Here is a 63,636-nt window from a genome sequence, read left to right on the forward strand (position 1 = left end):
GGCCGCTCTCTGAGTGACAGAATCTCAGGAGCCTCTATCTCCTCATCTGAAATGAAAGGAGCATGAAGCATGTGAACATTTCCCACCGCGATTACGCCGCTTCCCTTGGTAAGCTCTCCATGACGGACGCCCCAGGAGCAGGAGGCAGGAGTGGGGAGCCCACCAGCCGAGAAGGCAAAGGGAAGAGGGAACGGATCTGGGAGCAGGAATTCGCATCCACAGCCATGGACTAGCGGTGAGGCCAGCAGACGGTCTGGCCTGGGATTAGGATTCTGTGGCTGTAGGTGCTTCCTTCTTTCTGCAGATAAGGAAGCCGGTGCCCAGGGAGGGTCCACTCTTGTTTCAGGTCACACAGCACTTTGGTGCCTTGTCCCAGACTGTGACCTGAGTCTCCCAATGCCCACCCCTCCCTCTCTCAGGTCCCCTGTGCTCTTGCAGGACAGAGACAGGCAGCAGGACCACCGGAGCAGCCCCCCAGGCTCAGGGTAAGAGGCCCACCCTGAGAGCCGGGCTCCTTTCCCCCACCAGCCGGCACAGGCCTTCGCTCTCCTCCCATGGTAGCTGGCCCAGGAGGACCCAGCTAAACTATCCTGACAGGGCCCCAGGGAAGGTCAGCTGGTTCAGGCCACAGGCAACGCATTAAAAATACACTGGAAACCTTAATTAAACCAGTGAATCATCAGCCTGCGTGGTATGTGCTTGCACACTCTGACCAGAGGGGTGAGGTCAGCCTGGAAATCCTCAGGCTGGGTGAGCCATCGGGGCCCTCGCTGGCTCGAGACCGGTTCTGGGGGCTCCCAGCTCCACTCAGCCCAATCCCGAAGCCCTGGGTCCCCATTAGCTGATTGGGGTCCCCTGGGCGGCCTCTGCAGCCTGAGGAAATCCAGGCTCGTCCTCAGCCCCCTCCCCCGTCACTGACCCGATGCCCTTGGAGGTCAGAGTGGACTTGGGGTGTCAGGCCGCATCCCTGGAGGCCCAGTTACTGGAAGGTGCGGCCAGTGGAGTGGCCACACCAGGCCTCCGGGGAAGCCCTCCCCGCACAGCACAGAGCAGAAGGACGGACCAGCTCACAGCGGGGCTGCCCGTTGGGCCCCGGGCCCGCTCTGCTCCCAGGCGGCTCTGCTTGGGTTGCCGTACTGCCTCTGAGCAGGTGCTTTTCTTTTTCCCTCAGAAAGCTTCTGAACTAAAGCCGAAGCATTACTCACCTAACTCATCACCTGCCGATATTAACTTCCTCTCCCTCCTGTAAATCTCCCTCCGAGAACCAGCATTCCAGCCTCCACCCCTCCCCACACCCGAGGCTGGAGACCCAGCAGGCTGCCTTGCGTGTACGTGCCTGTGTGTTCCAGTGTGTGCATGCATGCATGCGTGTGAGTGCACGTGTGTGTGTGTGTGTGTGTGTGTGTGTGTGTGTGTGTGTGTGCATTCCACCCTCTGGCCACGTCTTGCTCACTCCTAGCAGCTCATCTGGAACCCCTGGGGTTGCATCCCCCAGGCGTGCCCTGTGCGTGTTTCCTCATGGTAACGCTCCCAAGTGACAGCCAGCAGGAAGGCCACGCACTAGGACCACACACAGGTGCCCACCCAGCCCCGCTGCAAGGAAAGCCCTCTTATGCCCCCCCGGTGTCTGGATGGGTCATTGCTGACCCATCTAACCAGAACTTCTGGTTGACAGGTTCGTTTTTGTAGTTAAAAAAAAAAAAAAAAAAAAACACGTAAAGTAAAATGAAAATGTACCATCTTAACCGCTTTTAAGTGCTTACTGGCATTAAGTACGTTCGCGGTGTCATGCCACCATCCATCTCCATCTTGCAAAGCTGGTTTAGTGAGGCGCTGAGAGCGTGGGCTGCTGGACTCACATCCTGGCTCTGCCACGCACAGCTGTGTGGCTTGGGCCATCGCCTAACCTCTCTGTGACCCTTATGTCTTGTCTCTAAGAAGGGATAACTGCTTAAAGAACTTTTTCATCTTGCAAACTGGAAACTCTGTACCCTTTCAACCCCCCGCCGCCAGCCCTGACAGCCACCCTTCTGCTTTCTGTCCCTATGAGTCTGACCACTTACCCGCCTCTGTAAGTGGGTCACATGGGCTTAGCCGGGCTGCGCCTGCCCCTCCCTGAGTGCAGCGTCCTCTAGGGTCATCACGTCGGAGCAGGGGTCAGGGCTTCGTCCTCGCTCGGGCTGGATTGCACCGTGTGGATGTGTTTTGTCTGCCTGGTCATCAGGCTGGCGGGTCGCTTGATGCCAGAGTGTGGGGCAGAAGTGGTCAACAGTGGTGTCTCCCCACTGCCCTTCCCTCCGGGAGGCTGCAGACGCCTCTGTGCTCTGAGTACCAGGTGCCATGAGGAGCAGGGAGGATGGAGCCCTGCTCTTCCCCGCCTGTCCAGTACCAAACGCGTGTCCCTAGAGCCCAGCCCTCATGACAGTCCCCAGGAGGGTGTGCCGGGCCAGCCCAGGGGTGGGGCAGGAGCCCGGCCAGGGAAGAGCATGCCAGGCAGAGGCACCAGGTGGGGTCGCCTGCCCTGCTCCCTCCAGAACCCCACCCGGGACCCTTCCTCGCAGAGCCTGTCCCTGGGCCGGGAGCCCTGCTGACCCAGGAGCCCTGTGCGCAGGGCCAGCCCCTCTGCACGCAGCTCCGCTGCCGGCTGTATAGTGCACGGCCTGTAAAACAGACAGAGTGTCGGCGGGATCTACCGTCTGGGGGCCGAGCTTAGGGACCCTCCATCCGTCTTGCCTCTCAGGGGGAGCACGTGCTGCCCACTTGGGCTCACAGGCCTTCTTGGGCTGGACCCCCTGCACCTCCTGCAACACTTTCCCTGAACTGTCTCTCATCAGGCAGTGGGAGCAGCTGACACGCAGGGGTGGGGGGACGAGGGACCCGGCAGGAGTAACAGGAAACAGAGGTGGTGAGAGCAGCTTTCCGGGAGCCCTCACCTGCTTCCAGGGGGAAAGGGCATGAAACGGGCAGCCCGGGGTCGATGGTCCCACACCCCCAGGCTCAGCCCGAAGGAGGAGAACCGCAGCTCTGACAGCTCTGGAGACAGGAAGAGAGACGGGGGACCCCTGACCTTCCGAAATCCCCGGTCCTGCCCTGGGTGCGAATCTTGGAGGTTGGGCAGGGACACAGGACTAATGCGGGGGGACAGGAAGGTGTCCCAACACCAGGGCAGGCCCAGCTCAGTTTCCAAATGTGTAAAAGAGGAACAGAAAAGCGGTGCCCACCCAGGGAGCTGCGTGAGCCCACGGCAGGCAGCCCGCAGCCAGGAGCCCGGACATCCCGCTCATCACACCGCCGCGGAGCCCACGCCCCGTGGACCACCCTCCTCGGCACAGCCTTGTCCTTGGGAGGGAGGAATCTGCTAGAAGAACTGCCCAGAGGCCGGTCAGTGCTGACCCGGGGGGAGCTGAGGTGCCCTGGCTTCCCTTTCTCTTCCAGACACTTGGACTCGGCTGGATTCAAGCAACATGGTTGCTGCTATAATTTCTATTACAGTTGACGTCGCCCAGCATTCGTGGTGCTCCCTGTGGGCCAGGCGCCGTGATAGTGTTTTCCATGGACCCCTCATTTGATCGCAGAGTGGCCTGGTAAGAGTCGCCGAGAAGGGACTCAGTCGCAGGGACCCTGGTGCAGCCCCTGCTCCGTGTCTGGCCCGGGCCTGGGGCGGATCCAGAGGAGTCCATGGCCTGGGGACTGCGGACAGACACGAAAACCGACAAGCTCTCGCAGGATGCGGGCTGGCCGTTCGCTGTGTGGACGCTGAATGCTCAGGCCTGGGAAAGCTTGCGAAGGGGGAGGGATATGGCCGGGGGCGCAGAGCTCCAGGTGGTCTCCTCCGGTCAGCACCCCACCCCAAACTGCTCGCCATCAGCACCAGAGGAAATGGAGGCTGCACAGCCCAGGGGCAGGGGACGGTGCAGTGGGGACAGACTGCCTTCGGCCGCTCACACCCCTCCAGGGCATCCGAATCCCAGCCTCGCCCACGGCCCTGCACAGCCGTCCTGGCCCAGCCGGGCGTCACACCCTCAGTTCCAGGGCCAGAACCTCCAGGTTACCCAGCCTGCTTAGTTCTGGTCCCCTGGCCTTGCTGAGACCACATGCCCTGCTCACTGGCCCGCCAGGGTCACCAGGACCTGTGCCAGGCTCCACGCTGTGGACCGTCCTTGCAGCCAGCACTCCATACCCACCAGGCAGTGCAGCCCTGGGCCCTTCTCAGCCTCCCTGGGCCTCCCCAGTGGAGGGGGGTCAAGGAGACCCGGTTGCACCACCCCAGCTCCCGGAGCCCAGGGTGCAAGGGCCCCACCGTCTTCTGAGCTCTGGTGTCCTCAGCCTCGGCAGGGAGCGCACCGCTCCCACCCATGCTGGGCGTCCGGTCAGGGGGGGAGGCCCGCCCAGCCGCCCGGTGGCTCTTGCCGCCCTGGTCCACTAGAAGCTGTTGGCTTTGCTCATCCAGTGCGCCAGCCCCGCCGTCCGTCTCGTTTCAGAATCTGCGGAGCCCTCGGCTCCTGCCCCCACAGGCACTGGCCTGATCCGGTGGGTGTCACTGTGTCCCAAGCTGCCCCACCCCTCACAGGATGCTGGGCAACGCAGCGAGCTGGGCGCTGGCGGGAAAGGTTGGCGTGTTCAGTCCAGGGCGTTTGCTGTGACCGTGTTGGAATCGGGCGGGGCCTCGGCCTGTGCCAGGGCGGCCTGCCTGCCAGTGCTGCTTAGCTGTGGCACGGGAGGGCGGGGGGCAGGCGGGGGGGCAGGGAGACGGTCCCAGGAGCCGCGAGTGGAGCCCTCTGCTCCCCGGGATCGTGCCGCGGGCACAAAGAAGCCCACCTGGGTCAGCTCGAGAGCTCATCTTTGGCTGACTGGAGACCCACGCGTGGGCCCACAGATACGTGTGCACTCATTCAGATAGGGTGCTGGCCACGAGCACACATGCATGCACACGTGTGTGAAGCCGTGAACGGGCAGCCCTGTGACGTCACCCAGAGAGGGTGGCCCCGTGGAGCTCGCAGGAGGGACTCGGCCCCAGCCGCACTCCTGAGTGAAACTACAAATTCCACGTCCAGGAGGAGGGAGAGCAGGTGCCACGGCCGCTGCCGTCGGGCCAGTCGGATGGAGTCAAGCGGGCAGGGGGTGGGGGCACAGTGACGAAGCTGCTACTCGGGGCTCCACAGGGCAAGGACCCTGTGGCAGCCAGCGGGCCCAGGGACACACAGGCCCCCACGCTGGGCCATGGCAGAGGCCTGGCAAAGGGGGCAGCAGGGGTCAGAGGCCACAGGGAGGAAGGACATGAGAGGATGCTGGCCGTGAGGGCCGGGCTGGCTTGCTTTTTGGGTCTCTGGACTCGGCCTCGGGGCTGGCCCAGACCTCGGGGTGGGAGGGGAGTTACCGTCCGATGGACCAAGGCAGGTCTGCCAGCGTCCAGAGCTCTCACGAGCGCTGCAGGGAGGGAAGGCGCCGGGCTGGACGTGGGGTCAGGGACGGTGGTGGCAGGAGGTGGAAGGGAAGCAGAGAGGATGCAGTTAGCGGTGGGTGAGGCAGCACAGCCGAGCGCCTCAGATGCCATGGAGGGGGACTCAGGAGGTCTTGGGGAGGGCACGTCAGGGGGGCAGGCCAGGCAGTGAGGTGGGCTGTGCAGACAGATCTCGATAGGAGGCCGTGGAAGAAAGAGCAGGCCTGGACCGGCATCCGGGCGCGGCCCGGCAGATGCGGGGAGCAGTGGGAACAGCCCGGGATTTCTGTGCTGGCCGCCGAGACGAGGAGGAAGATGGAGCTGCTCTGGGAGGAAGACGACGGTGGGGTCTCTTTTGTGTTTAAGGTGTCCGTGGAACATTCCAGACACAGAACAGCTCCAGGCTGGAGGAGGAGACTGAGACCAGAGCAGGCAGGGGGAGGGGGAGGCCACGGGGAGCCCCTCGGGTGTGCCGGCTGCGTGGCCAGATGGGAGCTGAGGTCGGGAAGTGATCTGGCCTCCCAGCTGTGCTGGACAGGCCCTAAGGTGTCCCCGTGACCTCTGACGCCCGCTGTCCACGCCTTCAGTGTGGACACGCCTGTGACCAGGAGAACGTGGTCAAGGTGATGGGCTGTCCCTCCTGCGGTCTCACAGTGTCCTGGAGGACGCGTCCCGGCGGCAGACTTGCCCCGGGTGCTCTCCCTGCTGTCCCAGGGCGTGGGTGACCGTGTTGGCCGAGGACACGGGGCAGGGAGCCGAGGGCAGTGCCGCCCACGGTCCTGTGACTTTGGGGCAGTGGCCTCTGCCGCCCCCCAACCCCGGGCGTGGAAGCAAGCGCACCCTGTTCAGCCCTCCGGGAGCCCCTGCGCAGGGAACCCCGCACGTCGGCTGGGCTCCTGACCCACGGAAGGTGGAAATGGAAGAGAACTGGGTGGTTAGAGCTGTAAGCACGTGACCACAGGTCGGCTGCGGGAGAACACAGGGGTGCTTGTCTTGGGGACAGTGACGTTCTCTTAAAAGCTGGCGCGGTTGCCAAAAGGGGTCAGGGACAGAGATACAGGGAGGAAGGGGGAAGAGGGGGTCGGGGAGGCAGCTCCTGCCAAGACCAAGCCTCCCCCAACCCCAGGCCAAGCCGAGGGCCAGAAGCTGGACTCCATGCAGGGGCCGCTCCCCAGTCCACAGATGGCAGAGCCGGGCCTGCCCTCACTGCCCCCCCTACCACCAGGGGAGGACCGCAGCCGTGCCACTCTCTGCCCGCCTGCCCAGGGCTCCCGTCAGCACCTCCCTGCTGGCTGCCCTCCCCGCCCAGCCCTGCACGGCCACCCCAAGACCCTCTGCGTGGTGGCTCTTCACAGGGGGCGTTCGGCCCAGCCGGCCACCGTCAGACGGTGCAGATCTCCATCCGGTCTGTGTCCCTCTGGTCGCTGTCCCCACCTTGAGCCAAGCCGCGGGTCACCCGTGTGCTCCGGGCCCAGCCCAGAGCAGCAGCAGGAAACCCCCGAGATGAAGCCCTCCTACAGGGAGGCTGTGGGACGACTGGACGCCCTTCTGCCCAAAGACCACGCCGCTGATTTAGGAACTCCAGTAAACCCACTGGTGCTGATAGCTTGTTCCGTTCAAATTCCTGCAGTGATGCAGGGGGGACCACGCAGACCAGACCCCCATTTTCACTCTTTACTAAGAATCCAAACCTGATCCCAAGGCTATATCTGCAAAACCAAGAAAGAAAATGAGGGAACCACCTCAGACAGACGACCGATGAGCTGTGTTTCCTGACTCTCGGGCGGAAGAAACCCACAGCTGTTCTGCCCGAGCCGAGCCGACGTCCTTCTGCCCCAGCGGGGCCTGGCCTCCTGGCGAGAACCCCTCCTTCTCAGCCCCCACCGTGAAAGCCCGCTGGGGAGCCCCTTCCTGGGGTGGCCCTAGGGGGGCCGGCCTGCAGGCAGGGGGCATTGTGCATGGGGCACCTGGATGTGAGCAGCTCCGCTGACTCCAGGACCTTGGGCCCTTCCAAGCCTCGGTTTCCTCACATGTACAATGGGTATGAAACCTCCCTGCCTGCCCCAGGCTGCTGTGGAGATAAAGGACCGGCTTTATGAAGAAATGAATCCCACCTGCCCAGGGCAGGGCTGTGAGCTGCAGGGCCAACCCTGAGCCCTCCTGGGCATCACGCCCTCCTCGTGGGTGGAAGGAGCTGTGGACCCCTCTGTGTCCAGTTCCCTGCGGGTGGTGGGGACAGGAGCAGGAGGCGGACAGAGATGGTGGGTGGAGAGGCCCCCGTGTCCTGCCCCCTCCCCCGTGGAGCCGGTGTGGGTGCAGTGGCCAGGGAGGAGAGGCCTGGGGCCAGTTAATGGAGTGTGGATTGACTGGACAGGAGCTGATTAGCTCTGGCATCTGGCTTGTCCTGAGCAGCGGCCGCAGGATCAATACTAATCCCTTGATCCCATTAGGGCCCCTGCAGGTCTCGGGGACGGCGTCCAGCCTCCCTCCCGGGCACTGTCTGGGGCTGGAGGGTAGAACTGGAGCCCTAACCGCACCCGCCTGCTGTCTGCTGTTAACCCCTCCCCGTGTCCTGCTTCCTGCAGCCCCTGGCACCCCCGCCCGTCCTCTCACACCACCACCCGGCCCCCCACAACCCGGGCCCTGACATCTGCTCGGCCCCAGCGGGACTCAGGCTCCCGGTGTCGGGCCCGTTTCTTTCCTCCCGGGCACGGCAGTGCTCTCCTCACCACCTCTCCTCCAGTGACTCAGGACTGATGTCCTCAGGGGGCTGGGGGTCCCCTCTGGCGGTCAGTGATCCAAGTGTCCATAATGTTGGTTCCCAGCCTGTTTGCAACAGTTTCTGCTTGTTCTCATCATCACGGAATATGACATAAACCAAGAAACACGAGCTGGAAAGAAAGAAATGTGTCGTTCCTAGGAAAACTAAGCTGAATGCTGTCAGAAGATTCCATGAGGCGAGTCTAGGGAAAACGTTCTCCAAATGAGGTGAAGATTGGTGGGAAACATAACAATTCTAAAGGATGCGGCGCAGGTTCCTCACCGAGTGTCCCAAGGTCTTGGATCACTTCCGAGAAGTCGTCGCTGAGGCCAAAGGCGGTGTGCCCAGCGGGGCAACTCCCAGAGGGTGGCGAGCTCCCAGGACAGGCCTCAGCCCCGCTTCCCAAGCGGGCAATGCCACGCTGGCCAGTGAAGAGCGTGTGGTCGGGGACAGGACCGCTGATCGTGCAGTTGTCGGGACACGTGCAGTGTCCGCATCACCTCGAAGGACTCTTCACCCCGCGGCCTCCTGTGACAGCCACCGTCCCGGGCTTATGGGCACCACGGCTCCTATCCAGCTCCAGAGGCGAGGGCTGGGGTGGTCTGTGTGAAACTGACCTCCGCCACACACATGCACACGCCATCTCCGGAGCACCTCCCTGAGGGATGGGACGGAGCCGTGTGAAGCCCCTTTCCCTGCTGCCGTGTGGTCCAGGGAATCCAGCAGGGCCTTGCCCACCACCGATGCTGAACTAATATTTGCTGAATGGAATTAAACCAGCCTCCTCCACAGGTACTGGGACGCGGGTGAGGTTTTCGTCTGAATCCTGCAGCTCACGAGGCAGCCTATCCATGCATTTGGAATCGTCCAGCCCGGAAGCCAACCTTGCCCTGGCCCTGCCTCCCCAGGCCCAGCCTCTCCTGTCCAGCCTGCCCGGCTGCAGCCCAGCCTTGGACACATCGGGGCCGCCCATCTGGGTCCCAGACACCCCCTGGTTCTCACAACCCATGACACCCTAAAACCCATAGGCAAATTCTTATAACTAGGTCTCCCCAGACGTGGCCAGTCTCCAGGGCTGCTTGGCCCATGAATCAGCTGTTACACTGCCCTCTGGCTTTGACTTTGGCCTTGAATGCCACCCGACCCCGTTTTCTCACCGGAGCCGTGTCTTAACCTCAAGGTGCTAAAATGGCAGAACTGAAACTTCATAAGAACCTCCCAGTCCAGCCCTGTGTGTGGAGATGAGGGTGGAGGCCGAGGAGGACAAGCAGGGGCCCCGGGGGCAGCAGCCAGAGCACTGTCCCGCCCCCTCACGTCCCCTGTGCCGTCCCATGGGGCTCACACGCCCCTCGGCGCAGCCTTGTCTGTGTCCAGCCGAGGCCCCCCGTCTGCACTTGCTGAGGGGCTGGGCGGCGGGGGCCAGTCACGGACACGAACTGCGGTGGCTGGTGGGGAGTCCTGGCCTCGGCGGACACTGGGCCCCACCCTCGCTCTCGCCGGCAGGACCTCGCTTCAAGCACCGCAGTGTCCCTGCCGCACCCCTCCTCCTGGCTCTGGGTGCGGCCGAGCCCCTCCTCCATCTTTGCACTGACTCCTCTGCCCGTGGCCACCAAGGGCCCAGGGTGGCCCTGGGTCTGCGGCTGCTTGAGCCTGGACCACAGGCAGGCTGCCCGCCACCCCTCCAGGGCCAGGCGGGAAAAGTGGGCCGAGGCCAGTGGTCATCCTTGCAGCCCCGTCTCACACGTGGGCCTCTGGGTCTGGGGTAGCTTCCGCTGCTCCCAGCCCAGGTCCCCCCAGGCCTCTGCTCCCTGACGCCCAAGCCCAGGCCCCACTTCCCTCAGACCCGCCCCCTGCTGGCCAGCTGGTGCTCTCCAAGGCTGGGGGCTCTCCCTGCTCTGCTTCATAACCGCCTGGTAATTCGCTCCCTGATTTTGCTGCTATGCTTATAATAGCCTCCATTAAAGTTATGGGGTTTGCAAGCCGTAATGGCTTCCAGAGTAATTAATGCACAACTGGGTTTATGGCTAAGTTTATTTTTAGAGCTTTTCTGCCCGCCCCACCCCCTTCCTTTCATAGAAGTTTTGACCAGATAGAGCGGATGGGATCAGAGCCTCCCTCCAAGGCCCTGGCGTCCACGGCCCCCCTTCCTCTCCTAGTACCCCTCCTGCTCCCCCCAGGGGCGTGCTGGGCCCTGCAGGGGGCCTCCCGGAAGGGGCTCTGGGGCCTGACCCTCCTTCCCGAGCTCCTGATGCAGCTCAGACCCAAAGGGCCCGGATTCAGGTCTGGCTCCACTGCATGCCGACGGTGACTTGGACAAGATGCGGACCCTCACGGCCTCTGCAAACTCCAGGTGGAAGGGGTCGAGGTCAGCGCCTGTGGCCCAGGCGTTGGGAAGACTGAACGTGGAGTGTCAAGTGCATCTCTGGCCCCACAAATGCTCCCCACCAGCTGTTCTTTGCTCAAACTGCAGCCCGGGCGGCCGAGGGAGGGGCAGGTGCCGGAGGCTGGAGGCTGCCCCAGCGCAGCTGCCTGAGTGCCAGGGCAGGCCAGCTCCCCATGGCTTCCCCGTCGGAACCAGAGCCTCCCCAAGACCAGGATGCCTGGAAAAGCTCCAAGGCGATCACAGGACCAGAGGAGACCTCCCAGCCAGCCCTACTGGAAGTGCCTCTGACCCCCATCACGTGGCCTGAGACAGCCCCGCCAAACCGAGGCCCCAACTCAGCCCTTCGCAGCCCTGCCTGTGGCCTTGGAGCAGGGCAGGGGCTGGGCGGGGATGTAGCACGAGCTCACGCAGCACAGGAGACCCAGACAGGCATCCTGGGTGGGACTCTGGGCTCCCACCTGCTCGGGCCACGACAAGGAGTGTGGAGGAGACAGCTCGCACCCCAGGATCATTCCCTGCTCTGTGCCTGCACCTTTTAACCCCGGTGGCAGGGGGGCAGGCCGTGCACCATCTGACTCCAAGGAGGCTGTGGAGCCAGGGGTGGCAGGGGCAGCGGGGCCACCCCGGGAGACCGCAGTGCCTGTCACTGGAAGACAACACGGTTCTTGCACCAGGCATGGGGACTGCTGGCAGAGAGAGGACCAGGCAAGGAGGAGGACGCACTGCCTCCAAAACGGGAGCCCAGATCCTGCTCAGCCCTGGCTCTCAGCTCTGCGGGAGACGGATGCGCGTCTGCGGGGGCTGGGTGGGCAGCAAGCGGCCTCGGGGGCTCGGTGTGCCGGTGCTGGGCACTGGGGTGGCCCACACACCGGGACAGGCCAGGGCCGCCCATGGCTGTCCTCCCTCACACCTCCCCCTGTGGACCTCAGCTGCATCTTGCACGGCACTCAGCTCAGAAGTGAGGAGGAAGGTGAACGTTGGGATGTGACAGTTTCCATGGCGGTTCGGAGGCTGAGCGCCTGTCTCCTGGCACGTGGGCAGCCGGGCCAGAGGGGAACTCTACCCACAGGGCACCTCTCCTGGAGCTCCTGGAGCCCCTGCTGCTGCCATTTGAGTGCCATCTCCCCGGGACGTGGCAGCCCCACCGGGAGCACGTCTCCTGGCTGACGCCCAGCTGCAGCGCCCGGCCTCCGCCCTACCTCCGCGGGGGCTTCGCAAGAATAGATCGTGTCCGGGTCCACTCCTTAATCCAGGCTGTGAAATAACCATCTGGGCACGAGCCTGTGACCATCACAGCTGCTGACTCGTTCCGAGCGCTTGCTGTGTCCATCTGGTGCCAGCCCACGGGCTCCACGGGTGTTAACGCATTTAATTCCCAGAAGCCTTGGGAAGTAGGTGCTGAAGGCGCCCATTTCATAGATGAGAAAACTGAGGCACAGAAGTGAGTTGGGGTTAAACCCAGGCAGGTGTGTCTGAACCCTGAGTGGACAGCACCCACCGCCACCTGTGAGGACAGAGGCTGGCCGCACCCCACGGACTGGCAGAAGCCAGGTTCCACCCTGAAAACACGATGCTGTGCGTCCCGAGCCGGCCAGCGGGGACCTGTTCTGCCCAGGTCTCTGGCCGCCACCTTTGCTCTCTCTTGCAGGTGTCCACCCCGCAGGGTTCCTGACCCACCTCAGAAGGCAACACCCACCAGACTCCGGTAGGGCCGGACTCCGCAGACCTGCTTCGGCAATGGGTGGGTTGTGAGCGTGGTCAGGCCTGCTGGCCAGCATTCAGCTTCCCGCTGCCCCGTGCCTGGCCCACCCGGCCCATTCCTGTTCTTTTCTCCCCTGTGCTCGCCGCCGTCCACTGCCGTCACTCAGGTAACGAGGAGCTGTGGGCCCAGCCAGCCTTGGAGATGCCGAAGAGACGGGACATCCTTGCGATTTTCCTCATCGTGCTGCCTTGGACGCTGCTGGTCACCGTGTGGCACCAGAGCACCATCGCGCCCCTGCTCACCGCACACAAGGGTGAGCCCCCGCCCGGCCCCACCTGCCGGGCTTTGCTGATGGGGTGACCACAGCCAGGACTTCTGGAGTCCTGACTCTCACCCGCTCGGTAGCTGGGGAACCGAGGACGAGCCAGGCTGATGACCGTACCCTCGTGGGCAGGGGGGTCTCGGGCCGTTTGGGGCTCTGATGATGCCACACATACAGGCACAGACTCACGGGGCAACTCTGCACCTGTTCCCAGGACGTGCACCCGGGAGGGCTCAGGTGGGTGGCCAGGATTCCCGGCCTGCGTTGTTTAAAACCTTTCAGGGCGAATGTGTTGTTCGCTCCTCTTTTCCTGATCAGGAAGCCCTGATCCAGTGCCACCTGCTGAAAATAGGCTGGACAGAGGCAAGTCCCCCGGAGCCGGGTTAGAACTGGCTTTGTCTGGCTCCCAGCCCAGAGCTTTTCCCTCTCACACCAGGGATCCCTATGCCCCAAACCCGTACACGTGCGCATCCCCCCGCGCCTGCCCCTCACGGCCAGTCTCCAGTCCCACACTCCCCCCCTCTCTGTTCGATCCCTTCTCCCATGGCAGCCCGGGGAGCCTGATGAAACACAGAGGTGCCCAGGCACGTCCCAGGGAGAAAGCTGACAGGACTGGGATGGGTGGGGGGATGCTGGGAATTGGTGATTCGGGTGCAGGCAGGGCCAAGAGCCACCATCTGAAGCTGGGCTGCTCCACAGTTACACATTGGGGCCTGCTCAGCCCCGGTGGGTCCTGAGGCTTCTGTGAGGAAGGGCCAGGCTGAAGATGGCTAAGTGCCCACTGCCTGCTGGGGCACCTGGAGCTGTCCTCCTCCCAATCCAGCACCTCTCCTTGGTGCTTACTTTTGTTTTTTTTTGTTTTTTGTGGCCATGCTGCTGGGCCTATGGGATCTTAGTTCCCCGACCAGGGATTGAACCCAGGGCCTGGCAGTGCAAGTGCGAGCCCTAACCCCTGGACCACCAGGGAAGTCCCTGGCGCTTATCATTTTAGAGTTGTCACCCAACAGCACATCACTACATTTACCACATGTAAAGGGACATAATACCACGTGGCTTCCATTCTCGGCAGGGCTCTGGGGTCAGAGACGCCAGGCTGCTTCGCTCAGCACTGCCCTTCCTGCCTGAGGACAGGGAACTGGCATCCACTCTCCCCAGAGCAGCCAAGACAGACAGAACTAAGGCAGCAGCAAAGGAAGTTAGGGAGGCCTTAGGACCCAAAGGCGGCAGAAGGCCTGACCCAGCCCTGTCGTAGGCGCGGAGAATGTACCAGGGCACAGACCCTCCGGGCCGGCGGCGGGGGGTGATTTGAGCGGCAGAAAGGGACAGGGAGGGAGAGGGACTCTCAGTGTCCTTCCCGGGCCTTGGTTTCCAAAACTTTACTCACGGCAGGATAAACTAAACTTTACTTATACCCTGGTCAGAAGCTGCTCCCCTCAAGCTTGTTGTCTTTCACAGTCTGACCCAAAACTCCTCCTGCAAGTGCGCTTGGCTACCTGCATCTGCGCTAGTCTCCCGACCCTGCACCCATGGCCCAGGCGCAGGCTCCCGCTACCACTGTGTGTCTCATCGTGGGTGTCCGTGGGTGTCTGGTTGGCCTTTGGGAGCTCCCTGAGAGGCGGGAGCACGTGTGTTCCCGCCCCTCGGTGCCCAGCGTCCAACCCCACGCCAGCACCCCGGCTAACAAGAACCATGGGAAGGAGGGAGGGGGCGGCAGCTGGCTGGACCCCACTTCGCCCCCTGCAGGTAACCACTCACGCCATCCTTTCCATAGTTGCAAGAAGCCATGAGGAACAGGGCCGCTTACCAGGGATGGTGAGCCTCGGGGCAGGGTTACGAGCCCTTTAACCCACATGCAACTCGATAAAGGAGATGCAGGTATTGGCTCCATTTTGCAGTTTCTAAAACTGAGGCACCAGAAGCCAAGCACCCTGCTCACGGCCGTATGGTTAGTACAGAGTGGCGCAGGGTCTGAGCCCAGGCACTCAGATCCCTAGGTCAGTCCTCTGACGCTTGCCACCTCCTGCTGAGATGGGGTGAGAGCAGTGAGGGGCCCACAGCCTTTCAAACAGGAAGACACACCTCAGAGAGAAGGGACTCTTTAAGAACAAGCATACCCGTCGGGGCTTCCCTGGTGGCGCAGTGGTTACAAATCCGCCTGCCAATGCAGGGGACATGGGTTCGAGCCCTGGTCCGGGAAGATCCCACATGCCGCGGAGCAACTAAGCCCGTGCGCCACAACCACTGAGCCTGCGCTCTAGAGCCCGCGAGCCACAACCACTGAGCCCACATGCCACAACTAGTGAAGCCTGAGCACCCTAGAGCCCATGCTATGCAACAAGAGAAGCCACCACAATGAGAAGCCCACGCACCACAATGAAGGGTAGCCCCCACTCACTGCAACTAGAGAAAGCCCGCGCCCAGCAACAAAGACCCAACGCAGCCTAAATAAATAAATTTTTTTAAGTAAAAATTTTTTTTAAAAGATATAAATCAACACCATTTTAAAAAAAAAAGAATACCCATAGGCTGATTTCCCCTCATGAGAGGACTGCTGGCTTTGCCCATGGGGAGAATGTCCAGGATGCAAGAGAGAGCTTGGTCATTAGAGCCGCCCCAGCGGGCGCAGGATGCCTTCCGGAGAGAGGGGCTCTCATCCCTGTGAGTGTGTCACAGAGGCCAGGCCTCTGCCAGGTTTCACACACGCCTCTCCTGGGGTCCTTGGGGACACATGGGCACACACGGCTGGGTGTGGGGCAGGTAGGGTTCCAGGTGGCTGAAAGAGTGTGACCGGAAAGTGCAGATTAGGAGACAGACACCAAACCCCAGAAGAGCTGAGATGGGTCTCCACCCTGTGCCCCTTTGCACAAATGTGAGAATAAAGTCAGCAACGACAGGCACAGGGTTCAGAATTATCTTGCCAGCTATGGGCAACAGCCTAGAAGAAAATGCAGTAGTTAAGTATCAGATACTCTGTACCAAGATTCAGAAGCTGGATTAAGTAAGCCCCGCTTGACTCCAGGGTTTGTGAAAAATCGGGGCGAGGTAACCGCAGACTCCCGGGTCCACGGTGTGCTGTAGCCACGACAGCACTAACACTGCCCTCCGGCATGGGAGGCAGTGCCCGGGGCTCTGCAGCCCCAGCCTGTGCGAGGCAGTGCAGTCAGCTCTGGCCAGGTGTGACGGGTATAGGGTGGTAAGGAGAGGACACTTTGTCACATAAAACCCGAACCGCGGATGCAATCTTGGAATTTGGCCAGTTGCCGTCAAATAGCTACAGAGCTGTCAAATGCGAGAAGGAGGGAGAGGTTATTTCTGTGTCATCTCGGGAGCCACCACTAGCAGAACCCAGGGGAGGATGTCAGGCAAGCAGCCTTGACCGCCAGCTTCAGCCCACAGGGCCCCAGGCAGGGATGCGCTGACGTTCCCGCGGGTGGAGCAGAGGAAAGCTGCATGGGGTGGGGGGGGCCGAGGTACCTGCTGCGGAGCTGCCCACACCGCCCCCCCTCCAACCCGCAGATGACGGCAGCGATCCCCGACGCGAGGCGCCACCCGGCGTGGACCCCAGGGAGTACTGCATGTCCGACCGCGACATCGTGGAGGTGGTGCGCACCGAGTACGTGTACACGCGGCCCCCGCCCTGGTCCGACACGCTGCCCACCATCCACGTGGTGACGCCTACCTACAGCCGCCCGGTACAGAAGGCTGAGCTGACGCGCTTGGCCAACACACTGCTGCACGTGCCCAACCTGCACTGGCTGGTGGTGGAGGACGCGCCGCGCCGCACGCCGCTGACCGCGCGCCTCCTGCGCGACACCGGCCTCAACTACACGCACCTGCATGTGGAGACGCCGCGCAACTACAAGCTGCGCGGGGACGCGCGCGACCCGCGCATCCCGCGGGGCACCATGCAGCGCAACCTGGCCCTGCGCTGGCTGCGTGAGACCTTCCCGCGCAACTCCAGCCAGCCCGGCGTCGTGTACTTCGCGGACGACGACAACACCTACAGCTTGGAGGTTTTCGAGGAGGTGCGCGCTTCGTGGACGTATATGGGCCCCGGGGAGGGTGCGGACCCGGCGCGGCCTTCAGCCCCGGCTGGCGAAGGGGGAGGAGATCGGCCTCGGCCGCAGCCCTGGCTTCCGGGCACTGTCTGCATGAGGGCTTCCAGTGGGGGGACAGGGAAAGGGGGTTCCCTGTCGACTCTCTGAGTGTCCTCCGGGTCTGGGAGTCACGACAGTGTGGGGGGAAGGGAAGGAGTCATTTCAGACTCTAAATTGGGGAGACAGAAGTTTTGCAGCAAAGGACAAAGAGGGCAGGTCACGTGACAAGGCGAGTATCAGCTGGTTGGAGGGGTGGCCTTGCCCACAGCCCAGGCCTGCTCCTCCGCAGATGCCCACCCCGAGCAGCCCGGGTGCCCCGACTCCCATCCCTGCCCAGGCGCCCTGACCCTTCTCCTTCTGTAGATGCGCAGCACCAGGCGGGTGTCCGTGTGGCCCGTAGCCTTCGTCGGCGGCCTTCGGTACGAGGCCCCGAGGGTCAATGGGGCCGGGAAGGTGGTCGGCTGGAAGACTGTGTTCGACCCCCACCGGCCGTTTGCAATAGACATGGCGGGGTTTGCGGTCAACCTGCGGCTCATTCTGCAGCGAAGCCAGGCCTACTTCAAGCTCCGCGGCGTGAAGGGAGGCTACCAGGAAAGCAGCCTCCTGCGAGAACTTGTCACCCTCGGTGACCTGGAGCCCAAGGCGGCCAACTGCACCAAGGTAAGCCCCTCAGCAGAGCTGACAGCTGCAACGCAAGCTTTCTCCAGCCCACAAAGCCCTCCCTCTAGGTCAGGGAGAAGGAAATAGGGCCCCAGACAGCCTGCGAAGAACCAGCCTCCCAAGACGGCAGCTTATCGCCCTTCAGGAGCCACAGTGATGGCAGGCGGGGGAGCAAGGAGGGGTGACCGGCAAGACAGAGCCCAGGACTGAATCCCTCCCTCACCTCGAAGCAGCTGGGCTCCACGACCCTCCTGCCAGACACACCTCCATGTGTGCACACACATGCACAGACACGGGCACACATATACATATGCATGTGCACGCATACATGCACGCATGCATGGAACATACATGGGTGTGCGTATGCACAACACAGGCATACATATACGTATGTTCATGCACGCACATGCATGCACACACACACACGCTGCTTCAAGTTCGGACTTCTCCAGCCAGGGCCTGGGCTGTCACTTAGCTGAGCTGAAGGTCGCGGAACTCTCTCTCCCTCTGGACCCATCAAGAAATGCAGGGGAGGATGAGAAGCAAGAGGAAACCTTGAGACCTGTTTGTCTCTTTTCTGTAGCTGTAGACTTTCTGTTTCCAACAGATATTTTGAATGCAGCCTATGTACAAAAAGCAAGAATGAGGGCGTAGGTAGAAATATAGAACAATGGAGAAAATCTTGCTGGAACAAGGGCAGAAGGAGAGGGGGCAGGGGTGGGAGGGCGAGGTCAGGGGCCTGCCCCATGTGGTCTCACGTCTCTGAACACACAGATCCTGGTCTGGCACACACGGACTGAGAAGCCGGTGCTGGTGAACGAGGGGAAAAAAGGCTTCACTGACCCCATGGTGGAGATCTGAGCCCCAGGACACAGGTAGGGGGATGCAGGCAGGTGACGCACTGGGCGGGCCACCCAAGCTTGGATGCAGAGTAAATCTGCCAAGACTTTTCCTCTTAGTCTTTAATCGTGAAGGTCAGAGCAAATGCCCCGTGGAGTAGAGGAGGCATAGCTGAAGTCGACAGGAGCCAGCCTCCCCCCGTGGCTGGGTGGTTCTTCCACCAGCTGCTTGGAAGGCCTCACCTTCCAGGCACCGCCTGGTGACAGCTCCCTGTCATCACCACTGTTATCCTGGCCACCAGCCGGTCCCCTTATGAGGCGCTGCTGTGTGGACCCGCCCAGGCTCTGTCTCCTGCAGGTGCCTCCTCCGTCCTGGTGAAAGCGTGGACCGAGGAGCCTCGCCTGACTCCCAAGCTACCACTTTCCTCGGTTTGACCTTTCTTTCTGTAGGCCTCAGTTTCTTCATCTGCAGAATGGGTTGTTGAGGCACCAGGAACAGTCTGGCACATAATAAGTCCTGCCTAAGTGTTGCTATTTTTATTTGTTTGATTCTTTTTGGCCGAGCCACGCAGCATGCAGGATCTTAGTTCCCCAACCAGGGATCGAACCTATGCCCCCTGCAGTGGAAGCGCAGAGTCCTGACCACTGGACCTCCGGAGAAGTCTCTTTATTTGGTTAAAACCCTGTATTGCTGTAGGTCACAGGCTCCATCTGTGTTTTAGAGGCAAAGGAATGAGGTTGAGTAAAGCTGAAGTGAACTGTGCCAAGTGATTGGCAAAGTGAGGAATTTTCTATGAGCTTCTCTGTGATCTCATCAGAGGTGGGAGCTCAGACAGTGGGACACACCTCTGTCCTCTGGCCTAGGAGTCAGGCTGCAGCTTCTGTATTACCTGGGCAATGGCCCTGCCCACAGGGGACCACAGGGGGTCTGCTTATCTTGTCCCCTGAACTTAGAAAATCACCTCAGTCGCTGCCACTGAGACTGTGTCGGGACAGAGCATCACTCCCTGCCTCTCCCGCTCCCGGCCTCTCAGTGGGGACCCGGGGGTGGGTTCTGCAGAGCTCCTGGGTGACGCTTCAGGGGCCCAGGATCCAGCGGCTCCCTCACGCCTCCCCCATTCTTCTCCCCATCACAGGAGCCCCCTTCTCAGACCTGCTCCTGGCCACCTGTGCTCCCCACGCGGGTGGTCCCTCCGAGGCGGACTCCTGTGGAATCGCCGTCACCCTCCTTTCTACTCTGGGGCCTTCAGAGAGACCGGCCTGATGCCAGGACAAAGGACGGAGACCCTAAAGCATAGAAACCCCGGACCTGTTGTTCTGTTCCATCTGCCCTGGCAGGGCCGGCCGGGGCAGACACCATGGGCCCCAAGCCCGGGAGTGATGCCAGGCTGGGAGGGGGCGAAAGACCCCAGCAGTCCAGCAGAGGGCTCCCCAGCTGCCCCTCGAGGCCCCACGACCACACAGGACACCTGGCCAGGGACTGCGAAAGACGGCAAGCAGCCCCCACCCCCGGCATCAGGAACGAGCTGCTCCGAGGAGATGCAGCCCCTCCGGCCGGCTTTCCTCTGGCTCCTGCTTGCGGAGCGCAAGGCTGTCTGTGCTCCCGGCAGGCGGCCAGCCCTGTGTGCGGGGAGTCAGGCTGCCAGAGGGCTGCTCTCCCCATACCTCAACCTCATGGAGGGAGCAGAGCGCCCTCCCTGGCTCTTGTCCCAGCGCAAGGAAGGAGGTGGGCCCTCCACCCAGCACAGGGTATAGACCACACGGCACCTCCCCAACGCCCACTGGGCTCCGGGCCCCTCGCCTGGGCTGGGACTGGGGAGGCAGGAGCCCCCAACCCAGAGCCATGAGAACCACAGGGCTCAGGGGCTCGAGGGAGCAGGTGGGCCAGGAAGAGAGAGGAGGGGCCCGGGCGGTCCCAGGGCTCCTCCCTGCCCCTGGCTGGGGGACTCTGGCTTAGCAGAGGGATTTACGGAAGGGGGCAGAGATGATCTGGACCCCAAGGGCAGGATACCTGAGCACACACTGCTTTGGAAATCATGCGATTTACACACCGAGTGGGAAGTAAAACCTCCCTTCTCCCTAAACTGGGGACGCGAAGAGCAAGCCGGCCTCATGTCCGGCCGCCCGGCCGCCCCAGACAAGGAACCGTGCGCGGCCCTCAGCCAGGAGGAGAGGTGCCTGTCTCCCTGGCTTCCCGACGGGGCCGGCCCTCCGCCGGTCTCCACTCACACTCCTGAGCGTTGGAAGCACAATTTTCCTCCCCTGTGGAGGCAGAGGAAGGGCCTGAGCCCGCTAAACAGGTGTTTACTTTTAACCGCTAATAGCTCTACTCCACTTAGACTCATGGGATGGGTCTGCGGGCCATGGAGAGCCCACTCCTGGGTGCATGGGTGGGTGGGCAGTGGGCCGCAGCCCAGCGACCTAACATTCACGGAGTATCGGCTGCCTGTTTTTGAAGTGGATTTAACTCCTCAGCATAGTCACGAACCTTCGAGGGAGGGCTCATGTCCCTGAGGGCCCTGAGCCACCTGCAGGACGTCCCACACCCATGGTTGCCTGGGAACCATCTGGGTGGTGGGGGAAGGGAGGGTGGGCGAGGGCGGGCACCGTCGAGCGAGTGAACTCATGCAGGGCACTACTCTGCCTCACTCGCCGGGACCAGCACCGAACACAGGGGCAGCTTGGCTGGGCTCGGGCCGCCTTGGCCCGGAACCCAGGGCTCGTTTCAGGAAACTTGGTGATGACAACATGGGCTCCTCTTTTTTTTTTGGCAGATGGTATTTCTATTGTTTTCACCTAATACCCTCTCTTAGCTGCACGTGTGTTTATTTATAATTACAACCCTGATGGACTGCAGCTTTCGCCTTCATTGGGAATGAGTTTGCTATGAATCAGAACTGGGTCCATGGCTAGTTTGTTTTCCAAACGCAGTGTGTTCCCTGCTCCCCCCTGTACAGGAGTGGGGTGGGGGCCGGAGGACAGAGACGGGGAAGGTGGAGCCCCCAAGCTGCACTATCGGGTGTTTTAATTTAACTGTATTTAATTTGTTTTGAAATTAAAAGTCAAATATGGTTTTTAACAGTCTTAATCTTCCTCAGCCCTGCCTTAGTTTTCCTCATTCATTTAACCGTCCAACCTGTACTATCAGGTGCCTTGGGGGGACACGCCTCGTTCCTGGCACAGCACAGGGCCGTGGAAGCCAGAGCTCTGCCTGCCCGGGGCTGCCTTCTCCGGAGAGGACACAGATGCCCGGGGCCAGGGTGCTCCGACAACCGTCATCAGTTCCAAGGTGACGGATGAGGCAAGCGGGGCGGAGTGCAGCTGGAGAGGTGCTGGCACCCCACCTGGGCCCTCAGAAAGGCCCCCCTGGCCAGGTGGCCTCCGAGCCGACGTGCAGAGAACTGGGTCCAGGAAAGAGAAGCTCCCCCCGCGGGAGAGCGCTTAGCTAACAGGCCACTGAGGGCAGCTGACTGGGGGCGGGGGGTGGGTCACACGTGGGAGCAGGGGGCACAGACACTCTGCTCCGGAACCAGGGCGAAGCTTGCAGCTAGGGAGTGAAAGAGAGGCTGTCGGAGGGTTTGCAGCAGAGGACGGACCCAGTCTAACCGGCCTTTTAGAAGCGCTCGCTTCCTGTATTGCCAACAAACAGGACACGGGCAGGCGGCCCGAGACAGGCCCGAGACAACGGTGAGTCAGACGAGGCGCAGCCCTGACGAGAGGGCAGCGGGCGGGCTCTGGACACGGGTCAGGGGTTTGCTGATGGGCTGGACGTGAGGTGCAAGTACAGCCACGAGTTCCCCAGACAGAACAGAACTGTGTCCGCTGCTCCGGGCAGACTGCAGGGGACAACGTGACAGTAAGTTTGGGGTCATGTGCTTGTTACACTCACAGGAGAGGTGAGTGGACAGTGGTGCCTGGAGCCCCGACGGGGATGAACGTGGGAGAGAACAAGTGTGGAGACTGCTGTCAAGGCCCGTGGGCGAGGCCTCCACACCGAGTGAGGGCAGAGGCGGCCTGGGAGCAGCCTGAGATGCCCAGCACCTGGAGGCCGGGGTGACGAGGAGCACATTGCCTGCCAAGGTGCTTGGACAGGAAGCTGGGGTCACGGGGCAGGCAGGTTGGCCCAGGGACCTCACCCAGGAAGGGCCGCACGTCTGCGAGCAGGTGGGTGAGGAAAAGCAATGCCAGAGAACTCTTCATCGCATAGACGGCGTCACCCTGAGTCTTCCAAACCCAAGCTCCGTGCACACTCCCCAGCGGAAGCCCCCCACGCGCTTCATGGGACGCGGCATAGGTCAGGCAGGGTGGCTCAGCGGCCAGGCTGGCCCCGTCCACAGAGCCCGCTCTCACCGCCCAGCCCTGGGCTCCCGGTTCAAGGCGGCACAGGAAGAGCTGGTGAGTTTGGACGAGATCAGGGACTGGGACCCCCAGCCATGGTCCACCAGGTTCACTTCAATAAGCTCCACTTCTCTGCCCCCAGCGGGACCCTTGGGCCCAGCCCCCTGTGACCGTCTGCCCTTGACCCGGCTCCACTCTTTGGGCCCAGGGGCTGCGCACCACTGCCGCCGTGCAGACCCCTCGTAAGCCAAGCACGGGCTCCCGGCCGTGGGGAGGAGGGCGCTGCTGGGAGGCTCTCAGCCTGCTGTTCCCCACCCGGTCCCCACTCCCGGAGGAAGCCGCTCTTCCACTTGGACTATGAATGGAGATCGTCCGTTTGTGGCAGGAGGATCCAGACGTCGCTGGGGAGGCACACTCAGCACTGTGGCCAGCGCACGTGCCGCTCCTGGCCACCCAACACGGCCCCACCCTGCCCACCACACCACAACAGCCGAGTCTTCGTCGGCATGGCGACGGCCGGGCTAGCGTGTGCCCGGCACAAGTGGGGTCAGAGAAACACCACCAAGGAGGATGAGATGCAACTCTGTGGCTTTACCGCAATTCAAGGCAGCGAACCCGAGCCCTAACACGGGACTCATCCCGTGGGGGCTTGTCCGGGGTCTGGACGGACAACTGGAAGGAAGGCTGCCCCTCCCCCGCCGCCTGGCCCAGGGCGGGGGCCCCGGGACCCCAATACTCCTGCCCAGGCCCCTGCGACCGCACCTTCTGCCCGCAGCCTCCTGGACCCTCCGGAGCAGCTGCCTCTCCTCCTGGGCTGGCACTGCCCCTCGTGGAATGAGAGGGAAACACGCTGTCTTGGGAGGTAAGGCCCAGCGTTCCTGACCGTCAGAGGCGATCCGAGCGGGGTGGAAGGGGGCCGGGGTCCCTCCACCGCCCCGACTTCCTCCCTGGATGGCGGAGAAGGCTGGCCCAGGTGCCCCCACCCTCCACAAATGGTGATGCGCCTCCCAGCTCAGAAACAGGGCCCACGGGGACACTCAGAGCAGACTGTCCAGGAGCTATGCCCCACTCACCCCCACGGGGGACAGTCCCAGCCAGACCCCCCATCCCGCCCGCGGGAGCAGTGAAGGTGGACGGCAGCAGCCACAGAGCCGGGAAGCTCTTCGGGGAGGGGCCCTCCCTCGCCCCCAATCCGCTTCTCTGGTTGTGCAGGGGAGGGTCTGGACTGCAGCCGTGGGCAGGAGGGCCTGCTGTTGCCCTGCCAGGAGGCCTGGGGGCTGCTCAGTTCAGATACTGGTACCGGCCCAGGCAGGGCGTTTCCGTGACCTGTATCACCGGACCCGCCATCTTCTCCTCGAAGACGACCTGGGGGACACGGCCAGTCTGTCTCGGAGCCAGATCGGGCCCGTCAGAACTTCTGTCCTCTTCTGCCCACCAAGGGCCCCCGGAGAAACACCGTGAGACAGGGAGGGCAGGGATGAGAAGGGGTCCCGGGAAAAGTGCTCCCACCTGGTTGAGGCCTTGGTCCAACCAGGCACCTGGGAGGCAGAGGGTCTCCTGGGGCCCGATGTTCCAGGAGCGTCCAAGGTTTTGGCCGTTGATGAATACAACCCCCTTCTCCCAACCCTTTAAGCAGAGGAGAGGAGGTGTTAGGTGACCACATAAACCACCGAACGTAGAGTCACACGGGAGGCAGAGGCGCACACAGGCCCTGGGCTCTCCTCTCAGCTTCCCAGGGACCAGACTCGTTCCAACAGCCGCTTGGTACCGGGAGGGGAGCGCCAGAGCCCGTTCCCTCTAGCGCTGAGTCCCGGCAGGGCACCCGGACCACCGGAGCCCGGACCTGAGAAGCCCACCAGGTGGTCCCTCTGCTCTGATCCCACCCCCACCCAGGGAGGCCACGACGGAGACCCTCCGGGCACACGTGGTAGGGGGGCTCCAGGAGGCCAAGCACCAGGCTGGGGGCCCAAGGAGCGGAGCCCAGAGCACCTGGCAGGCGGGGCTACAAACCTCCAGCTTCACAAAGGTGTCACAGGGGGAGAGGGAGACCACCAGCAGCCCCAAGAAGAAAGCAGGGAACACGGGCACGTCAGGAACAGGGTTCCACTTGTCTGCGTGGAACCTATGGGCAGGACAGAAGATGAGGGGTGGGGGCGCCTTCTCAGGTCCTCCCCGCCCTGTGAACCGGCACAGCAGTGGCAGCCGGGCAGAGGAGCAGGGGAGCGCTCGGGCTCCGGTTCTCAGGCCGTGGCGGAGGGGTGTGGGGCGGGCACCAAGCCTGGGGCGGGCACCAAGCCTGGGGCAGCCTCGGGCCTCCTGGTTCTCCTGAAGGCCGTCCAGCTGCTCCCACGCTGTGCAGGGCAGGACCCACCTCTGAAAGAAGCTCTTCTTCATATCCAGGCTGTAGATTTTGAACTTTTTCAGGGGAGAATCATTCAGATAGATATTTCCGATTAAACCTGTGGGGACGAGGCGGAGACACTGAGCGAGGCCGACGGTGGGGGAACGGCTGACCCGCCGGCCGGGCACATACACAGAACACACAGAACGTTTCTGGAAGGTTCAACAAAGGACTCCTGCTGAAGGGCCAGCACCCCTAGGGGGCTCTTTGCACGCATAAAACCTTTCCCTGCAGCCCCAAAGCCATGAGAGCAAGTGACAGCAGCGCCTGCCAGGCCCTAGTGTGCAGGGAAGGAGGCGCCCGAGGGCAGTGTCGGCCTCCGGCCCCTGGGAGGGGAACGCTCCCTTTTGGGGGCTGAGAATTCCAACACCATGAAAGGAGGCCTCCAAGAGGTCACAGTGGCTCCAGCCTGGCTTTGAGGTCTGTTCAGTGGAGTCCCAGACGAAACAGACCTAGTAACTCAGCCAGAAATCTTCTACACAAGCCAACATTAAAGGTTTTTTTTCAAGTATTTAAATTGTGAACAGAGAGCACCGTGGCCAGAACGCCCAAGGCTAAGGCACTGCACACACTTGAACAGTGACTTCCCAGCACCTCGGGGTGGGATCCACTGGGTGTCCTGCATCCTCTCAGTCACAGAGCTGCTGAGTCGCCAGATTGGGAACCCAGACAGGCTGGAGGTGTTCAGAGGGCTGCCGACCCTCCTGAACTGCAGGTGCAGGTGTAGGGGGTGCACATGGCTCTGGACAGGAGGTCTGTGACTTGTGAACACTGAACCCTTCCAGAGGACGGGACTGCATACCCCCGGCAGGGCCTGTGACTGGGCAGGCTGCCATGCTCTCTGCCCCCAGGAGAACAGAGGAAGTGAGGGCGGCCAGCACCACGAGCTCCTTAGGGAAGAAGCTGAGACCGAGGAAGGAACCCGGGGGGCTTTCGGGGGGGGAGCGGAGGGGAGGGGAAGCACACCGAGGCCCTTCTGGAGGGGCACATCCCCAGGACACAGAAGTCCCCGGGGCTGGGCCACATCACTTCCCCCGAGGTGACAAAAGCGAACAGCCACGAGAGCCAGGAGGCCGCCGGGCGCGCTCCAGGGTAGGGTTTACCGTCCGAGGCCGCTGGGCGCGCTCCAGGGCAGGGTTTACTGTCCGAGGCCGCCGGGCGCGCTCCAGGGCAGGATTTATTGTCCGAGGTCCTACTTCCTAACTTACATAAAACCACCCACATTTTGATAAATGATGAGAAAGAGGCAAGTTCAAGCAGAGGTTTAGAGAGCCCGGTGGGATATTCCCGCGGGGAGGGCCACCAAGAGCATGCTGTTCACGTACGTCCTGTACCCTCCTCCCCGCCACAAAGGAGGTCACCCAGAGGTTTCCAAGGTGCATCAAAAAGAAACTCAGTGTGAAGAACCAAGAAGGCACGGGTCCTACGCCACCTCCCTCCAGGGGCCTCCGGGACCCACCTCCCTCCAGGGGCCTCCGGGACCCACCTCCCTCCAAGGGGCCTCCGGGACCCACCTCCCTCCAAGGGGCCTCCGGGACCCACCTCCCTCCAAGGGGCCTCCGGGACCCACCTCCCTCCGGGGGCCTCCATGACCCCACATCCGTCCAGTGGCCTCCATGACCCCACATCCGTCCAGTGGCCTCCATGACCCCACCTCCGTCCACTGGCCTCCGGGACCCACCTCCCTCTAAGGGGTCTCCACGACCCCACCTCTCTCCAGTGGCCTCCATGACGCCACCTCCATCCAGTGGCCTCCGGGACCCACCTCCCTGCGATGGGCCCCCATGGCCCCACCTATGGCATCAGCCTCCATGACCTGCAGGTGCTGCTGTGGAGAAGGGACAGCCACGCGTGTGCTGTGACCCACCTTTGCGCTGATCGTCAACATTAGTCCCGTAGTTGACCCGCCCGCGATTCTCCACCGAGATCCTCAGCATCGTGAACCCCTGCTGGGAGCAGAGGGCGCTGACGAAGCCTGATTCCCAACCACCGGGTCACAGCTGTGGAGCCCCAGTCCTCCCTGAACCCTGAGGACGGGATGGGGGTCCCTGCTCATCAGAAAGCCATGCCCACCCCCAGCTCAGTGGCTGAGCAGCCCCCTCGTCCAGGCCTCCCTCCAGGCCTCCCGCCACACCTGCCCAGGAGGCGCCTGGCACCAGCCTCCCAACCCCGGGGACAAACCTGGATCGAGGGGATGACAACCTTCTCCCTCTTATAGTCCAGGAACCCTATGGAGGCCGTGTTCACAAACACCAGCCAGAGGAGCAGACAAGACCCCCCCGTGTCAGCAGGGGGGAGGCGTGGGGGTCCCTGCCGAGCGCTCAGAGGTGATGGCACAGGGGCCAGGGGGAAACGAAGGCCCCAGGTTCCAGTGGGCAGCACAGCCAGCGGGGATGGGCCATCTCCGCACACAGGTGCTGCACGAGAGCCTCAGGGGAGGGGTCTGGTGTGCGGTGGGTCACGGCGGTTCAGAGGGTCGCCCCTACCTGTCCCCGGTCCCGCACATAGGCACTGAGGATGCCAGAAGAGGTGATGGTGGTCTCATACAGCGTGTACCCAAAAGACTGCCCATTTCCCCCATTTATCGGGAGGTTCTCCATGTTGACCGGCTTCTCCGAGGTGACCGGCTGCACAGACACGAGACGGGAGGCAGAGGCTCAGCACAGAGAGGCGGCCTCGCCTTCTGGGGGCGCGGGGAGCCGGCAGCACCCACGGGGGTCAGCACGCGGGGGTGGAACGTTTTCTCTATTTGACTTCTATTACACAATCAAGCTCCACAATCCTGATTTTGGTTTCTCGTCACAGTCTGCAAGGCTCTCCAGGCTCTCGGGGACAGCGACGGAGGGCACGTGATAAGGACAGAAGGTAGGCTACGCACGGTGGCCTCGGCGCTTTGTGACCAGTGTCATCTCTGCACCACAGCAGCCCTGAGCCGGCGCTGGGGAACGCGCCCGGCCTCCTCCCTCCTCTCTGCCTACTGCCCGCTGTGCTACCAGCTCCTCCTCTGGTTCCCTTCGTCCCTCCTGCTTCTCCCCCACGTGCGTTTGTCCTCTTTCCTCTGAGCTCTAAGGTTGGGGAGTGGAGCCCAAGGCGGTGGCGCTTCCTCTGGGCCAGCCCGTTCCACCAGCAGCACGCACCTCCTCCAGGTAGGGCAGGGCGTCCCACAGGGACAGGTATAAAGCTGGCATCACTGGCTCATACGCCGTCTTGGGAAGAAGGTCAGGTGGGGCAGGAAGCGGGGCCCCTGCAACACAAGCAGACGGCAGAGCCGTCCCCAAAGGACCCCAACAGTCGTTGTGCCTCCAGCGCCACCCCCCCCGGCCCCAGCTCCTGCCCCAGCCCAGCAGAACAGGCCCTCCCAGCCCGCCGAGACCCCGCCAGGAAGACGAGGCCAGGAGGCAGGTAGGGAGTGGCTTGCTCACATCCTCAGGAACCTTGACACCTAGGAGAAAGTGAAGCGGCAAGACCCCAACTCGGATGAGAACAGTCGCTCAGACCTGCCTGTCCTCATTCCTCCACACGCATCACCTGGGGCTGAGGCGGGGGTGAGGGGTTGGGGGCAGAAGAAGCAAGTCTCCTGGGGTCTCAGAGCAACAGCCAGCCGGTGCCCAGCTGCGCCTGTGCCTGCGCCTGCGCGTGCAGCTACCTGAGACAGAGCCGAAGAACTCCCGGAGCCCTGTGTACTTGGCCGTGTAATCCCCGGCCTCCGTCAGCACCGCATCATAGTCTGCAAGACACTAGCCGTAGACAGGCCTCAGCCCCCAGGACAGCATTGTGGAGGCAAAGAGAGACAGGAGGAGCTGGTGGGGCAGCAGGGTCCTCGCCCCAGCAATTCGGGAGGCAGAACACTTGATGTGAGCTGTCAGTCAAAATACCACACGCGCTAGACACTACCGAATGCCCCCAAACTGCCCAGACCCTACATTCCAGGCAAGGGGCCAGGGTGACCTCATCCCAAGGCCCTGAGGAGGGGAGGGGCTACCCCCACCTGAGGGCCTTCCCTCCCGGCCTGGGCCCCCCTCCCCTCCCCAGCTGGCATCCAAAGGCCCAGGCACGTCAGCTGGCTTGTCACCTACGGCCCTGGCAGCTTAAAAGTGACAGTCCGGACAAAACCTTGCCTTCACATTAGAGGTGCCAGCTGCTGTCCCCGAGGGATGCCCCGCGAGAGCCCAGGCACGGGCGTGGGGCGCCACGTCGGGGGTACTTGCCGTAGCTGGTGACATCGGACTTGTAGTCCTGGAAGTGCACGGCTCCACCGATGAAGCCGAAGTTGGTGCCACCGTGGAACATGGACAGGTTGGCGGATGAGCCAGCGTTGATGATGGCCGACACAGTTTTCAAAACCTCTGTGGGAGAAGGGTGCACAGAGCTGGTGCCTGGGACACCGTGAGCCCGGTCCCCGCTCAGGGTCCCCCTCACAGCTCCGTCCTTAGGTCTCCCTAAACCCAACCGCAGTCCATGGCGGGAGGACGGGACCCCGGCCCCAGAGCTGCTTTCAAGCCCCAGGCGAGTCTGCACCTCACACGGGCTGCGGCTCAGGCCCACCTGGCTCAGTTAGAGAGACCTAATTAGAGACACGGTTCTGACCACCTCCTTGCCCCACCTGGACTGGAAAATGAGCCCATGACACAGACAGAAACAGCGGAGGAGGAATATGAATGGTTAATATCTATATTTAAAACCCCGGCATTGGTCAAAGAAATGAGACCTACACAAGGACCTATCGGACAGCAAACGCTGACATCATTTAACACTTGGTGTTGATGAACCTGAGGGGAATCATTTAACACTTGGCGTTGATGAACCTGAGGGGATGGGCATCTCGTGTAGCGGGAGGGAGCATCGTCCTCTTCCTGGAGGGCAGTTTAGTTAACACAGATCAAACCCGCGTGGAGGAAGAAGGGCTACTGCCAGGAACTTATCGCAGGGAAACACGCCAGGTGAGCCAAACTGACGCGCAGGATCGCCCGCTGCACGGGGTCCGTGAACACAGACCCTGGAAGCACCCAGGTCCTCATCAATAAGAGATCGTGGGTACGACACCAGCCCAACGGGGTTCTCTGCATTCTCTAGAACAGGGCTGGAATCCACACCTCACAGTGTAGGCAGCTGGGCTTCCGCGTGTCTCACTGGAACAGGCAGGTGGAGCAGACACACCCTCACCTACCCACACCTGCCCACACCTCTACCTGCACTTGCACCCGGGGCGGCAGACAGAGAGACAGAGGGTGCCCACACTACACACATCGAAACGTCTGCTCTGGGCTCCGGGGTTTTTATTTCTCCTTTATACAAGTCCTGCATTGGCTAGACGTTTGCGATTGGCATGCATTACTCCAGAGCAATTATAGAGACACCCCAAAGCCGTGTCTGACCGCTCGTGTCACCTGTCAAGACAAACAGCTCTGGACGCTCAGGGCTGACTGTCCACGCAGAGACTCCCGGAGCCCCACACCCTCAGCTAATTCACATGGATCAGCACCTTATTTGGAACTTATTCCTGCGTCTGAGGCCAGCACACATGCTGGACGGGGGTCCCACAAGCACCCACCTGCAGAATCCAGGATGCTGTGGGGACCGCCCCACGAGTCAAACCAGCCCGTCCAACACTCCATCACCATCCTGGGCTGGATGCCCTGCGCACCACAAAGTGAGAAGTTAGCCGGCACCTCCGTCCTCCCAACCCTTCCCTGGCTGCACACCTGGCCTTCGAGGCCGCTGCCAGCAGAGCACAGGGGAGCCCCCAATGCACCCGCACTGGCTCGTCCTCCACATGCGGCCGCCACGTGGCAGGGGGTGGATGGAGCTACCAAAGTGGGCACGGCAGGCCCGAGGCCTTAATGTGGTTTTGGTGCTGCATGCGGCACTGGCGGGGCACCCGGGGACCTGCCCGAGGTGAGCTTTCTCAAGAACGCAGCACCTGACCTGCAGTCCTGACAGCGGCTTGCTGATCAAGCCCCGTGCATCCTCTTCAGGGCAGGAGGATGTTCTATCGGGGAAACCCCATCTCTGAGAGCCACACCACGGACACAGACCCTCAGATGCTGCGTCCCTCTGGCCGGAGGGGTCAGGGGGCTGTGCAGCGGCCCCGCTCCCGGGTCTAGCTTGGTTTCAACAGAAGTATGCAAAACTGGACCAGAACATGAGAGCGTTCCAGCTACCACAGTGCAGGCTCTGCAGCCCGGCCCCCAGCCTCGGCCAAGACGCTCGAAGGTCTAACACTGCTTCGGCACCCTGAGGCTGCACAAGGCTGCCCCCAGGACGCAGCAGCCACGCCCGGGCCCAGCTCCGCTCTGCCCACGTGCACAGAAGCAGCAGGGGAGGTGCTGCCCCGACGGCGGCCCCGCAGCTTCCGCGCCACAGAGCCTTCCTCCCGCCCCGAGCACCCCCTGTGGCTGTCGGCCTGGCGTCCGGGGCCAAGGCACACAGAGCATCACCGCCCCACCCAGGGGGCAGCAGATTCAGGCTCTGTTGAGCAGAAGGTCCCAAACACACCGTGGGAGAGGCCACATAAGTCACGACGATTTTCTAGCAAGGCCCGGGGCTTGGTTTTCTTAGGGCTGCCTACCTCCCGAGGAGACACTCGTACCACTTTGGGTCACTAAAGAGCGTCACTACGTCACACAGGTCAGCAGCCTCCAGTGCCAGGAGGGGCCCTGAGGGCTGGGCTGAGCCGTCCACCAAACGGCCCAGGTCACCGCGGCTCAGGGCTGGCTCGGCACCGCCTGTGCTACATGCCCTGACCTGCCACTGCCGGGGGACACCGTCCTGGAGTCTGTGTCCTCAACTGTAAAACGGCTACACGGAGGCCAGTCACGTGGCTACTGGGACAGTCACATGAGATGAGGCACCTGGAGCCCTCAGCACACGCTGCCTGGCCCTGGGAAGCGCCCAGAGACACCCGCATCCAGGCTCCCGTCACTGGACACGGGCCGGGCCGGCAAGGCGCAGCCGGACACCCTGAGTGAAGCGGAGCAGGGCCACCAGTGACCATCTGCAGGGGCCTCTGATCTGAACAGGGACAAGTCCACGGCCCCTTCTTGGAGGAAAACACGTGGCTGAGCAGCGGGAGAGAGGCCGGTGGCCACGGGTGCTATGGACAGGCCAGCCAGCCTGGGGCCACCTCTCCACGGACGACTCTGCAGGCGCCCGTGGGGAGCATGGGTATTCTGGGGGCTCTCCAAACATCATCCCTTTGACCCTCATACGGCCCTACGAGTAGGTGCCAGCACTATCCCCACTTCACAGAAGAGGGAAGAGAAGCTGAGGGTCACAGCACCGGCCTTGTCCTGGACAACATCAAGGACGACCCTACTCAGATCCTGGGCAACTACGTACCTAACACGTCTCTTCCAAGTGGGTCACAAACTCCCCGAGGGCAGAGACCCTGTGGTCGCGGACCCACACCCAGCAAGCACGGTACAGGGCGCGGGAAGGAGGGAAGGGGCTGGGCCTGTACCCACCTGCACGCTGTCGCCCCCAGTCTGCTGAGCAGCCCGCCAGGCCCCCCCACCCTGCTTCCTCCTGGGCACCCGCCTCCCGTCCCTCTAAGCAGCACATGGTGGCCCTCAGCCCTGAGGCCTTCACACTGCCCTGGGGGCCTCCTGCGGCCGAGCCTCTGGACGCCACCTCTGCTCTAAAAAAGGAGTAGCTGGAACGGGAGGCACCCCAGCACCCCCGCCGGCATCTATTCTCGGGGTGGGGGGAGCAAACCCTCCAACATCCCCACCAGGTACAGGCCTCAGGGTGGCATCCAGGCCCCGTACACAACACAGGGTGAAGGCGGCCTCCATGCTGCCAATGGGCTGCCTCAGCTGGACCTTCTCTCCCCTTAGGGGAGAGGAGAAATCAACAAAACAGGACTTCACTGCAAGTTCCCAGCAGCCCCATGGATGCTGAGATACATCCGACGCGCCTCTCTCCTCTGGCCTGGGTGGACCAGGCCCCCGTCTGGCAGGTGACAGCAGTCCTTCTGGGCCCAGAGCAGCCTGACCAGTGAAGGTCAGACACAGGGCAGGGACGTGTCTCTCCCCTCGATCCCCAGGGCCCACACTGAGCCCATCTGGGGCCAGCTGAGTCCACAGAACTCTAGTCAAGAAGCCTCTGTGAGCACACCCGCCTACAGCTTCAGAAAGGGCCGCTTCTCAGGAGGCTGGAAACCACCTCCAAGCACCAGCTGACACAGCGACCCCTCAGAGCAACCGTCACACCGCTTCCGTCGCCAGGGGCAGGCCACACGGGTGCAGCGTGGGCCGTGCAGGGGGAAGGGGGGCTGAGAGCTGCAAGGCTGGGCCCAGAGGCCCCCTGGCCCAGCTAAGCTCCTGACACCCAGGCTCGGCTCAGCTCACCTCCTGACTCACCTGGACACTCAGCAGAAAGGTGGTTAAAAACTGCAGCTCATTTTGTGACTGTAAGTTGATGGTGGCTAGCACTGCAGGCGGAAAGGAGAAGAGAGAACAGCTATCACCCAAAAGCCAGGAGGACTCAGAATTCCCCTGACCATTCTCAACTCACCTGCAAATAAATTAATCTTGACACCGTCTTCCACCTCCAACCAGAGTTTAGTTCCTCTGACACTAGGAGACTTAGCCGGTTCATCTTGGAAATTCCACCACTCAGCACAGACCTCACAGAGATCCACTTGCTAAGCATCTGTGCTCGATTTATGGAATTTTTACAACCAGAGTGTGCATTTCTGTTAATTACTCCTTGCAGGAGCCCGGAGTCTGATCTTTACTTTGCACCTCCGGCCTCCGGCACTGGGTGACGATCTAAGTGAAGATTCCCCTTTAACATCTCAGATGAGAGCTAGTTTTCTGTCCCACCCCAGCAATATTTTCCATGGCTTTCCACCAGGGAGAGGTACGCCCGAGAAAGATGTGCTGTGTGTTGCCCACGGCCATGGACGTGGCCGACCCCGGAGCAGAAGTTGGCTCTGAGGCTCCTCGCCTGCTTCCTGTGCCGGGACGGGGGGTCTCGCATGCCCGGGCCTGAGCTCTGCTGCACCTGGGAAGGCGGGATGGTCACTGGACCAGCCTGCCGCCCAGCCACCCTGACGCCCTCCTGTCAGACCCGAGCCCCGATCACCAGTGATTAGAGACAAACAAACGGCAGCGGGGGCTCCGGGAGGCCAAACAACTTGCCTCAAGGTCACAGCGCCGGGGAGCAGGCCCACCCGATGTGGGTACCCCACATCCAGACCCTCCTCACCTAAAGTGGAGACCCCTGGGGGCCGGTCTGAACCAACCCGGCAGAAGAAACCTCGGAGCCCAGCGCACCTGCTCCCATCCCTCCCCACCCCCCCGCCGACAGCCCGGCGAACACAGGTGAAGGAGGTGGCGGCCACGGGGAGAACGAACGGGGCGGGAGACACAGCAGAGGCCACAATTCACCTTGGGAGCTTGAAAAGGGTCTGGGGGCCTGTAACCAGCCTGCGGGAGCGGAGGTGACCCACCCACCCCAGCCCAAGGCCTCCCGCGGACACTGCCTCCTGCCCCCCTCCAGCCTCCCCACCGCCCCGTGGCCAGCCCCCCAGGAAAGCCAAGCGCGGCGGCACCAGGGCACCAGGGCCTACAGGATGAGGACAGCTCAGGAGGCGGTTCCTGCCCCTTCCTGCCCCCAGATACCCGCCATGACGGCCCAAAGGGCTCCCCTCCGGAGTCAATCCCACGAAAGACAGCCCTCCCAGCCCCACTCCTGGCTCCCCACAGCGGGGACCACTGGTCACAGCTGCTGGCAAGTATGCTGTGAGAAAAGAAATGTCTCCACGAAGAACGTGATGCAGGAAACAGAAGGACTGGGGGAAGAGAGTTGAGGCGGTCACCCAGAAAATAGAAGGAAACAAGCAAAGCAGAGAGGAGACAGGACAGCACAGCAGGGAGAGGCCACCACAAGCATCACACTGTCCAGGTCAGATCCGCGAAGGGGCGAGTCCCTCAGAGACACCCTGAACCCGAATCCCACAACAGGACGTGCTCGTCCTCTGGCAGTGACAGCGGATCGCAGAAAACGACAGGACGACAGCTTCAACGTCCCAGGACGTGGGACTCCAGGGGACCCGGGCTGCCATTAGGCTGGGGACAGTGGGGCGCCGGTGCCATTGGACTGGATCAGAATCCGACACACAGAGGCGCCTAAAAACACCATGATGGGGGTTTGGAAGCTGTTGGTAAAGTGTTCGTTTAAGAGAGAGACAAGGAGAAGGAGGGACAGAAAAGAACTTAAAAGGAAAGTTAAACCAATGAGATAACTACACTGGAAGCGAGTCGACCACACTGTCCAGAACAACGGTCGCAGCGCCCGGCCGCGTTTACGTATCGAAACTCGGGCCCCGAGCATCGCGTCCATGAGGGCTGGGGAGGGCGGGGGGCGTGAGGGGGGGCCTGCCTCAGGAAAGCCGTGGGGCGAGGGTGGCAGGAGAGACCTGAGCCCTCAACCAGAACGAGTGTTTTACGTCCCTAAGTACAGAGCTCTCTGGGCGTCGTGGTATTTACAGTCATGGAGGAAGAGCCAGGAGGGAACGCTACCGCTCAGAATGGTCCCTCCTGGGCAGGCGAGGCTTCTTCATAAGCATCTCTAAGGTTTCACTTTCACACCCTGTGAAAGCCTTCCTGTAATCACATTTTTTTTTTTTTACATTTTTAACTAATTGAACAAAGTCAATCCAAGTGGCAGGCATGGGGCAGGGGCAGGGGCCGGGGTCGGGGTGAGAGGCAGGGCCTGCGGTGGACGGGGCGTGGAGACCAGAAGCCCAGGAGGCCCCCTCTGCGGACGCCGCGGCTAAAACGTGCTCCCGCCTCCAGAGGGTCCCGCCCGCAGGACTCAAGCCCCACAGCCCTTCCCAGGCCCTGACCCGACCCCGACAGGCGGACCGCGGGGAACCTTGGAAGCCGCCACGGGGACACAGCGCCACCGCGTGGACACGACGGGAAACTTTTCGGGAGGAGAACAGGACAGAGAGAGCTGCCCGAGCTGCCCGAGGTCAAGGTCGGAGAAATGGTGCCCCAGACCGCCAGTGAGAAGAAAAGGGACCAAAGGCCCCATCAGACGGGTCAGAGGTGATGAGCACGACAACTTAAATGTGTCAGGTGGAGGTCACTGTGACCTTGCAAAGGGTGGTGTCGGCGGAGAGATGATCACAGGACCTAAGACAGCAGGAAAGGAGCCGGGGAGCCAGTGAGCATGGACGCGGGGAGAGTGGTTACAAGGGGGGACAGAGAGACAGCTCTGCGGGGAACGGGTCGGGGGGCTTCTCAGGAGGAAACAGCTACACATGCGTCTGCGGGAGGGAAGGACCCAGGGCAGGGAAATCGGGTGACGTGGGCAGGGCAGGAGGAGAAAGGGCTTCGCTCCAGGTGGGGGCGTCTGACCTGGAAGCGGTGCCAGGTGGGGGCGTCCACAGCAACAGGGAGAGAGGCGGAGCAGGGGCACGGGGACGTGGGACAAGAGCCACGCGCTCACCCCCGGACACCGCCGCCCAGATGACCGGCTGGCGCTGTGGGCTGCGCAGCCCTGGGCAGGACTTGAGCGAGCTGTCCCCACGGGACACCCGGCACTTGGTCTGCCCGGCCCTCTTTGTAGGACCATGTCCGATGCCCACTCCGCTGCCCCGTGTCCTGCAGGGCCCTGAGCGTCCCTGGTGCTCAGCGACTCGGCTACGCAAGCCCACCTATCGCAGCCCCTCCAGCCCTGAGGCCCTGAGCTTTGGGGCCCAGCCCCACGCACACAGGATAACAGGCATCAGAGACTCGTTTGTGGCTAAGGCTATCCAGGGAGCACAGCCAGGCCAGGCCGCCATCCCGTCCCCTGTCCCCATCCCTGCACACAGCCTCCAGGCAGGTACCTCCGTCCACAATCCCCTTGCTCAGGCCGTCCTTGTTGTCTGAGGTCAAGAGCAGCTCCACGATTCCCCGGTCCTCCAGGGCCTGTGGGGGAGTGAGATGAGCCAACCTGTTGTTCGTCAAACCTCCTGCCACATCACACGCTGAGCTCCCACCGCGCGCAGGCTGTCAGGCCCGAGGGGTGCTGGGCAGCTGGCTGCTGGTCCCGGATGGTGGCCTGTCAGAGCCACTCGGCAAGGCCGCCAGGCAGAAGACTGAAGGGCTCCGCGTGGAGGGGCCGGGACCCCAGGGCAGCCCACCCCTCCCTGTGTCGGGCCTCGCTGCAGCCACGCGCCCGGGGAGATGGGAGAGGCGCCTTGGAGGGTGCAAATCACAGGAGGAAACCGCAGCGGGAATGCGCGTGGTGCTGGGGCCGACCGGCATCCTTCCCCGGGAGCGGCGGCCGCGGCTCAGGAACAATCACCATCATGCGGGCGTCCCCGCAAGCGCCTTGCACAGGCCGTCCTGGTCAGCCTCACACCTGACATTTCACTGCAGGGTGAGGAGGCTCAGAGAAAGGGCTTTAGCGTCCAGAGCTGGCGGGCAGGTGCGCACCTGAGCCGGTCCATCCCCGTCGGGCTCCGCATGGGGCCTGAGGCCTGCGGACCTGAAACCCCAGCAAGGGCACCTTCCCGACACTTCTTCCTCAGGTATTATGACAAGACTGCTTATTTCAACCAAACTCCTTTGGAAAGAGGTGAGGCAGTGAGCAGTGACTAAGGCTCCCATCTGCCCGGAGGCCGTGAGGACGCAGCAGAGAGGCCTTCATTCTCAGGACTTCAGTCGGGGGAGGCCAGTGCAGGATTGAAGCAGCCAGCCCGTCGCCGATGCTCAGCAGACCCTGCTCAGGCCCCCCTGTGCACGGCATTGGGGGGTGGGGGGAACACAACTTGACAATGTCCATCTCCTAGGGGCACAGACTGACCGCCTGCACCGCGAGGGACAGTCGCTGCCCCCGAGCACCCGCCACCCGCCAGGCAGAGCTGGGCTGTGCCGACCACCTCACTGCTTCCCCACAGGGCCAAGACAAGGACGCTCCCGCCTCTGCTGTGCACGTGGAGACCCTAAGGCTCAGAGGGCAAAGTGCCCTGCCCGTGGCCGTCCTGCGCAGACAGCGCCACATCTGCAGGGCCCCGAAAAAGCTGCGCACGACGCAGGGGCTTCAGTGATGATGGTGGCGGCTCCTGAGCCGCGGCCGCCGCTCCCGGGGAAGGACGCCGGTCGGCCCCAGCACGACGCGCGGAATGCGCGAAACGCGCTGCGGTTTCCTCCTGTGATCCGCACCCTCCAAGGCGCCCCTCCCGTCTCCCCGGGCGCATGGCTGCAGCGAGGACCAACGCAGGGAGGGGTGGGCTGCCCTGGGGTCCCGGCCCCTCCACCTGGAGCCCTGCAGTCTTCTACTGAGCGGCTCTGACAGGCCGTCCATCTGCGACCACAGAGGCGTCCCTTTGTCCACCTGTCTCACATGCACCCCTTCCCAGACACCAGAGTCACGACTGCGCAGGGGAGGTCTCTGCGGGGCTGCCCCCGTCCCCAGCAGGGCAGCTTCCTCCTCTGCAGCCCAGAGATTCAGTGAGCACCTGCTGGGGAAGCCCAGCCCAGGAGAGTCTCGGGGTCTGTGCTGGGGCAGTAGATGCCCTCCTGGCCTGAGCCCTGGCCGGGCTCCTTCCAGCCAACCCCAAGGAGGAGGCCAGGGTATGACTGGGCCTGACCGTCAGGACTGATCTCTCCCCATCCAGCTTCAGGAACACCACCCTCCCCAGAGACAGCCTTGCCCCTACACCGGGGGCTTCTGCGGGGGCGTGGGGGGCAGGGGAGAGTGGGTAAGAACCTACAAGCCATCTGCAGGGACTAAAGGAATTCCAGATGGACACAACTCTGCCTGTGACAGCAGAAGGGATGCCACCCAGGACACCAGGGGCCGGAGCAGCTCTAATTAAATTAGTGGAGTTACTGAGGCCACTTAAAGTTTCCTCAGCTCACACGGGTGCCGACCCTTCCAAGTACAAAACACCGGTGTTGCTGATAACATCACGGTCCTGTTTACTGACTGCTCACTGGATGCTGGAACGGCACTGCGTCTGCAACCTCACTACACGCACAATGCGGAGAGGCAAATCCTCTCGTTAGCCCAGCTGCACAGAAGAGGAAGTGGGGGTTTAGAAAAATGAATGCAATTTACTCCAGGTCTCATTCACCAAGTGACAGGAACCACCTCTGGGCAGAAGCCTGTTCTTCTAAGTGTTGCCCTGGGCCTGCCCCTCCCTGCTCTGACACACACTCAGTCAGGGGCTTCCAGCCACCCACACGCTGGAATCAGATGTCTGAGCTCCGCCCCCAAGACCCTTAGTTAATGGGATGGCATATGGCCTGGGCACAGTGAGTTTAAACGATTCCCCAGATGAAGCCAATGTGCAGCCAACAGTGGGGCCGCTGCTTTGGGTGCTGGAGTGAGAGGAGCAACCCACCTCTCCAGGAAGGCCTCCAACCATCGCCCTCAATCAAGGTAGTTCCATTACTCTCAGTCCCGTATGTACTGCGATCCCCATTAAACTCAGCCAACAGAGGGCAAATAAGTGAGGACCCTGTTGGAATAAAGGTCTGGAGAAAAGATTCACCAATTAATAAATGGTGCTGGGTGACATCAGACCCTCACATTGCACCAGAGCCCAGAACACCCCACGAAGAGGTGACCCAAGTTGACTCTTACCTTCTTGACGTAAGGCATGTAGGCAGGGTCTTTGTTGTAGGAACCATACTCATTCTCCACCTGCACAGCAATGATGGGTCCTCCGTGCTTGTACTGGGAAAAGAGAGAACAATCAGAAGCTGAGTGTGCAGTGGAAACCGTACTAGCTAATGTCACCACACTTACTGCCAATTATAGCAAAACAACCCATTAGAAAGCGCAAGTCTCAAAAGGTTTGGTATATAATTGAGTGGTGTCAGTAAGACAGGGAGTAGGAAGCGCCAGGCCCTCGTTCCCCTATGGAAACATCAAACAAACAACTGCACGCTGACTGAAATAACTTTACAGGAGCTCTGGAAACAAGTGAAATGTTTAAGCAAATGAGTGAATACCCAATCAAGAAAAAGACATGTTCAAAATGGTAGGAGATTCCATGGTTTCGATCACCTTTGTCTCACCCGCTCCCTGGCGTAGCATGGTGCAGTCAAAAGGACGCATCCCTATTTCCAGTTCCCTCCCTGAGGACAGAAGGAACAAGATGGAACTTGTTTGCAATGTCCTGGGCTGTCTGTAGGCTCCCCAGGAGACTAGTTTCTGTCTCATCTGACTTGGAGATCAGACAGAAAATGTTGGCATAGTTTGGACCTCAGGCTGGAAGCTGCAGAAGGCAGTGATGGGTCACAGCATGTAAACATTTCAGGGGGACTACAAACCCATGGATGCCTGGGGGCAAAGGATTACAGGCAGAGGAATACGATAGAACACCTAAAGTCACAAGAAGAAGCCAGGGAGACACTCTTTGAGAAATCAAGATGTAAAAGCAGCTGGGAGAAATTTAAAAAAAAAGAAAGAAAGAAAAGCACAGACACAGGCCAGATAGGACACATGGCAAGAAAATATCTGAGAAGATCTTAAGCCTGCACACCAGGCTGATCTCAAGCTCAGGAGCCCACTAAATAGTAAAGGTGTCCCCAGAAGACAGCAAACACTGGGAGAGAGGACTGTTTTTATAAATGCCCAATTTTCACCCAAAAAACACAAGGCATACAAAGGAACAGGAAAACGTAGCTCATTCAAAGGTACAAAATAAATCTCTAGAAACAGTCTGTAAAGAAGCTAGAAACAGTCTCTAAAGAAACACACGCGCTTAACTTACTAGACAAAGACTTTAAAACTGCTCAAAGAGCTAAAGAAAAACATGGACAGAAATCAGGAAAAGGACTTACGGACAAAGTCAGAATATCAATAAAGAGACAGAAATGATTTTTAAAAAGAACTATACAGAAATTCTGGAGCTGAAAAGTACATTATCTAAATAGAAAAATTCACCATAGGAGTTCAACAGCAGATTCGAACAGGCAGAAGAAAGAGTGTGCAAACTTGACGACAGGTCATTTTGAATTACTGAGTCTGACAGGCAAAAAGAAAAAAGAATGAAGAAAAGTGAACAGAGCCTGAGAGACTTATGCAAATCAGTAAACAGACAAATATACTCACTACGGGAACCCCAAAAGGAGAAGAAAGGGGCAGAGAGATTATTTGAAGACATAACGGAGGAGACATGGATATACAAATCCAAGAAGCTTCAGTGAACTCCAAGTAGCATTAAACCAGAGACCCACACCAGTACACATTATCAAACTGTCAGAAGACAAAGAGAGAGTCTTAAAAGGAGCAAGAGAAAAGCAACGAGACATGTACAAAGGAGCCCCAACCTTGCAGGACATCTGGTCCTGTCCAAAACGTCCATAAGACATTCATTCCATAAGATATTTAGTTCATGCCAAAAGGTCCTTGAAATCTGGTTCTATCCAAAATGTCCATGAGCATATTTGGTCCGTGCCAAATGGTTTTGGACAGAACCAAACATCAAAGCCCTGTTAGTGTGGACCAAATGTCTTATGAACATTTTGGACAGGACCAAATATCTGCTAACTATCCCTAATAAGACTATCAGTAGATATCTCATCAGAAATCTTGTAGGACAGAGGCAGTGGGATACTATATTCAAAGTGCTGAAGGAAAAAACCTATCAAGTGAGAATTCTATATCCAGCAAAACTGTCCTTCAAAAGTAAAAGAGAAACTAAGACATTCTCAGACAAATAAAAGCTGAGGGAATTCATTACACCACTAGACTTGCCTTACAAGAAATGCTACACAGAGTTCCTCAAGTTGAAATGAAAGGATCCTAGATGACAACTCAAAATCAAATGAAAATATAAAGTTCTCTGGTAAAGGTAAATATGTGAAAAAATGTAAAATCCACTATTATTGTAATTTTAGCTTATAACTCCACTTCTTATTTTTTACAGGATTTAAAACAAGTGCATAAAAATATTATGAATCTATATTAATTGGTACATGATATATAAAAATATAATTTGTGACAGCAATAATATAAAGGGGCAGAGCTTTTAAAGTGTAGAGTTTTTGTATGTGATTGAAGGTAAGTTGGTATAAATATAAAATAGAATGTCTTAACTTCAGGACAGTGTATATAATCCCCATGGTAACCACGACCAAAGTATCTGTAGACGATACACAAAAGGGAAAAAAAAGGGAATAAAAACTTGTCATTAAAAAATCAACTAAATACAAAGGAAGGAAGTAATGGAGGAGATGAGGGAGAAAAAAAGCTATAAGGCATACAGAAAACAAACAACAAAAGTAAGTGCTTCCCTATTAGTAACTACTTTAAATGTAAATGGATTAAACTCCCCAACCAAAAACAGATTTACAGAATGGATTAAAAAAAAAAACCTGTTAGTTCTAATAAACAAATTCAGCAAACCTGCAGGATACAAAATCAATGCACAAAAAAAATCAGTTGTTTCTATACACTACCAACGAATGCTACTTACGATAGCATCAGACAGATTTAAATATTTATGAATAAATGTAATCAAAGAGGCAAAATACTTAGACACTGAAAACTACAAAATGTTGCCAAAAGAAATTAAAGAAGATGCCAATAAATGGAAAGACATCCTGTGTCCATAGACTGAAAGACTTAATATTGTTAAGATGTCAGTACTACCCGAAGTGATCTACAAATTCAATGTAATCCCTGTCAAAACTCCAATGTTTTTGAAGAAACAGAAAAAGCCATCCTAAAATCCACATGGAATCTCAAGAGACTCTGAATACCCAAAGCAATGTTGGAAAAAAAAAAAAAACAAAGTTAGAGGTCTCACACTTGCTGATTTCAAAACTTACTACACAGCTACGGTAATCAAAACAGTGTGTTACTGGCCTCAAGACAAACATACAGGACTTCCCTTGTGGTGCAGTTCTTAAGAATCCGCCTGCCAGTGCAGGGGACACAGGTTCAAGCCCTGGTCCAGGAAGATCCCACATGCCACAGGACAACTAAGCCCGTGCGCCACAACTACTGAGCCTGCACTCTAGAGCCTGTGAGCCACAACTACTGAGCCCAAGTGCCACAACTACTGAAGCCCATGCACCTAGAGCCCATGCTCCGCAACAAGGGAAGCCACCACAATGAGAAGCCCGCGCACCACAACGAAGAGTAGCCCCCACTCACCGCAACTAGAGAAAACCCGTGCGCAGCAACGAAGACCCAACGTAGCCAAAAATATAAATAAATAAATAAATTTATTAATTAAAAAAAAGACAAACATACAGACCAATGGAATAGAATAGAGGGCCCAGAAATAAACTCTCACACGTATGGCCAAAAGGTTTTCTACAAGGATGACAAGACCATTCAATGGGGAAAGGACAGTCATCTTTTCAACAAACAGTGGTGAGAAAACTGGATATCCACGTGCAAAAAACGAACCTGGGCCCTTACTTTATACCATCTACAAAACTTAACTCAAAGGACATCACAAACCTAAATGTAAGAGCTAACACCTTGAAACTCTTAGAAGAAAACACAGGGGAGAAGTTTCATGACACTGGATTTGGCAATGATTTCTGGGAGGTGGAACCAAAAGTACAGGCAACAAAAGGAAAAACAAGATACGTGTGACTTAACATTAAAAAGTTCTGTGCATGGGGGCTTCCCTGGTGGCGCAGTGGTTGAGAGTCCACCTGCCGATGCAGGGGATGCGGGTTCGTGCCCCGGTCCGGGAAGATCCCACATGCTGTGGAGCGGCTGGGCCCATGAGCCATGGCCACTGAGCCTGCGTGTCCGGAGCCTGTGCTCCGCAACGGGAGAGGCCACAGCAGTGAGAGGTCCGCGTAATGCAAAAAAATAAAATTAAAAAAAAAAAAAGGAAAGAAATTCTGACCTATGCCACAACATGGATAAACCTTGAAGACACTGCGCTCAGTGAAATAAGCCCGTCACCCAAGGACAAGTACTGTACGATTCTACTTAGATGAGGTCCCTAGAGGGGTCAAGTTCACAGAGACAGAAAATAGAATGGTGGGTGCCGGGGCTACGGAGAAGGGAGAATGGGAGTTCGTGTTTAACACGTTCTTGACAGGAGACATATTATGGCCACAGGCGTTAGTTTCTGCAAAAATCCCCCAGTCAATAATGTGTTAATGGGGACAGTTTCAGTTCTGGAGATGACGGTGGTGACAGCTGCACAACAATGTGAATGCACTTAATGCCACTGAACTGGACACTTAGAAATGCTTTAAATGGTAAATTTTATGTTACGTATACTTAACCGTAATAAAAAAATAATTATGTTATACCCAGAAAAAAAAATTTTTTAATGGATTGGGGATGCCCTTTCCATGCTTAAGAATGCTTCTGGGCCACATTTCTGACAAAGCCTCCATGCCCACGCCCACCCCCCGACTTACTACAACTCACTGAATCACCCCGGTAATCCCATTTCCTTGTAAAAGTCTAGGCTAAAGTCCTAGCTTCTTGCTTCTTTCATGATTGGGGCTGCCAGATTTAGTCAATAAAAATACAAGACACCCAGTTACACTACTTGAATTTACAATGAAAGTTTTAAATAAGCAATGAATTTTTTAATGTCAGTATGTCCCAGGCAATATTTAGGATATACGTTAATTAAAAAAAATTATTCCTTGCTTATCTGAAGTTCACATTTAACTGCGTATCCTGGGTTTTATTTGCCTACGCTACAAATGACCAACAGTTCCTTTGATCTATGTGTGCTGTGAATATCCCAAACCACTGACTCAAAAACAATTTTTAGGGCTTCCCTGGTGGCGCAGTGTTTGAGAGTCCGCCTGCCGATGTAGGGGACATGGGTTCGTGCCCCGGTCCGGGAAGATCCCACATGCCGCGGAGCGGCTGGGCCCGTGAGCCATGGCCGCTGAGCCTGCGCGTCCGGAGTCTGTGCTCCGCAACGGGAGAGGCCACAACAGTGAGGGGCCCGCGTACCGCAAAAAAATAAAAAACAACTTTTTATTGATGAACTAATATTTTACTGATGTACAGATTTCTCAGTGTCACACTTACAGAAGAAATTGAGTTAATTATTCCCATTCCTGCTTTTTCATTGCTTCCAATTATTAGATGCCAAGTTAAGATACCTTCTCCCCAAAATGCATTTTAAGACATATGTTTTGAATAATAATCATGTACCATGCAGCACCTTTTTGGTAGCAGAAGGATGCACTTTGGAAAATCATCAGTGGTAACTATAATGACAAGAAGTCCTGCCATCTCACAGGCGAGGGCCTATCCACACAAGCTCCCCTCTAGCAGAGCTGGACCACTGTGCTGCTGGGACGCAGACAGGTGGGTGTTCCAGTTACCAAGGCGTCAAGTGCTGCAGCCCTGGCACTGCGCCAGCAACATCTGCATCCCACCTAAGGCAACACTGCACTAGACAGACCTCTGCAAAGACCACCATTCAAGGCCCTCCAAATGCACGTCCCAGGCAGTGGGGGGAAGGTGTCCCGTGTGCAAAGGGCTGCGAGCCCTGGTCTGAGAGCTTCACCCGGACTCTTTACCACCAGTGGGAGGACGGGGAGGGCAGAGAAGGGTCTGCTCGCTTTTACCTGGAGTGGCACCACCCTGACCATCAGGTGGTCAAAATAAAGGTCCACTGCTTCGGTGAAGCCCTTGTAAGTTGTTCTCAGCCTCATGTCGGGGTCTTGGAGTAACCAGCTTGAATGAAAAGGGGAGGGGTGATTAGTTTTACTGTCTGGGGGTTTGCTCTGGGCAGGGTGATGGGTGAAAGGAACCAGCTTCAGAGAGCCCAGGAATGAGTGTGGAGACCAGTCTCCCCCGACGTCCACTCAGCCAGGACTCGGGGCAGACACGGGCATGGATCTGGGCCTGCTTCCCACCCGAGGACACCAGCACTGGTGGCCATTCTAGTTCTGATTCATGGCTATAGGTCTGGCTGCCAGAGGGAGAAAAGCTTCTCATTGAACCCAAGGCCCATTTTTCAAGCGTTTACACTACAATCTCATGACAAAGAGGTGAAGACAAAGGGATAAGGAATCACTGGGACTGGAGGACACATGTGCCACCTTCCAGTGTCACCCAGAAAAAGAAGCCTGAACCGGCAGCTGAGAAGCTAGCCCTGGTCTCCCCGCTCTGGTCCAGCTGCCCCCAACCTGTCTGTAGCGATCACACTCGCCAGGTAACACAGAGCGTGACCAAGGTATTCTCCCTTCTCATTCCAAATTCTGAGAAACATTTGTATTCTTACAAAAGGCCTGATGCTTCTCTCGTCCTCACCTGCAAGAAGTGAACAGGCTCAGAAAACTACCAATTTGTGTCAGGTAACTGTGGACAAGAGCGCAGTCTCCTCTGGTCTGACACCTCACGTCCATCGCACGCAGACAGCTCGGGTTTCTCGTCCCCACTGGGATTCTGCCTGTTTCCAGCGCGCCCAGCTCGGCCTCCCGGGGGTGCCCACCCACGAGTCCCTCCCCAACGCAACCATACCTGAGTGGACAGGTGGGCGCAGGGAGGTCTGAGCTGCTTCTCAGCTCAGACTTAATCCGTCCTCGTCCCGGGCCCGAGCCCGGGTACATCGCTGACACACGGGTTTCTAATCCGCAGGGGTGGCAAGGCCATTGTGGCTGTGTGAGCCTTGTCTGGGGCCCCTCGCCGAGCAGGATGGCCCAGCGACAGAGAAGGGATCCTGGGTGGTGAGGCAGTGGAGGGGGCCGGCCTGAGCCCAGGGAGGGCCCAGGTCGCCCTGGAGATGAGAGCGAGGCGGGCGGAGGAGGCAAAGCACCATCTTTCCCTCTGGGGCGGCAGGGCCGGAGGTTGGGAGGACAGGACCCTGTGCCTGTCAACAGAAAACCCTTGTGCTGGACACCAGTGGTAGTAACGACCAGGACGAGGGCCGGCCGTGGTGCCAGTTGATCCTACCTGACTCCTGACCTGACCACAGACCCACTACTGACCCCCTGGAGACCACACCCCAAGGTAATTCATCAGGGCCCGAGATCTGAAGATGAAAGCTACAACTAAAACAACTTGTTTCTCTTCTACTTTGTCAAAATGCTTGCACTTTTAAAAAATACTTGGTAACATCCCTAAGAAACAGAAGGACGGGTTTGACTCTTCCCACTTTTCAGAAAGTGAGGCCCATCCACAGCAGACGTGACCTGGCAGGGCCGGCCCCGCAGCAGAGGCCTGAGGAGTGAGGAGGGCCAGCCCCACGCCCACGCAGGGAAGCCATGTGGAATTTGAAGAGGACAGCAACTTTGACATTGCTGACAATGACGCCCTTTGGCTGCCACTCATTCTGAAAAGGAACTTCAGCACAGAATGAAAAGTATAGGTTAACAGCCAAATTAAACCTACGTTGGTGCTTAGCATTTTGCACAAGCGCACAGGACCACTCCGGCCACAGCTGAGGCCCCCGGCCCCGCTCCCTCCCGGAAAGAAACACGAGCAGCTGACGCTTCCCCTCCCCCACATACTCCTGGCTGCACGACCAAGACCCACATCTCATCGGTGAACCAGGGACTCGGGGACTGGAGCAGCACAGGCCCCTCAGCGCGTCACCACCCCCCGCGTTCCCTGAGACAACGCGTGCGCGGGGAAACACAGGACAGGTGCTGTTATCGTTAGACTGGACTACAGCGTCAGCGATGCTCCACTCCGGACACAGCTGAGGCCCCCGGCCCCGCTCACCTGGGCAGGCCCCCGAGGTCCATCTCACTGCAGATGTAGGGGCCCGGACGCAGGATCACCCATAGCCCCACCTCCGCGGCCAACAGGATGAAGGCCCTGGGGGGTCAGTGTCACCAGCTCTCAGGCCTCGGAGCCGAGTGGGGACAGCCCAGCACCACCGCAGGGCAGAGCTGCCGCCCCCTCCCCTCCCCCGGGGGGCTGGGGGCGCTGAGAGCAGGATGCGACCCCCCAGCAGAGCAGGGGATGCCCAGCCGGGTCACAGCTGTGGCCCCCAGCCTAGGACATCCGCACAGCGCCTCTGGGGGCACGAGGACAATGGGCCTCAGACGGGGCACAGGGGTCCCGATGGGGAGCCTGACCCTGCTGGCCCCCCACCCCGGCGGTGACAGGACCACCCTGCAGAGCAGGGCCCACCTGGGGGATGGGGCCCCTCTGGGCTACAGCGAACAGGTCTGGGCTCAGGGCAGGCAGGCCCGGGCCCCCGGGAGTAAGGGGGTAATGGCTGGAGAGCGTTCGGGTCCTGAGAACAGGCTGCAGACCACAGGCTCCCTCTGTTCTCACGGCAGAGCCCAGGTGCCCCTGGGGATCCCAGTCACCCCAGGAGCCCCCGCAGCCCCCTGCCCCGGGCCGGGTCGCACAGCAGGAGCACCTACTCCAGGTCCAGGTTCCCAGAGAAGTCAAGTTTGCCTCTTTCTGGCTCATGGAGGTTCCACGGAACGTAGCTGTGGTACAAATGATAATTACAGGCATGAGTTCTCCACTTATCCCACTTTGTCTCCCAAATGAGCACCTTCGTCCCTAAAACCCCTCACGATGGTTGAAGATGTATTTCTTTTTTTTTTGCTGTACACGGGCCTCTCACTGTTGTGGCCTCTCCCATTGCGGAGCACAGGCTCTGGACGCGCAGGCTCAGCGGCCATGGCTCACGGGCCCAGCCGCTCTGCGGCATGTGGGATCTTCCTGGACCGGGGCACGAACCCATGTCCCCTGAATCGGCAGGGGGACTCTCAACCACTGCGCCACCAGGGAAGCCCGAAGATGTATTTCTTAAGTACATTGTCTTAGTGTTGTCAGGGCTCGAACCGAGAACAAATTGAAGAGACCTGGGACCTCGGAGAAGCCAGGGCAAGTCCTCTCCCTGGAAGGAGGGAGAGAAGGCCCAGGAGATCTGGTGACTCCCTCTTCCCCCATCCCTCCCCATCATCCTCTCTGTTCATCAAAGAAAAAGAAGTAACTTTATAGGAAAATCAGTTAAATGTGGGACAAGCTGGGACCTGGGCCCTTTGTTGCAGGATCTGTACCTGGACAAATGTCTCCTCCAACAACAGATACAAAGAAACTATGAGGGACTAAAAATAACTGCAGGCCTGCTCAGGGGGCAAATTATCAACCACAAGATACAAAAAGGCCACAAACCCAACTGCCATTTCTGGGGTGTTGGGGGCAAAAGCAGGGTCCTGTGCACCATCCCTGCACACACAGCACCAAGGGGGCGGGCCGACCACCTAAGCTGTCCCTCAGGCCAGAACCCCTGGACCTGCTCCACCCTCACCCCATTTAAGGGAGCAGCCTGCCCCCCTCGGGAAGCAACAAGGGCACCTGTTACTTGTTCTCGCTACCTGGGCTGCAGAGTGAGTCCCAGTCAAGCTTTGCCTGAATTCCTCATCTGGCCTCCTGTCAAATTCTATTGATTAAAGAGTCCAAGAACCCTGGTCGGTAACAAAAGTAGGGTAAGAAGAAACCCTAATCATCAGTCTTATTTTTAATGAAAACTCCAGAATTCCAAACCTTGGAACAGGACAGACGTTCTTACTCTGAAGAAAGGATAAGGAAATGAAGTAAGTTCGTTGAAGGGCCTGATGTAGAGTTAAGTGTGCTAACAGTAATTCCAGCTGCCCCTCTCCTGGGCCCCACCCCACCCCAAGCTTCTGGGGGAGCCCCTCTGACTGCAAAGGGTGCCCAGGTGAAGGAGGGGCTCGCCGGCTCCCAATTCACACTCAAGAGATTATGTAGATTATCCTGCTCTCGTTAGGCGAAATGCTCCCCCTGCAATATTCCTACAAGCTTCAGGAGCTCTATAACAAGAGCACGTACCCGCAGGATCAGGACTTACACATGCAAATAAATGGATCCCATTAGGCAATCTTCCTGGAAAATCACGTACTTTGTTCAACTATGCTGTCATAAGTGAGAACACCCCCGTACTTAGGGCTGTCTTCAAAGCAGTTCATACGTCACCAAGAAAATCCATGTCCTTGACTTGTAATCACACATTTTTGCCTGAAATTTTAATAAAACCCAGCCTGATCACCCACTTTATTTCACAGACTTCGATCCAAATATCCATTGGAAATTGAAAAATAAATCCACAAAATGATCCAAGATTTCTCCCCACTGAGCACGCTTTTAACTGATTCACATGTCAGCGCTGCACTGAGTGACCACCACGTGCTGACCCTGTGCTTGTTCTAGGGTGGAAGCCAAAGCTCTGAAGATGATTCCAGAAAGGAAGGTTGCAAACCGCGTGGGCTGTGCTGGAGAGGTGTACATGCACCTACTGTACAGACGCAAGGCAGAGGGCTGGCTGAAAGACTGTGATGACTTCACCACCTGCTGCGTGTACGCTGGCCTCGCTCACTGGGTTCTTTCAGCCAGTGTCGCTCCTTCTGCCCCCAGCCCACGTCCAGCCCCCACCGCTCGGCCCCCTGACAGTGTGTGGTGGGGAGGCTGCCCCCATTCACACCCACCCAGGGGCTGGGCCCCTGCTAATCTTTCCTCACAAAGCTCAGCCCAGAGATGCTCCTTCAGGCTGCGCAGGGGGAGGACCAAGCAGGGCTCACCCTCCCGACGTGACGGAGAAGCCTGGATGCAGGCCCAGGAGCCCCCTTGGCGACAAGGCACGGTGGCCGGGGTGTCGGGGCGCACTCACGTGGTCAGGGTGTTCAGGCCACAGGCCTTCATCTTCAGCAGCCAGTCCCTCCAGTACTCCCGGGGCACCCGGAAGTAGTGTACAGAGCCCCCGAAGATCCAGAAAGCCGAGTCCTCCAGCATGAAGTTCTGCCCTTTGGCCTGCAGGCCCAAGCGCCGATGCCTCAGCCACAAGGGGGTCAGCCTGTGCCAGTTCACCCTGCAGGGAGCACAGGCAGCCTCAGTGCCCATCCTTGCCAGCCTGGGCCTTGAGTGGGCACCTCGGAGCCAGGCTTCCCCACCTCCTTCTCCAGCCCCTGGCATCCCTTCCCGAGCGGGCCTGTGCCGGGCGGCCAGACGCAGCACCACCCACACCCCCAGCCCACGCGGGCTGCCAGGAACACGACAGACTCGGCCTTCAACATGGAGGCCGTGCTCACAGGAGGGAAGTCAGGGCACACACAGCACAGGGAGGAGGTTCTTGGGGCCGAGAAGCTGCCTTCAGGTGCCAGGGCTGGGGGGACTCAGGGGCAGATGCGGGTGCCTACAATGGCCCACACGGCTAAACTATCTGACACACATCAAAGCAGCAGCTACCTGACACAGTACCTCTGAGCCACCTCAAGGTCACAGCCACCGGGCTGGAGGTGCAGATACCTGGAAAGAGGTACCGGTTAGAAACGGTGTCTGCTCATTGACTGAATTTCCAGGTCTTAATTGTTACACCTGGAGAAGGAGTGCTGGCCGAGGGGCACCCGAGCAGGACAGGGAGCCCCCAACCCGGGAGGGCTGCCAGGAGGGGTGAGTCCCCAAAAAGCGCCTCTTGGTGTCTTGTGGGTTGGCCAGGGGGAGGCCCTCACATGACCCCCATGACTCGGGGCTCCGAGAACCTCTCTCTCTCTTCTCCACCCCGTCTCCTGACAGCCCAGAGAGAAGCAGCAAGAGAAGCTGGAAATTTAGGAAAGTTGGAGACAGAAAACCAAAAGTGAGTTGGGGCAAAAGCAAATTTCAGTTGGTACCTTTTCCTCTGCTTTAAAAAGGTCCTGGACTTCCCTGGTGGCGCAGTGGTTAAGAATCCGCCTGCCAGTGCAGGGGACTCGGGTTCGATCCCTGGTCCGGGAAGATCCCACATGCCACGGAGCAACTAAGCCCGTGCGCCACAACTACTGAGCCTGCGCTCTAGAGCCCGTGAGCCACAACTACTGAAGCCCGCATGCCTAGAGCCCGTGCTTCGCAACAAGAGAAGCCACCGCAGTGAGAAGCCCGCACACCTCGACGAAGAGTAGCCCCCGCTCGCTGCAACTAGAGAAAGCCCACGCACAGCAACGAAGACCCAACGCAGCCCCCAAAATTAATTAATTAATTAATTAAAATTAAAAGGTCCCTGCATCACTTCTGTTCTTTCCATTCATTTTGAAACAAAAGCTAAAACCACACACTGATTGAAAGAGACACGGGAGAACCAGGCATGGGCTGAGGTCTTCAAAGGGACCACTCGAGCCTCGCCGGCCACGGGCACCATGCGGATGCGCCATCCTCCGGCTCTCTCCCCACCTCCGCCACCAGCACCGGCTTCTCCTGTGCCCACAGGCCAAGGGCTTCAGCTCTGACCGTCCACGGGAGAGGGAGTGTGCACGGCCCACCCCAGCCCGTGCTCCTCAGCTGTGCAGGCCGGGGTGGTGTCACCGCCTGGTCCTCGCTGAGGTCGGGACAGAAACTGAGATGCCTCCCCAGTGACAAGAGCGACTGCACGTCTGCAGAAGCTAATCATCAAGGGCTGGGGCAGGTATAGCCACTATGGAGAACAGTATGGAGGTTCCTTAAAAAACTAAAAATGGAACTACCATACGACCCAGGAATCCCACTCCTGGGCATATACCTGGAGAAAACCATAATTCAAAAAGATACATGCACCCCAATGTTCATCATAGCACTATTTACAATAGCCAGGACATGGAAGCAACCTAAATGTCCGACAGATGAATGGATAAAGAAGATGTTGTACATACATACAATGGAATACTACTTAGTCATAAAAAGGAATGAAATAATGCCACTTACAGCAACATGGATGGACCTAGAGATTATCATACTGAGTGAAGTAAGTCAGACGCAGAAAGACAAATATCACATGATATTGCTTATATGCGGAATCTTAAAAAAAGGGTACAAATGAACGTATTTACAAAGCAGAAGTTAAGTCACAGATGTAGAAAACAAACTTATGGTTACCAGGGGATAACGGGGGGGGGGGGAATTTGGAAGATTGGGATGGGCATATACACACTACTGTATAGAAAATAGATAACTAGTAAGAACCTGCTGTATAGCACAGGGAACTCTACTCAATACTCTGTAATGGCCTATATGAGAAAAGAATTAAAAAAAAGAGTGGATATATATATGTATATATAATTGATTCACTTTGCTATACACCTGAAACTAACACAACATTGTAAATCAACTATACTCCAATAAAGTTTTTTTTAATTAAAAAGAACATTTTTTTTTAAAGGCTCGGGGCAGTGGGGGTGGACTTCCCCAGCGGTCCAATGGTTAAGACTGCCCTCCAATGCAGGAGGTGCAGGTTCGATCCCTGGTTGGAGAACTAAGATCCCACACGCCGCAGGGTGCGCCCAAAAACTAAAGAAAGAAAGGCTGGTGCAGTATTTTGTATTTTTTTCCTCTCCATTTTCTTTTTCTAGCAATTTGGTTTTATTGTATTTCACCAAGTAACAGGGTGAGAAGCTGAGAAGCGTAGCTCTAGACAGGAACAATGGGCTGGCCTCAGGCAGCTGTGGTCGCGGAGACGGAGTTGTGACAAGCACACTGACCAAGGCAATGTACCAGCGTGGGGCCCAAGCGGATGGAGATGTAGGAGCGGCCAGAGCACATGCAGTCTCCACTGTGGCCTCCCTGACACCCGGTTAGACTCAGCTACACCAGAGGTAGGGGGGTTTGCATGCGGCCAGGATGGTTCACAAAGCTGGCAGCGTACCTGAATCCCTGGTAAACTTTTAAAAACAACTGAAGCCCAGTCTGCACCTCAGACCGATGAACTCCCTCTGGAGGTGGGCACAGGCACTGGTCCTAGAAAGAGCCTCAGGGCAAGGCTGAGAGCCACTGGCGGGGTTGAGTCTTTCAGGAGGGCCGGGGGCCCCAGGTGGCCAGACACAGGGCCACAGGAGGCCAAGAGGGCGGAAGGTGCCACAGACATCACTGGCCACTTGGGAATTTGTCTAGAGCCAGTCCTGGACAAAGGAAACAGTTTCCACCTACTCTCCTTCTCAGCCCCAGCACCCAACACCCTCTACCGCAGCTGTGGATGCCAGCTCTGCTGCATCATCGCAGGAATGGTCATCTGTGGATAACCTGGCAACCTAGCACTGGTTTCTTTCTCCAAAAAGTTCCACCTTCCAAGTGACTTAAAATGACAATTCAAAATACAGTTCTCCCAAAGGACCACAGATGTGGGGAAGTGAAAACAAATGCAGGATCTTTGAGAGGAGGGTCTGGACGGGAGCCCTGGCCCTCCCCTTGGTAGCGCCGTCCCCATGGGTTACAGACCCTGGCTCCGAGGGCATGATCTTCCCCTGTAACACGGGGCCATCACCTGTCCTGACTGCTCACAAGGGCTGCATGGGGATCAGACACCAGGGAAATGCAGTAGAAGGACCTGTGACATGATGGTCCTTACCAGCTGTGTCCAGCACGTTCTTCTGTGAGGCATATAGCAAAGGGCTTAACAAGATGTTTCTCGGGCTTCCCTGGTGGCACAGTGGTTGAGAGTCCGCCTGCCGATGCAGGGGACGCGGGTTCGTGCCCCGGTCCGGGAAGATCCCACATGTCGCGGAGCGGCTGGGCCTGTGAGCCGTGGCCGCTGAGTCTGCGCGTCCAGAGCCTGTGCTCCGCAACGGGAGAGGCCACAACAGTGAGAGGCCCGCGTACTGCAAAAAAAAACCACAAAAAACCAAAAAAAACGGGCAGATGTACAGGTGACAAGCTTACCACTCCTTCCTGTGAGGTGAGCCCAGGAAGTGATCCTCCGCTTTCGGAGAGGGTCTCTCAGGGCAGCGGGAGGTAGAAGGGCAGATCCCGCCACCTCCTTGCATGAGGCTGATGAGGACCGCTCTGAAACGTCCCAGCTGAGCCAGAGGGCGTCCCTGTGAGCGCTGCAGACACTGACTACAACCGAGGTCACGGTGGGACCGGCAGGCCTCACACTGCGTCACAGCCACCCCCTTGTCTTCCGTCCTACGTACGCATGTGTCCAGATCCAGACAGGACAGCATCGCCACAACCAGACATGGCAGAGATAGCATCGTCAACTCCCGGGACATGTGGCCTCCAGCAGCGACCAGGCCAGGCCCACACAATTTCAGGCTAACAAGGGTGTGGACAAGCTGGCACTCGAGGTAGGAACCTGCAGAAACAGTCCTTCCATCCCCAGAACATGAGTCCTCACTGGTCCCAGGCATCAGTAGTTTGGTTCCATACATAATGTACACTGTGACCCCACTCGGGCTGCCCTAAGCAAATGTTCAACTGAATCTGGGTCCAGGGCTTCATATTAAGATGCTGACCAAGGAAACACTCCGCCCATCCACGTGGCCATGCCGGAGACCATCACCCAGATGGACATGTTAAACTGCCCAGAAGACAGCATCACACACAGAAACCTCCTCACTTGGGTCTAAAATACAAATTTCTCCTCATCACTTTCAAGATTCTGATGTGGCTACAGGCTCCCATGAGGTCCAGCTTCCTCGGCTGGACCCCATGAACTGCCTCCTCGGGGGTATTTAGGTCTCACCAGCCTTCAGCCCTGTGCACACCTCCCTCAGCTGGGAGGTTTGGGGGCCCAAGGAGGGGCCCACCCACGCTCCGGTCCCGGCCAGCGCCCCTAACGTCCCCAACCCAGAAGACTGCCTCTTGCACCAACCCTGGAGCCCCACGAGCTTCAGCCCCCAAGAAATGAAACACTGTCCCCAGGTCTGCCCTGGCTTCCTGCATGTGCTCCTTGGCCTGGGCCCAAGGCTCTGGCTCCTGATTTGCTGGGAGAGGCCTTAATATTTCCAAAGGGCTGAGGCCTTCCATCCAAAAGCGAGTCGCTCATTCTGCAGAGATGCCCGGCCATCGTGCAGCACCCTGCAGCCTGTGGCACCATTGTAAGCCTGGAACCTCTGCCCTTCCCTCCGAGAAGGCTCTGGTAGGTCAAGAGTGGGTCACGCACCCGGGCTCCAGCAGGCCAAGCCAGGCAGCATCTTCTACAGCCCGTAGGAGTTTGTATGTGAACAAGCGTCTACTAGAGGAAACCCTGAGACCCAATCATGCAGCAATAAAAACTCCTCATTCGAAATCAACCACATACCAACAACAAAAAGTGATCGGATGTCACATGACACTGTGCTCTCACTTGGGGGAAAATTTCCATTGACAGCATCATAAATGGGAAAAGTGCCAAGAGAGGAAAGCTCTGTTAGCTAACCCCCGGGCACCCCTGATGACAAGACTCTGATCTCAGAGACACTCACGGAATCAGAATAAAAGGATTTCATTAAACAGGGCACAACGTATTGTAAATAAATGGGTTTTTAAAATCCAACACGTGGGACTTACCGACCAAGAGAGAAGAGAGCTGGGCTAGTTCTTACAGGACACAAAGACTCTACCCACACAGATTAAACGGAATTTGCTCCTGAGCCTACAGAGCTCAGGCTGATCCAACAGAAATAGAATGTGCTATTTACTTACTTATTATAAATGTCGATCAAGATTTAAAATGAGCATCTCATACGGTCAGCAATTCTATGGACGGAAATATCTCCAGCAGATATTCACTACGACTTGGTTTGCACATGGATGCTCTTCAGAAGGGGGCAGTTTAAATAACTCATGAGCCCAACGAACCAACAGGGTAACGTCTACAGCTGTCTCTATGTGCACAGAACACTCCGGAGAGAAACTGTGATCAGGGAAGCCTCTGGGCAGGGAGAGGGGTGCCCGGGGGCCAGAACTAGGGGGACTTATCTTCCCATTTATATTATTTGAAGATTTCATCCTCTTCCTAGGTTACCAACCCACAAAATAGCCTTTGCAAGAACAATGCAATGTGCTCTTGAAAGGCACAGCCCTGCTAACCGTCCCTCGGAGGGTGAGGGTGGGAGCATGGGGCACCCACCAAGGGTCTCCGTCCACGAAGCCCTGTTGAGAAACGTCTGCTTCGTTACCGTGAGCCTCGAAGGATCCCCGGCCCTTCCATCCCAGGGGAGGCACCACATAAGGGGATTCCCTCTCAATGGCCTTCAACGTCCAGAGCAATCGATTTAAGCAAAAGGTAGAACCGAGTGCAGAGGGGGCTGCAAACACCCCGCTGCTGGGTGCCAGGGCAGGGCCTGGGCTCCAGGGTCCTCTGCAGGCCCCACGCGTTCTGAGACGGTCTCTCTCAGCCCCGGCATCTCCTGCCTCTTCATCAGAAGAGAATTCCACGCGATACGATGGGGGTCAGGGTCACATCATCGAAGATGAAGTGCTTTTCCTTCACTGGTGGCTCCTTCCTCGCCCCAAGGGGTAGAGGACTCCTTAGCCCACGTCCTGATGCTTGGGGGACCGAGGCTCTGGAGCTCTTAGCGCTGGTCTCCTGGGCACTCCGGTCCCTTGATCACAAATACACCTCCACTGTCCATGCGTTCACTGAGACACTGGGTCCCCTTCCGACTCTCAACGCCCACCCTCTCCTCCGGCACAGGGGCTCAGATACCTGCCCCTCCCTGCTTCCCCACGCCTGTCAGGGGTGACACTTCCAGAGGCTGTAAGCTTCACTGCCAGAACACAAGAGGGATGGCGCTCAAAGAGCTGGAGTGTTCCAGGGGCGATGACTCAGACCCCACGCAGATCAGTGCCCAGAACAGGCAAAGCTCATAAAATCAGTGACTTCACAGATGCCCAGGAAGGGACCTTTTGCACATGCCCCCAGAGGACGGGACCGGCCGTGACTTGGACCACAGAAAGTGGCCTGGTTGCATGGCTAAGTGACCTGCCCTTGCCGAGGAGCCTGAGAGGCACGGGAGGAACGGGGGTCTGGAACCCAGACAAGCAAGGCAGCAGCAGCTAAGAGACAGGCTTCCAAGGGAGGTGGGAGGCGGGAGGCCGGCGCCCACCTGGCGGCCCTCCCCTCTGCTGACTGCCAGCTAACATCTAGGGTTGGAGAGACGCAGAGCTCCTGGAGCATTGCTCAGTGACGCGCTGATGCTGAGAGGAAAAGTCCTGAGTGGGAGCCATGCCCAGCAGGCATTCTTGTGCTAGTGGAGAATGACAGGCTCAGGGCCGAGGTTCCTGGATCCCAAGTAACACGCTAGAGGGGGAGGCCAACCAAGACAGAAGATTACACTTCTGTAAACTCCAGAAAATGCCAACTAATATCCCGTGGCCGAAAGCAACACATCAGCGAATATGTATAAAATTGATAACTAGTAAGAACCTGCTGTATAAAAAAATAATAAAATAAAATTTTTAAAAAGGAAAAAAAATAGAAGAAAAAAATATTTCAGATGTGGAAAACACACACACACACACAGACCCCAGCAGACTCCACCTGCTGAACATGCGGTTTATCGCCTGACGACTATACTGCAGTGAAGGTAAATTTTTTTTAAGACCATCGTTCAAACTAAAAAGCCGAAGGTTGAAATCTTCCTCAAAAGTCATCTTGGTCCTCCTGTTTCTTGGATATGATGTAATCAAACAGCTGTGATTGACCACGAACCAGCCGAAGGTAAAGTTCAGGAGAAAAACAAAAGCCGCAACCCAGCAGCCCCTCCCCCACCCAAACACCTGCCTTCTGATCCTGGCAGCTCAGGGGCAAAGCCGCTGTCTGAGCAGCCAGTTCCTGTGTGACCTCTATCGCACTGGCTACACCTACATTCCCTACAACAGCTGGGAGCTGGGCCCCCACTCAGTTAATGAGCCGGTCACCTTAGCGTAAGGCAGGAAGAGGGAGCAACAAAGAAGGTGCTGGGCTACCCTGGTGGCGCAGTGGTTGAGAGTCCACCTGCCGATGCAGGGGACACGGGTTTGTGCCCTGGTCCGGGAAGATCCCACATGCCGCAGAGCAGCTGGGCCCGTGAGCCATGGCTGCTGAGCCTGCGCGTCCGGAGCCTGTGCTCTGCAACGGGAGAGGCCACAACAGTGAGAGGCCTGCATACCGCAAAAAAAAAAAGAAGGTGCTGGCTCTGGCCTCCAGACATAGTCCTTAGTGTCCAGCCCAAGCTGGACAGCAGGAATTGAGCAAAAGTTATCCATGAGGGTGACACAGTCCAAACGAAGCCCAGAAGACAAGTATTCCAGAGGACCCTAAGACGTGGCCCTGAACTAATTCAGAGCTTCTCTGGCCTCTACCTTACCTGCTGAGAAAGACAGCACAGCAGGAAAAGCCACGTCTTTCCTAAACATGCCAAAACTCTTCCAGGTCGTGAGTCACAGCCATTCACCCTCTGCTGCTGTTCCTGTGTGGCCCCACAAGCCCCCCCCCCCAACCTACCCTTCCTGCGGCCACTCCACCAGGTGGGGACACATTCGCTCACCTGTGAGAGCCCGTGCTTCTGCACCTTCTGTCCCTCCAGACCCAACAAGTACCAGGCTCCTTCCCGCACCCCCTCCTGCAGACCGTCAGGGTGTACTACCTGGCCCACCCCAAGCCCCTCGGAGCCACCCTTCATGGTGACCTGTCTGGGTTCCCTGCATGGGCTGCTACATCCCTGACCTCCAACAACGCACATGCTCCTGCACACCTCGGGCCTCTCTCCCTGGGGGTGTGGGCTCCTGGATACCTGGCTGTATGCCAGAGGCCCCTGCTGCGTCTCCTCTGAGGAATCCCTCTGGGGTGTGCATCAGCCTTGTGTCTACAAGAGCCAGGGCCGGTCCTCAAAGAGGAGGGGCTGGGATCATAGACAGGATGGAAAAGTCTTGGGAACGACTGGGCAAACAAGATGCCTCGTAAGTGTTCTGAGCCCAGAGGGAGAAGAGCACCATTTCCTTCTCCCAACAACCCTGTGACACCCTCCCCGTCTCCAAAACAGAGACGACGCCTAAGTCTTGGAAAGGCGTAAATGGAAAGAGTTCTCTCCCTCCCAAACGTCCCTATCTCCCAGAGGAAGTCCAGAGGAGCCACGAGGGGGGCAGAAGAAGATAAAGCTGAGGGTGGCGTGCGCGCTGCAGGTCCACGGGCTCAGCCTGCAGCCTCCATACTAACTTCCCTACCAAAGCCCTTGACGCTGCTGGCCTGCCAGCAACACTGGAGGTTTTGAATATGGAAAGTGCCAGGCATCGACCTCAAAAATAGGGTCACAGACACAGTTTAGGAAAATTCTAGGCTCGGGCACCCACACAGGCAGTGGGTAAATCGTTCTATCACTAAACGCACTCCCAGATAACTCTTTGCAAGGGAGGGGGGAGAGTGGGAAGGGGTGAGCTGGTGACCGGAGGAAGAGTGGAGAGAGAAGACACATCAATTCGAGAACGAGGCAACTACACCCAAAGCGAGAAGCTTGGAGGACCCGTGACCGCGCTGGGCCGGCCAGATGGACCGTCGCTGGGAGCCCTGGGAGCTCTGGCCTCTGCCGAACAGAGAAGCCTCGCAGCAGGCTTGGCAGGAAATGTGGGGACCTGGGAGAAGAGCTGGGGATCTGGGGCTCAGCAAGAGGGCTAGGGGCGCACAGAGCTGGGACTGTCGGAGAGGGGTCTGAGGCCAGGTCTGCGGACTTCCCGCGGAAAAGCATGGGGAGCCCTGGGCACAGACGCCCGGGGACCGGGAGCGCAGAGCCTGGCGTCACCCAGGGCACTGGGGGCGCAGAGGGACCGGGCGCTGGCGCTCCAGATCAGACGGGACCACAGGGCCGTCCCCGTGGGGACTCGGGCTCCGCGGGCGGCTGTGCGCGCGCTGCCGGGCCGGCTCCCCCGGCGCGAGGGGAGGCGAGAAAGCAGGTGTGCAGGACAGGGCGTCTGCTCACCTGCGGAGCACCAGTATGCTCAAGATCACCAGCAGCAGCAGTCCAAGCATGCGGCCGGGCCTCCGCCGGACGTTCCACTTGGGCATCGCGCGTCCGCTGCTCCTGGACTTGCTTGCTTTCCAGCCCTCACTCTGAGCGGAAGCTCGGCGCGGGGGCGGGGCCGCGCGCTGGTCGCCGGGCCGCGCGCTGGTCGCCGGGGCAACAGGCCGCCGCGAGCCCCGCCCCCCAGTGCTCATTGCCTGCAGCCCGAGGACGCGCCGGAGTGGCAGACGGTGGCTCTTGCCGTTTCCAGCCACACCTTCGCCCAGGATGAATAAAATTCTTGTTCTGGCACAGAATTATGTCACAAAGGAGGCTGTGTAATATGTGGGCAAAATTTATGCTTTCTAGCAATCACAAACCCACCTAATCCCAAGAACAGAATTCAGATTTTACTGAAAGAAAATCTGAAACATTTTCTAGGGAGGCTGATGTTTCTTCACAGCATCAGAGTTTCTAGAAAATACACACACACACACATACCCTTGCATGTTTTCAAACCATATCCTGCGCTTGTAAAGCTGCTAGGAATACAATGAGATTGTACTTCTGGAACAAAACAAGGCGAGTTTAGTGTGAAGGGTTCTTTTTGTAGCATTCAGCAAATATTTAGTCAGGTAGCAAAAATTAAACCCAGGAGAGAAAAAAACAAATGAACAAACAAAGGGGGGAAGGCCTAGCGCAGTGGCAGGGGCTCGCTTGGGGCTGACAGCAGGGCCAGAGCCGCCCCTGGGGATCCCGAGAGCAGTCTCTCCCCCTTCGCCAATGCTCCAAAGTCAGTACCTTCTGTCCACGTTTTAAGCCATAACTGCGTGATAGTTGTTAAGACTATGATGAAGGTATTTTGGTGTAATTGGGATAAAAGGTGGCCCATGAGACATATGGGGAAGGTGTCAAAGGTTAGTCCCCTTTCCACCCACGGAGGCGCACCCCAGCCACGCTCCCCCCTGCCCCCGCCCAGTCGGCCCTGGTTCCTGGTGATATTGCTGAGCAGTGAACAGCACAGTCCATTAAACACCAGGGCATCCTTAAGGTATTTAAACAGTCCCAGCATCTCCTCTTTTTTTCAGATATTAGCTTAAACTTGTTAACATGGGCTATAAAAACCCTTAAATCCTTAGCCCAGCCCTGTGTCCTTTGTTTTTACTTATGAGAGATAAATGTAAATAACTCAGTGCTAAAGAAAAAATCATTACCCCTTAACCTGCTGGGAAGTGCAGACCTGTAGACACACCCTACTCACGGTTTAAGAACAGTTTTACTTTATCTGGACTTTGTGATAGCAGGGCGGTGCTGCAGAGGTAGCTCTAATCCAGATGTGTTTGCTGAGGAGACAAGACTGGGTTTTTTAAATTGTAGCAAGATACACCTTCAAGACAGTCCTTTGCAAAATGCTTGATTGATCTTGACCCCAAGTGGACCGTGAAATACTCAAATCACTGGGCATGGAGGCTACAGTTCAGTGAACTGTCTAATGGGGCTGTAAACAAAGTGGTCTGGCTGGGTGTGTGGGAAGATCATACCTGATACAGGGCGATCATAACCCGCACAGGCTGCCTTTCTGATGCCAGGGGTTCAGAAAATAGAAAAAAAAAAGTTTTCTTAAAAAAATGAAGTCCCGTTGATATCCTCAGGCCACCACTCTGAGTCAGAACTCCAACAGACCCAGAGCTCGCAGACCCGCCCTGAGAATTCCCGCAGCCCGCATGGCCGGTGAGAAGCAGGTGTGAACGAGGAGCCGGGAGAGGAAGAGCTGCTCTCTTGGAGTCAGCACGGGGCGACTCTCCGGAAAAAGTCAAAATAGTCACGTCAAATTAACGGCATCGGCTGTTTAACTTTTGATTTTTAAAGGTGACAAACAGGTTTATAGATCAGATATTCATTCATTGGCATATCTTATTTCTGAGCGCACTGTGTTAATGCCTTAAATATAGTGTATCTGAATTGTAGGAAAATCTCCCTTCAAGTCACTAGGACAAGATGCAGGATGGGGCTTCTGTGTCAGAACAGTCCTGTGGGCCCTGGGCCCTCACCCCCTCCAGCTCCTTTACTCAAGTTGCCGAAGAGTCTTGAGCCGAAACACTAAGAACGGGGAATTCCTGGGACTAAATGAGTGCAATTTCAACCCTGGACGAAAAGAAAGTAGAAAGTCCTTGTCCTTGGAAAAAGAAAAAGGAAAACAGATCCAAGTTCAGATGGGTAGTCAAGGCCTCTCACCCCAAAGGCAGGTCGCTGGGGCTGGGAGGGGCCTGTGTGTTTGCGAGGGATGCACTGCCTTCAGTGCTGGCCTTGGAGCCGCCAAGATGCCACTTTTCAGGCTGAAAAGCCAAGGTCTGATTCAACAGCATTTCGTTCATTAAGAAGGAATCCACAACTTTTAATGTCCACTGTGTGCTGAGCACTGTTTTAGGTGTTTGGGAGGTATCAGTGCACAAAACAGACAAAGATCCCCTCCCTCTGAAATTTCTGTTCCAGCTGAGGAAGAAGGATAACAAAAATCAACAAATGAATTAGTAAACCATAAAGTGTGTTCAAAGGTGATACTGACCCCAGGCTCTTTAATCAACAGAAATTGATAAGAGGCCACACCGAGGAATTCAGGCAAGGCTTGACTGGGACTCACTCTGCAGCCCAGGTAGCGAGAACAAGTAACAGGTGCCCTTGCTGCTTCCGAGGGGGCAGGCTGCTCCCTTAAATGGGGTGAGGGTGGGGCAGGTCCAGGGGTTCTGGCCTGAGGGACAGCTTAGGTGGTCTGCCCGCCCCCTTGGTGCTGTGTGTGCAGGGATGGACACAGGACCCTGCTTTTGCTCCCAACACCTCAGAAGTGGCAGTTGGGTTTGTGGCCTTTTTGTATCTTGTGGTTGATAATTTGTCCCCTGAGCAGGCCTGCACTTATTTTTAGTCCCTTATAGTTTCTTTGTATCTGTTGTTAGAGATGTTTGTCCAAGTGCAGGTCCTGCAGCAAAGGGCCCAGGGCCCAGCCTGTCTCAAAGGTAGTAAATCCAGAGCATAAATGAAGCGGACAAAGGAAGACTGGGGGGAGGGGTGCGCAGAGCAGGTCTCACAGAGAAGGCATCGCTGAGCAAAGACCTGAACGAGGAGCATTACCTG

General features: G+C 58.2%; 2 protein-coding genes across 2 annotated transcripts; one reads left to right on the top strand and one right to left on the bottom strand.

The window, feature by feature from the left end:
* Nucleotides 1-12,487: 12,487 nt before the first annotated feature.
* On the top strand, nt 12,488-18,226 carry B3GAT1 (beta-1,3-glucuronyltransferase 1; the record flags this gene model as incomplete). The annotated part of the gene is made up of 4 exons (XM_082844728.1): nt 12,488-12,599; nt 16,125-16,633; nt 17,069-17,365; nt 18,140-18,226. 4 exons carry the CDS (start codon nt 12,488-12,490, stop codon nt 18,224-18,226), a joined length of 1,005 nt encoding a protein of 334 aa, XP_082700854.1.
* A 5,597-nt stretch (nt 18,227-23,823) lies between these two features.
* Nucleotides 23,824-60,572, bottom strand: GLB1L2 (galactosidase beta 1 like 2; the record flags this gene model as incomplete). Its single annotated transcript, XM_082844075.1, has 19 exons — nt 23,824-23,907; nt 24,052-24,168; nt 24,553-24,664; nt 24,914-25,001; nt 26,811-26,889; nt 27,125-27,253; nt 27,430-27,570; nt 28,081-28,187; nt 28,590-28,670; nt 29,152-29,289; nt 30,495-30,579; nt 33,304-33,374; nt 36,786-36,867; nt 39,533-39,625; nt 45,472-45,580; nt 47,573-47,668; nt 48,226-48,294; nt 50,502-50,699; nt 60,487-60,572. 19 exons carry the CDS (start codon nt 60,570-60,572, stop codon nt 23,824-23,826), a joined length of 1,965 nt encoding a protein of 654 aa, XP_082700201.1.
* Nucleotides 60,573-63,636: the final 3,064 nt, after the last annotated feature.

Source organism: Leucopleurus acutus (genome assembly GCF_964270905.1).
Source record: "Leucopleurus acutus genome assembly, chromosome: 8".
NCBI classification, from domain to species: Eukaryota; Metazoa; Chordata; class Mammalia; order Artiodactyla; family Delphinidae; genus Leucopleurus; species Leucopleurus acutus.